At 38.7% G+C, this 71,991-nt stretch overlaps 1 protein-coding gene and 3 pseudogenes across 1 annotated transcript; 3 read left to right on the forward strand and 1 right to left on the reverse strand.

The window, feature by feature from the left end:
- Nucleotides 1-254: 254 nt before the first annotated feature.
- Nucleotides 255-31,252, reverse strand: COMMD2 (COMM domain containing 2). Its single transcript, XM_077160758.1, has 5 exons — nucleotides 31,123-31,252; nucleotides 30,949-31,026; nucleotides 30,172-30,254; nucleotides 29,467-29,640; nucleotides 255-3,755 (listed from the first exon to the last, which is right to left on the reverse strand). Exons 1-5 carry the CDS (start codon nucleotides 31,187-31,189, stop codon nucleotides 3,558-3,560), a joined length of 600 nt encoding a protein of 199 aa, XP_077016873.1. The 5' UTR covers nucleotides 31,190-31,252; the 3' UTR covers nucleotides 255-3,557.
- On the forward strand, nucleotides 19,881-21,253 carry LOC143684082 (maternal embryonic leucine zipper kinase pseudogene; annotated as a pseudogene).
- A 10,766-nt stretch (nucleotides 31,253-42,018) lies between the features above and the next one.
- LOC143683078 (sentrin-specific protease 7 pseudogene) lies at nucleotides 42,019-43,093 on the forward strand (annotated as a pseudogene).
- A 336-nt stretch (nucleotides 43,094-43,429) lies between these two features.
- LOC143683079 (sentrin-specific protease 7-like) lies at nucleotides 43,430-49,965 on the forward strand (annotated as a pseudogene).
- The last annotated feature ends 22,026 nt before the right edge of the window (nucleotides 49,966-71,991 follow it).

A 71,991-nucleotide genomic window follows, 5' to 3' on the forward strand; every position in this document is an offset into this window, starting at 1 on the left:
CTGATTATACATGTAGAACAGAATGATCAAAATTACAAATGTTTTACGTTTTTTGGTGTTTTCTGGTATTTTTAAAAAATTTAAAAATCAATAAAAAAAGTCATTCATACTCATTATAGAAATTAATAAAAGAAACAGCCATATAATCTTATTTACCAAAAACAACCACTATTTAACATTTTCTCCAATTCTTAAGCAGTATATGGACATAATTTAATGCTATAAAAAAGAATGGGGTCCTCAGTCTATGCAAGTATTTTAATAATAGTTAACATTTATTGAGTACTTTTAAAAATTGTGTATTATGTTAAAAATTCTATACATATGACCTCATTTATTCTCCATAGGCCAATTAGTTAGGGGCTATTATTCTTATTTTAGAGATGAATAAAACAAGGCAGAGAATTTATCAAGTATACACAAGAAGCCATAGAGCTTTAGTCCAATCCTTTGTCCAACTCCTAAAACTGACTCCTCGTTAACTCCTTACAAGAGTATATCATCCTTATTCTAAATGGCCACATACTGTTATGAATTTTAGGACTCCCATACATGCATCCTTTACACATACTCTATGATTTTTCCAACTTTCTTTAGTGTCAAGTTCTCATTTTTTAATTCTTAAAAAAGGCATATTAACTTCTTATGGTATCCCCACCATCTTTTCAATTTACTGCTTTAAGTTTGCCCAAGCATGGAAACATCACTAACAAAACAAGCTCATTAAAATCTTATGAACATTAAGAAGCCTTCCCATGAGTGAAGTATATATAGACTTTGTGATACACATATTGGTTATTCAGGATTCTCTATTTCCCTGCTCACAGTTTTGTTAAGATAGATGAGATTTTAATATTTTGGCCTTGGACATGAAGGATATGACACTTAAGTCTAAACATGCATGAGCCAATCTTGGAAAATCAGCATACAAAAAATTCAAAATTTTAATAAAAATTTAGACTGTTGTAGATATAAAGATGAAGGCACATTATCCAATGTTAAGGAACCTGGGTCATATTGCAGAGTAGAAGAGTGACTGCATCAGCAAAAGATTATGTTCATATACAAGATACAATAAATAATAAATGTGCCATAAAATAAACAAGGCCATACGGAAATGACTTTTTTCGGGGAAATGATTATTTAAAAAATAAAGGAAGAAGCTCAGTAGATGGCCTGCACTAAAAGGTAAGCTCCAGGAAAGTTAGGGAGATCATTCAAAACTCACCCTGACTCCAAAAGGTGAAGAAAGCAGTGTATCACAAAAAGAATGATGGAGAACAGAGGCCAGGGGAATTTGAAACAAACAAAAAAGACTAACACAGCTTTCTTGTTTTCATCGGGCTAAAACAATAGATACTGAGTTGGAATAAAGTTGTTCTATAAGGATACAGGGCTATTATTTTCGTTTTGGCTGTGGTCAGTCCTGCTTATTTTCGAAAAATAGAAAATAAGGCTCATGAAGATATTTTTATCATATAAGCTTGGCAGGCATGTTGCTTTTAAATGCGATAACATATGCTATTATTTCACATACTATAACGTTTCCTTTTGTTTGCAAGGTTAATATAAGAGAACCTCACTAGTCAAGTTATCACTATAATTAAAAATTACTTCTCATTATAATTCACATATCTGATATTGCAGTTGTTTGGAAACAACAATAGACTATAACATCAAATAAACTTTTTTCCCACTGGCCTCTGTTCCCTGCTAGTCTCTTCTCTGAGGAGAAAGAAACATGGTATCACTTTAATCTGAAAATTTCCAATTCTTAAGACTGTAAGTGTTGATAAAGTCTGGAGTACGTTTAGACCAAAGGCCTTCCCTCCCGGGTTGCTCCAAGAGCGTAAGTCTCTGACGTTAAATCCCTGGGTACATATTTAAGGCTGAACCATTTCCATCTTTGTATATGATTCCCCTCCCTAAGTGTGCCACTATGTCCTGCACTCTATCAGTTGACCAGACACATCAGCATCTGAGCTTTTCAGGCCAAGAGCTACTGATTACCTACCAACAAACAAACAAAAACTGAATTTGTAAGGAAGGAATATTTGCCTGTGATGTAGTAAACATGGTCTTTCTTCTCCCCTTTTTATAGTTTATTCAAAGAAAATTATAAAGTGACTGCAATTCATATCCAGATAATCAAGGACCGTTTATACTACTCCTGCAGCCATTACTTTACAAATATGAATGTCAGCAGTCTCTTAAACGCTTTGGGTACTGGGGAAAAAATATTCATCCTTAATAAAATGGCAATGTACTATCACCCAAATTTGAATCCTATTTAAACCAATTAGCCATGACAATTCACTTAAACTATATAGTAAGTACTTTTACTGCTTTTAAAAGTTTAAAAGGTTGACCAACAACAAATGTGATTATTAATCCTGATATTATGTTATTATAATTTCTAATGCTCTAATTAATTCCTAAGGATTTATGATTTTCAGGAGGTGACTCAGTTTCCTCATGCTACAGTTCTAGTTCTGGGTCCCTCACCACCCACCCCACACTGATAGCTATCACAGGCTCCAACAAAACTGGGCCTTGTAACCAAGAAATTAGGAATTAACAAATGATTATGATTATTAAACCATTATATAGATATTTCTTTTTACTTTCTAAGTATATTAGAATAGCCAGAAGGGAAATACCTGAAATTGTCAAACTGTTGCCTTGATCTCTGATGACTGTATAACCTTTATATTGTGCTCTTGTGATTGTAAAAACCTGACCCTCATTTGTACTCATTTTATCTGGTTATGCAACTCTGGAGTCTTGTGATCACTAAAGACAGCCCCTAGTGTTTGTTAATGAACGATCGTGGGTCAGCCGAGAAGTAACCCACCCCAAGTCCAAAGTTATCTTCATAACCGAAGCTGGATCTAACCAAAATGGGCCTGCCTGATATGTACAGTAGCTTAGACTTTAACCTGTAAGTCACCTATACCTCATTCTAATACTAAAAATCACTCATTTTCATATGAAAGCTGCCATTTTCTTATAGACTATCAGAATTACTGTAGTTCAGGGATACATTTTCAGGCCGATAAGCCATCTGAGCTCCTACTTCGTGCCTAGCAATAAACTCTTTCTCTCTTTGAAAAAAAAGTTTAATAGGTTGAACTGTCTAGAAATATTCTGAATAGTAATAGTATCATATTATGAATTTTATTTTTGAATTTTGATCAATAAGGAGGAAAATAATTTTACAAGTTAAGCAGTCAAAAGAAGTACTCAAAACAGTATAGTCATTAATATATACAGAAGATATGAACAGTATAGATTCATTTCCAGTTGATTCAATCCTATTTACACATTTAAAATACAAAATACATCATAATTTGTCAAGAATTTGACCATATTTAGCACCAAGAAAGGAACTTTCTTTTAACGTCTCATCATGACCTCAATATCTTGACACAGGAAATGAAATTTCATCTGACCAAATGTACTTAATCACCATTAGTTAAAAAAAAAATTCTAAAAAGTAATTGCTGCATATCATCAGTTCATAAATGATTCAAGGGATTAAAACCTTAAAACTGATGCTACTTGATGTTGCGGACAACTCTCCTACAGTGGTTTGTTTTCATCTCCTCTAATGCTTGTTCCAGTTGCTGAACCAAATGGAGCAGGGTAGCTGGGTCCGTCTGCAGAACTTTGCTGCTGTGATCTCCATTCTGATTCAGGTGTAGCTTTATAGTCACTGCTGGTTTAATCTGTTGCCTGAGACATCTGCTTGCAAGCTTTATTTTAAAAGGAATAAGAGTACAATATTAGTTAATAATCATACTGAACAAATAACATTTATAACTGCCTCAAACCATATACACAAATCTAATTTTTGATGAATCACAGACTTTAAAATGAGAAGTAAACTTTAAAATCTTTGGAAGGAGAAGAAAAGAAAACCAAAATATATGCAACCTTACAGTAGTACAAAATGATTTCCTAAACATGATTTAAAAGGGGCAAACCATAAAAAAAAAAAACGTGATAAATTAAACTATATTAAAATTAATAGGGTGCATGAGGGGATTAGTGATAGAATGCTCGCTGTCCATGCAGGAGACCCAGGTTTGATTCTTGGACCATGCATCCAAAAAAAAAAAATTTAATACATTTTCTTCAAAGAATTAAATAAAGATGGTGAAAAAAAACAATCCACAAACAGGGAGAAGATATTTTACCACACACACAGAAAGACAAAAGATAAGTATCCAGAATGAGTAAAGAACTCCTCATTTAATAAGAAGAAATGCAAAACTCGGTAGAAAACTGTACAGAAAACCTAAAAAAGCATTTCACAAAGTAACACAAACGGATAACATAAGAAAACCACAACAAGATACTGTTTTATACACATCAGACTAGCAAAAATTAAAAATCTGTTCATAATGAACATTATGAGTAGTGGGAATAAGAACTCTAATCCATTGCTGGTGAAGGTGATGGGAGAATTCACTTAAGAAGACAAAATGCATTACCTAGTAACACTAGAGATGCATTACCTACTAAAATTGAAGCACACATCTTTCCACCCAGCAATTTCACTCCTGGTTATACACCTTAAAATCTTACGTTTATTCACAATAGTATGTGTCTGCAAGAGCCAAAAATTGCAAACCTCCCAAATACTCATTAACCGAATGGATAAAATGAACATTCATAAAATGAAATTTTTACTAAACAGTGGTGAAAAGAAATGAGCTACAGCAATAAGAACTGTCATAGTTGAATCTAAAAAGGAAATACTGAATCAAAACAGCAACTCATAGAAGAACACATCCAATACCACTTTTACAAAGGTCAAAAGCAAGCAAATCAGACGTGGCCTCTCTCTCTCTCTCTCTCTCTCTCTCTCAGCCAACTACTATGCAAATAAACTCACTAATCTCCTCCCTAAATGGGACATGACTCCCAGGAATGTAAGTCTCCCTGACAATGCGGGACATGCACGGGACATGACTCCCAGTGATGAACCTGGTACTGACCAAAGGGGGAAAAGAAATGAAACAAAAAGTTTCCGTGGCTAAGAAATTTCAAATAGAGTCAAGAGGTCATTCTGGAGGTTACTCATATACAAGCTTCAGCCAGATACTACAAAACTGCCACAGTTTCCCAAGCCCCAACCAATAGTATTCCTGAAAACCCTAAAGAATACCCTGGGCTCTATGAAGACTCTGTAAAAGCTTTTCTTAGTAAGTTTATTTTTTTAGAAGCTTAAGGCCTCCAGACTGCTTCTATGCCAGATAAGCTCTGAAACCCAGAGGTAACAGTCTCTCCAAGAACATCAACCAGCTTCATTTCTATACCCCTTAAGGTTAACACCCTTTCCAGTACAAAGAAGTTAAAATGGTCATTGCCCAGATATTACTGAAGACTGAGAGAATGATCAAGTGAGAGGGAGGAGGTGTAACTGAGAAGCTAGGATTTAACTAATGATTATGACTACTGACTCATTATATAGATATTTCTTTTTAGTTTCTAGTATATTAGAACTGCTTGAAGGAAATACCTGAAATTGTTCATCTGTAATCCAGTAGCCTTGACCTTTGATAATGATTGTGTAACTATATACCTTTAATCATGTAACCATGCGATTGTAAAAACTTGTAACTGATACTCCCTTTATCCAGTGTATGGGTAGTTAAGTAATAAAATAAAGACAAAATAATAATAATTGGAATATGAACTCTATACTTTATAACAACGTTAAACTTCTTGAGCCTGACACCTGCACTTAAGGTGCTTATGTGAGTGAGTGTCCTTGTTCTTAGGAAATGGACCTGGAGTGCTACGTGTAAAGGGAGCATGATGTATGCAACCTACTCCTTAAATGTTTAGAAAACAGATATACAGGTAGATAGATGGTAGATAAAGATGATAGGTAGACAGATAAAAAATGATATGACAAATGTGACAAAATGCTAAAAGTAAATGCATAGTAATGTACAGATGGTGAAATGACTCTCAAGGAGTTCTGGTGTAAAGAGAAGCCAAAACTGGGGTGGTAACAGAAGGGGTATATGGAATCAAGACTGGGTTTTGACTGTGTGCTAAAGGAAATGATTCAGTAGAAAGGGAACATAGAGTATGACGCAAGAGAGAGGGGGAACAATTGCTGGAACTATGTCTTTGTGTGGGCAGAAGGGATGGATTCAATAAATTGGATAGACTGAAATACCCAATTTCAATGAGAGGGAGTGGTAAGGGGTATGGGATGAATGAGTTTTTCTTTTTGCTTTTTATTTCTTTTTCTGGAATGACACAAATGTTCTAAATATGATCATGGTGATGAATACCCAACTAAATGATGATATTGTGAGCCACCATGTATAGACTGTATGTGTGTGAAGATTTGTCAATAAAAATATATTTGGAAAAAAAAACAGTTAAAAAAAGGGAGGGGGTGGATTTACCTGCACAGGGAGAGACTGCCTGCCCTTAGGAACATGGGCACTTCATCAAGAGTAACAAGAGAGAAGGCAGAGCAAACAGGTAGAAACACAGGCGGGCTGATAGATGTGGTGGTGGGAGCATGTGAGAGTTCTCTTCTAAGTGCTTCTCCTTTGTAGGTCAACCCAAGAAGCAGTCAATAGCTAAGAGTGTAGAGTATGGAGGAGATATGGAGGCTCTGAAGGAGAACACATAAGACATGCATGGCCTCTAGAATTTAGAGTTTAGTGAGGAAAACATATGTATACGTGAGATGATTTGCAAAAAGAGGAATAGATGCCACGAAAAAGTGGTATAGATCCCTCTGATTTAATCACTTCTAGCAGCTGAGAAAATTTCTCCTATAGGGAAGCATCATGTAAACCTAGGGGTCCTCAAACTTTTTCTGTAAAGAATTAGATAATAAATATTTTAAGCTTTCAGACTATACAATTTCAGTTGCACCTATTCAACTGTGCCCTTGTACTATGTAGAAAGCTACAAACAATATGTTAAAAATTAGCATGGCTATATTTCCATGAAACTATCTTAAGACACAGGCAGTGGGCCAGATTTGACCAGTAGACCATTGTTTGCTGAGCCCAGATTTAAACTGAGACCTAACAGATAAGAAAGAGTCAAAAGGTAGTGGGCAAGCCAGAAAAAAGTAATTTGTACAGGGAAAAAAAAAACTCTGGAGGTCTGACATTCTTAATACTTTCATTCTGGTCTGCCTAAAGACGTCAATTTTTCTAAATGATTGCTTTATTGTGACTCTGTTTTCTAAGAGTCTGTAAGAGCTCCCTATTGAGTGTCAGATCAAGTTTAAACTCCTCTAACCAAAGTTCTATAACCTATTTTGACAATCTTTCCATTCAAATTAGAAAGAATCCACTGTAACAGTGATTTACACACTTTATTGCCCATTAGAATTATCTGCGTGTAAGGGGAGATATGCTCAGGCCAAATCCCATACCAAAAAATCAGAATCTCTAGGGTGGAACACAAGCAACAAAATTTTTTAAAGCTTCCAAAAGTATGCAGTTAAGCTTGAGAACCAGTGCTCTATACTGCATACTCATATGCTTATGCTCATATCTAGGTGGGCCTTTACAACTTACAATGCCTCTTTTGTCAAGAATATTTACCCAGGTTTTCTCTATTCATTCATACTTCTTAAGTTTCACCTCCTTTTGTTGAAATTTCTCTGAATCATGCCAGTACACAATGAAGTAACTGAGCTATTGCTTTTCCGAACCTCTCAATTAGAACTTTCGTTTATCTAATTACTTCTTTTTTTCCCTCTAGAACCTTATTTAATAGCTATCTTTAGAAAGTATTTAATACATCTTTTATATCCCAAACATTTAGCACAGCTCTAATAAGCAATTAGATACTATCCAATAAACATTAATTATTTCATCTTTCACTGCTTAATAAAAAAGGATATATGGAAAGGTAAAAAAATTACTTACTGCTTATTTATGTAGCTTTGATTAACTTTGTGGATGAATCTCACAAAAATAATGTTGTACAAAAGAGCCAGACACAAAAGAATATTTACTGACTCATTACATTTACAGAAAATTAAAAAACAGGCAAAAAAGAGGTGACATTATCAACATGGAGATGTAAGACATCCCTTGGAAAAGTCTCCCCTTAGAATTAACTAATGTAAGGACAAATCCCACTTGCTTGGAACTCTGGATTATGATAGAGATAAAGGACTCAACAAATGCTGAATCAAAGAAAAAGACAAAACAAAAAAATCCCACATCAGGCAGATTGACATCCCAGACTCATCAGTCCCAACCTCTCCCCCTCCACTCATACTTGTACACCATACAAGTCACAATGAGGCAAGAATCAGGTACAGAAGAGCTGAGAAAATCTGAACAGTTAAACATGGGCTACTCTAAAGATCCAGAATAAGATGGACTGAGCATCAAAGAAGAGGCTTAACCACAGTGTCTGCACTCCATAATGGATGGAGGCAGTCGAAGGGTACAAGGACTGAAGAATGAAAGGGGGAACTATGGTGTATACATATAACGGACTAGTGATTGACCGCAGGAAGGAATGCAGTTGTGATGCATGCAACTAGGTGAACGCACCTTAAGGACTGCATGTTGAATGAAATGTCAGAAATAAAAACAAAAATTAACATGCCTCACTCATGCAGACTAAGTATAATATAAAAACTTGGTGAACTGAAGTGGGGAGCATGGGTTATCAGGTTGGGACCTATTGTAAAGGTTCACAGATTGTAAGCTCTTAAAGCAGTCACACATATATTCACAAACTGTAACTGTTATTTCTAAATTCTGAGATACTGAGCTGTTAGTTTATAACCTGGTCTTTCCCAGAAACTTTGGGTATTTACATGACACCTCAGACTCAGAATTAGAACTCTGAAGTTATGAAAGTCAGCAGTACCCCATAAAGGAACTGTTTAAAAAGTTGAAAAAGGGATCTGACTTCAAATAGAGATATGAATGAAGCTGATCTGGATGGACAGGACTAAAATAAATCAGAATACAAGGTAAAGGATGATATCGTCCATATTTTTTGAAACTTCAACTTCAGTGTGAGGCCAAAGGGAGAGAAGTTTATTTGGTGCAAAATTTAAATTTTGGGTAGTGCATTTCCTAATTTAACTTGTATGGTCAGTTTAGTTGAATACCATAATTACGTGGAATCTTGAATAGGGTGTGTGCCCATATGTATTACCCTAGAAAAACCATGTTTTAATCCTAATCCCATTTTACAAAGACAGCCGTTTCTTCTAATCCCTATTCAGTACTGTATGTTGGAAACTTTAATTAGATTATCTCCATGGAGATGTGACTCACTCAAGAGTGGATGTTAAATTGGATTGGGTGGAGACACGTCTTCAGGTGGGTATCGATTACCTTACTGGAATCCTATAAAAGAAGAAACATTTTGGAAAAAGCTGGAGATTCAGAGAGAGCAGAGAAGAACAACAAAGCCACGAGAAAGCCACAACAGAACAGAAAGTCACGAGAAAGCTGCAGAACCATGAAGCAGAGAGTCCACCAGCCAGTGACTTTTGAAGATGAAGAAGGAAAATGCCTCCTGGGGAGCTGGAGAGGAAGCTAGCAGATGATGCTGTTGTTCACCATGTGCCCTTCCAGTCAAGACAGAAACCTTGACCATTCTGACCATGTACCTTTCCATTTGAGAGAGAAACCCTAAACTTCATCGGCCTTCTTAAATCAAGGTATCTTTCCCTGGATGCCTTAGATTGGACATTACTATAGACTTGCTTTAACTGGGACATTTACACAGCTTAAAAACTGTTAACTTGCAACTTATAAAAGTCCCCTTTTTAAAAGCCATTCCATGCTGGCATATTGCATTCTGGCAGCTAGCAAACTAGAACAGAGCATGAGACTTTGTTGGTTTGTCCAAGTTAGTGAGATACTCCGATATATTCCAGAGTAATTTGGGCAATGAATATAAAAGTATTTTCAAGGTCCCCTTGGGGTACTGTGGGGAAAGGAGGAAATATTCAACTTCCCCATTTGGAGAATTTCTGATATTCTCGCAATCAGTGGAGACAAGCATATCAATAGGTCAAGGCCTCAATCTTGGCATTTGCCCTTATGAAACTTATCCTGCAATGGATAGGCTAAACTTACTTAAAATTAGGCCTAAGGGTTACCCCCCAGAGAACCTCTTTTGTTGCTCAGATATGGCCTCTCTCCCTAAGCCAACTTGGCAAGTGAATTCACTGCCCTCCCCCTGACGGGGGACATGACTGCCAGGAATGGAAATTTCCCTGGCAATGTGGAACAGAAATCCCAGGATGAGCTGGGACTTCGCATAAAGGGATTGAGAAAGCCTTCTTGACCAAAACGGGGAAGAGAGAAATGAGAAAAAATAGAGTGTAATTGGTTAAGAGATTTCAAATATAGTCAAGATGTTATCCTGGAAATTATTCTTACACATTATACAGATAATCCTTTTTAGTTTATGGTGTATTGGAGTGGCCAGAGGGAAGTATCTGAAACTGCTGATCTGTATTCTAGTAGTCTTGTTTCTTGAAAATGACTGTATAATGACATAGCCTTTACAATGTGACTGTGTGATTGTGAAAATCTGATGCTCCTCTGGTCCAAGGGTATGGACAGTTGAGTAAAAAATATGGATTAAAAAAAATAAATAACGGGGGACAAAGTTTAAAATAAATTGGGTAGATGGAAATCCTAGTGGTCAGTGAGAGGGAGGGGTAAGGGGTATGGTATGTATCAGTTTTTTTTTATTTCTTTTTTTGGCATGATACAAATGTTCTAAAAATAATCATGGGATGAATACAAAACTATGTGATGGTATTGTGAGCCACTGATTGTACACCAAGTATGAAATATTTATGTTAAGAATGTTTGTGTGTTTGTAAGATTTATTAATAAAAATTTTTTTAAAAAAGAAGAGCTTTAATAAAAAGCCAATCAAAAATAAAATCCTTAATATGAGGGAGAAACTGGGTTTCAGAGTTAACACATCAAAAAAAATCCTGTGGTCAGATGGTCAAAAATTGCAAGCCATACTAAGAAACAGGAAGATAAGGTTCAGTCAAAAAACAAATTAAAACTTCAAAGACACATAATTTGGAACAACCAATCAAAAAAGTTCAAACAAATTTCAAAAATCAATTCGGGAGGTAACAGAAAATATGGATAGAAATAAACTAAAGCTGGATACAGAGCTAAAAAGGAAGAGATGATGTGTGAGCATAAAAAAGAATTTGAAAGTATAAAAAGAAATACAACATATTATGGGTATGAAAGGCATAATGATGGAGATTAAAACTACACTAGAGACATACAACAGCAGACCTGAACAGATAGAAGAAAGATTCAGGAAAACAGAAGACAGGATGATTCAAACCATGCAGTCAGAAAACATAATAAGAACAGAAAAAATTGAGCAACATCTCAGGTAACGGTAACTGTATGAAGCATACAAATGCACGCATCATGAGTGCCCCCGAAGAAGAAGAGAAGGGAAAAAGTGCAGAAAGACTATCTGAGGAAATAATGGCTGAAAATTTCCCCATTTTGTTGAAAGACATAAACATACACATCTAAGAAGCACAACATAACTCTAAACAAACCTTAACAGACCCACTCCAGGACACATACTAATTGGAATGTCAAATGCCAATGATTAACAGAGAGTTCTAAAACCAGCAAGAGAAAAGCGATCTGTCACACACAAAGGACCCTCAATAAGACTAACTACTAACTTCTGGTTAGAAACCATGGAGGCAAGAGGCAGTGGTACATATATTTAAGGTACTGCAAGAGAAAACTGCCAACCCCAGGTTCTTTCTCTGACAAACTGTTCTTCAAAACTGAGGGCAAGACAGCCACGGACCAGAGGTGGGGCGAGACGGCAACATGGAGAGGTGTGGAGTTTCGTTCAACCTCCAGAGCACCCAGAAAATAGTGAGGAACTGTATGGAACTGCCAGGGGAACACCAGTGGTCGGACACACAGTGTACACCTGTCTGGACCAGGGAGGATGGCTGAGACCCCACCCAGAACAGTCAGCCCCCCAAGTTGTGGAGGTGGGCACCCCTTACCCACAGGCATGGCAGGCCGGTTCCATGAGGGAAAGGAAACAGACTTTACTAACAGAAAGGGTTTAACCCAACCAGGCTCCAATGACAGAATTAATGAACAAATTCTGACTATTGAAAACAGGCCCCACTCAGATAAACCTGGAATAAGCATTAAAGGAATGAGGAGTTTTTGCCCCAGCAGGCAGGGGGCAGGGCTGACAGAAAAAAAAAATCAAAACAGAAGCTTTTTTGAGTTGGACAGTGCAAAAACACTGGTAAAAGGCTAGACCTTAAGAAAAGAGGCACAGAAAGCCTGGAGATACATACAACCATTTACTACCTCAAGCTCTTGACTGACAAACCCCAGGTGCAGGGGCCTGGCTCTGAAAACGCTTTTCTTTTTTTCTTTTTTTTTTCCACTCAAACGGCTCACTGGATAGACCTGAAAGTGCTCTCAGGCTCCAGCACTGCCTCAGGCAGGGGCAGAATTAAGCTTGTCTGAGAGAGAAAGTAACTAGTCAGGTGAAAGGAGAGAATTCCCTAAAGGGGTATCTTTGCCAAGAAAAAAAGGGGCGGTGCCCAGCTGAAGCAGAATCTCTCCATTAAGAAACTCAAGTCCTAGGGGTAGGAAAACAGAAGAAAGTAAAGCCATCCTACTACCACACCTCTGTCTCAGCCATGCCCCTGGCAAGGAGGGTCTGCTGAAATTAAAGGCACTGCATGACTTTTAGCTGGTCAGAAGCTGCAGGCAGACAAGCACCACATGCTGGGCAGGATATGAAAAGCAAAATCTAGAGGTTTCACAGGAAAAGCTGACAACCTGCTGGGTCTCACCCTTAGGGAAAAGTGATGCTAGCTACTCTTTCCTCCTGAGACATGGGCCTATCTGGTCTGGGAAAAATCTGGCTGGGGACAAAAATGTCTGAGGAGACCTTCCTCAAAAAGAAAAAAGGCTCTATATAGGCAAGGAAAGAAACAGAAAAACAAGAACTGAAAAATTCTGATCAGTTAAACAGAACTTATGCTAGAGACCTAGAATAAGTTGAACTGAATGTCAAAGAAAAGATAGAGAACAAAGCCACGCAGCAAGAAAACCCTAGATAAAAGAGTGAAAATAACCTCCAGAATAAACTGATTAAGGAAATCAATGGCCTAGATGTTAGCAAAAATAACAGTCATACTAGGTGTTCTACTTTTAAAGCTGCTGGAATGTGATATACCAGAAACAGAATAGTTTTTAAAAAGGGGAATTTATTAAGTTGTAAGTTTACCGTTCTAAGGCTGCGAAAATGTCCAAATTAAGGCACCAACAAGAAGTTATCTTCATCAACAAAGGCCAATGAAATTTGGGGTTTCTCTCTCAGCTGGGAGGGCACATGGTGACATCTGTTAGCTTCCTTTCCCGGATTCTTGTTTCATGATGCTTCCCCAGGGGTATTTTCCTTCTTCATCTCCAAAGGTCTCTGTGTTCTGATGGCTCTGTCAGTTCTAATGACTCTAAAGCTTCTTCCAAAATGATTCCCTCTTAAAGGGCTCCAGTAAGCAACCTCACCTTGAATGGGTGGAGACACATCTCCATGGAAACCATCTAATCAAAAGTTACCACCCACAATTGGGTGAGTCATATTTCAATGGAAACAATCAAAAAGATTTCACCCAATAATACTGAATGAAGATTAATGGACATGGCTTTTCTGGAGTCCACAACAGACTCAAACCAGCACACTAAGAAAACTGAAGCTACAGTTCAGTCAAAGGAACAAACCAACACTTCAAATGACATATGGAAGTTGAAACAACTAATTCAGGATATTCGAACAGACATGAAATATCTCATCAAAAATAAAATCAATGAGTTGAGGGAGGATATAAAGAAGACACTGGGTAAACAAAAAGAAGAACTCCAAAGTTTGAATCACAGAACTTATGGGAATGAAAGGCACGACAGAAAAGATGGGAAAAAAAACAATGGAAACCTGCAATAATACATTTGAAGAGGCAGAAATGATTAGTGAACTGGAGGACAGGACATCTGAAATCTGACACACAAAAGAAAATATAATGAAAAGAATGGAAAAATATGAGCAGGATCTCAGGAAACTGAATGACAACATGAAACAAATGAATATATATGTACTGTGGGTGTCCCAGAAAGAGAAAAGAAGGGAAAAGGAGAAGAAAGAAAAAGGGAAGAAATAATCACTGAAAATTTTCCATCTACTATGAAAGATATAAAATTACAGATTCAAGAAGTGCAGTACACCCCAAGCAGAATAGATCCAAATAGACGTACTCCTAGACATTAATCAAACTGACAAATGTTAAAAGGAAAGAGAAAATTTTGAAAGCAGCAAGAGAAAAGCAATCCATCACATACAAGGGAAGCCCAATAAGAAGACTATGTGTGGATTTCTCAGCAGAAACCATGGAGATGAGAAGGCAGTTGTGCTGTTTGAATCTGTGGACCCAAGGAAACCCATGTCCTTTAATCCTCACTGAATATTGCTAAATGGGAGTTTGACTGTTTCCATGGAGATGTGACCCACCCAATGGTGGGTGGTAACTTTTGATTAGATGGTTTCCATGGAGATGTGTCTCCACCCATTCAAGTTGGGGTTGCTTACTGGAGCCCTTTAAGAAGAAAACATTTTGGAAAAAGCTTCAGAGCCACGAGTACCCATACAGCCCAAGACCTTTGTAGATGAAGTAGGAAAACGCCCCCCAGGGGCGTTTCAAGAAACAAGAAGCCTGGAGAGGAAGCTAGGAGATGTTGTCACCATGTTCACCATGTGTCTTTCCATTTGAGAGAGAAACCCTGAATGTCACTGGCCTTCTTGAACCAAAACATCATTCCCTGGATGCCTTAGATTAGGACATTTCTATACCCTTGCTTTAATTTGGACATTTTCACTACCTTAGAACTGCAAACTTGCAACTTATTAAATTCCCCCTTTTAAAAGCTGTTCCATTTCTGGTATATCGCATTCTGGCAGCTTTCACACTAGAACAGCAGTGGTATGATATAATTAAAGATTCTAAAAGGGAAAAACTGTCAAACAAGAATTCTATACCCAGTAAAACTGTCCCTCAAAGGGGAGGGGGAGGGGCAGGCCAGTGTGGTTCAGCAGGCAGAATTTTCACCTGCCATGCTGGAGACCAAGGTTCAACTCCTGGTGCCTGCCTATGAAAAAAAAAAAAAATGAGGGGGAGATTAAAATATTTTTAGACAATCACTGAGAGAACATGTGACCAAGAAAACAGCTCTGCATGAAATATTAAAGGGAACACTACAGGCGGATAGGAAAAAGCAGGAGAAAAAGGTCTGGAGAAGAGTGTAGAAATGAAGACTATCAATAAGGTGAAAAGAAAAAAAATTAGATATGACATATAAAATTCAAAAGACAAAATGGTAGAAGTACTGCCTTTACAGTAATAATAATGAAGTTAATGGACTAAACTCCCCATTCAAAGACACAGACTGGCAGAATGGATTAAAAAACAGGACCCATCTATATGTTGTCTACAAGAGACTTATTTTAGACCCAAGGACAAAAACAGGTTGAAAGTGAAAGGTAGGAAAAGATATTTCATGCAAACAACAATCAGAAAAGAGCAGGAGTAGCTACACTAATATCCGACAAATTAGACTTCAAATGTAAAACAATTTAAAGAAACAAAGAAGGACATCATGTATTAATAAAAAACAATTCAACAAGAAAACAATAACAATCATAAACATTTATGCACTGAGCCAGGGTGCTCCAAAATACATGAAGAACACACTGACAACACTGAAGGGACAAGTAGATACCTCTACCACAATAGTTGGGAATTTCAATTCCCTGCTCATATCAATGATCAAGAGAGATCAATAAGGAAACAGAGATTTTGAACAGTAAGATAAATAAGCTAGACCTAATAGACACTTACAGAACATTAATAACCCACAACAGCAGGATACACATTTTTCTCAAGTGCTCATGGATCATTCTCAAGGATAGACCATATGCTGGGTCACAAAGCAAGTCTCAATACATATAAAAAAGACTGCAATAATATAGAACACTTTCTCAGATCACAATGGAATGAAGTTGGAAATCAATAACAGGCAGAGGACCAGAAAATTCACAAATATATGGAGGCTCAACAACACAGTCTTAAACAACCAATGGGTCAAGGAAGAAATTACAAGAGAAATCAGTAAATATCTTGAGGCAAATGAAAATGAAAACACAACATATCAAAATTTATGGGGTGCAGCAAAGGCAGGACTAAGAGGGAAATTATTACCTTAAATGCCTATGCTTAAGAAGAAAGGGCAAAAATTGAGGAATTTACTATTCATCTGGAAGAACTAAATAAAGAACAGCAAACTAACCCCAAAGCAAGCAAAAGAAATAATGAAGATTAGGGCAGAAATAAACGAAATTGAAAACATGAAAACAATCGAGAAAAATCAACAAAACCAGAAGTTGGTTCTTTGAGAAAACCAATAAAATCAATGGATCCTAAGCTGGATTGACAAAAAAAAAAAAAAAAGACAGGATGCAAATAAATAAAATCAGAAATGGAAGAGGAGATATAACCACTGACCCCACAGAAATAAAGGAGGTAATGAGAGGATATTATGAGCAACTATATGCTAATAAACTAGACAAAATAGATGAAATGGACAACTTCCTAGAAAGGCTTGAACAACCAATACTGACTTGATAAGAAATAGATGACCTCAACAAACCAATCACACATAAAGAGACAGAATCCCATCAAGAAGCTCCCAAAAAAGAAAAGTCCAGGCCATGCCAGAGACCTAGGTTCAATTCCTGGTGCCTGCCCATGTGAAAAAAAGAAAAGTCCAGCAGGACCAAATGGCTTCATATGTGAATACTACTAAGCACTGAAGAAAAAATTAGTACCAATTCTGCTCAAATTCTTCAAAAAAAAAAACTGAAGAGGAGGGAAAGTATTACCTAACTCATTCTAAGAAGCCAACATCACCTTCATACCAAAGCCAGACAAAGATACTATAAGAAAAGAAAATTACAGACTGTCCTAGTTTGCTAGCTGCTGGAATGCAATATACCAGAAACAGAACAGCTTTTAAAAGGGGGGATTTAATGAGTTGCTAGTTTACAGTTCTAAGGCTGAGAAAATGTCCTAATTAAAACAAGTCTATAGAAATGTCCAATCTAAGGCATTGACGGAAAGCAGGCCAATGAAGTTCAAGGATCCTCTCTCATCTGGAAGGGCACATGGCGAACATGGCATCATCTGTTAGCTTCTTCTCCTGGCTTCCTGTTTCATGAAGCTCCCTGGGAGGCGTTTTCCTTGTCCAAAGGTCACTGGCTCATGGACTCTCTGCTTTGTGGTGCTGCAGCATTTTCTGCTCTCTCTGAATCTCCCATTCTCCAAACTGTTTCTTCTTTTATAGGACTCCAGTAAACCAATCAAGACCCACCCAAATGGGTGGAGACATGTCGTCACCTAATCCAGCCTAACAATCACTCTTGATTAAATCACAACTCCAGGGAGATGATCTGATTACAGTTTCAAATATACAGTATTGCATAGAAATTTAGTTTTAAGACAATGACTTTTCTAGGGGACATACATCCTTTCAAACCAGCACACAGACCAATTTCTCTAATGAATATAGATGCAAAAGTCCTCAACATAATACTTGGAAATCGAATCGAGCAGCACATTCAAAGAATTACATACCATGATCAAGTGGGATTTTATTCCAGGCATGCAAGGATGGTTCAAGATAAGAAAATCAATTAATGTAATACATCAGAACAACAAATCAAAGCAGAAAAACCACACAATTGATGCAGAAAAGGCATCTGACAAAATTCAACATCCTTTCTTGATGAAAACACTGCAAAGGATAGGAATAGAGGGGGATTTCCTCAAGATGATAAAGGGAATATGTGAAAAACCCACACAGCTAACAACATCCTCAATGGGGAAAGAACTGACTAAAAGATTTTCCTCTAAAATCAGGAACAAGACAAGGATGCCCACTGTTACCATTATTATTCAAAACTGTGCTGGGAGTTCTAGCCAGAGCAATTAGACAAGAAAAAGAAATAAAAGGTATCCAAATTGGAAAGGAAGAAGTAAAACTCTGTTTGCAGATGACATGATACTGCAAGTCAGAAATCCTGAAAAATCTACAACGTAACTACTAGAACTAATAAATGAGTACTACAAAGTAGCAGGGTACAAGATCAACGCCCCAGAATCAGTAGTGTTTCAATACATTAGTGATAAGCAATCTGAGGAAGAAATTAAGAAAAAGATTCCATTTACAACAACAGCAACCAAAAGAAACAAATATTTAATAATAAATTTAATTATACAAAAGAGCTATACACAGAAAATTACAAGAAATTGCTAAAAGAAATCACAGAAGATCTAAATAAATGGAACAGCATACTGTGCCCTGCGCTGCATTTAATTGTTTGAATAACAGTTGTATTTATCGCAAAGAAAAAAAAGATAAAGGATGTTTTCAAATATTCACAGATAAACAAACAGAATATTCATCAACAGACTTGCCCTACAAGAACTGCTAAAAGAAGTTCTTCAGGTTGAAGGGAAAAGACAGGAAAAAGTGGCTTGGAATAGTGAGAAGAAGTAAAGATCTGTAAATGTAACTAAAAAGAAAAATGCAAAACACAGTAAGTACTGCATCCTCAATATATAACTATTATTTAATTCCTACTAAGGGTCAGAAAACAATGAACAAGAGGCCATATTTCTTGATAATGGACATGCAACGTAAAAAAGAGATAATGTGGGACCAAAACAACATAAAGAGGGATATGGGAGCAGAAAACATGTATACTACTGAAACTAAGTTGGCTCCTTTTCAAATTAGTAGGTTATAGACACAGCTTATGTCATATGATCCCCAGGGTAATCACAAAGAGAGCATTTGAAAAATATACAGAAACAGTGGGCAGAAGTGGCTGGAATCAGATGACTGAAAGAGCTCCGAGGGAATCTCTGTTCCCATAGCTTTGCTCCAGATGCCAAGCTGGTGCCTCTGTGCCACCAGTCCCCACCCACACTGCCCTCTGCCGCTCAGATTCTTCTTGTAATTCTGAGTAAACTCCCAGGAGGACTATGAAAGATTATGATGAACCTCTCAAATACCATGAACTATATGAAACTATTGAGACAGGTGGCTTTGCAAAGGTCAGACTTGCCTGTCATATTCTCACTGGAGAAATGGTAGCTATAAAAATAATGGATAATGACAAACTCTGGCATCTGTCCTGCAACTACTTGTTGAAGAGTGCTTGGAAAAATACTGCTTTTTTATTTCTTTGTTTTGTATATATGTTACACAATAAAAAAAGTTAAAAAATATTTTTAAATCATGGATAAAAATGTACCAGGGAATGATCTGCCCTGGATCAAAATGGAGATTGATGCCTTGAAGAACCTGAGACATCAGCATATATGTCAACTTTACCATGTGCTAGAGATAGCCAACAAAATAATCATGGTTCTTGAGTAATGCCCTGGAGGAGAGTCATTTGACTACCTAATTTACAAAGATCTTCTGTCAAAGGAGGAGACCTGAGTTGTCATCTGTCAGATAGTATCTGTGGCAGCTTACATGCACAGCCAGGGTTACAGCCATAGAGACCTCAAACCAGAAAATTTGTTGTTTGATGAATACCGTAACTTACAGCTGACTGATGGTCTCTGTGAAAAACCCAAGGGTAACAAGGATTACCATCTGCAGACATGCTGTGGGAGTCTTGCTTATGCAGCCCCTGAATTAACACAAGGAAAATCGTATCTTGGATCAGAGGCAGATGTTTGGAGCATGGGCATACTCTTTTATGTACTTATGTGTGGATTTCAACCATGTGATGATGATAACATCATGACTTTGTACAAGATTATGAGAGGGAAATATGAGGTCCCTAAGTAGCTTTCTCTCAGTAGTATTTTGATTCTCCAATACAGGTGCTACAGGTGGACCCAAAGAAAGAGATTTCTGCAAAAAATCTATCAAGCCATCCCTGGATCATGCAAGATTACAATTGTTCCACTGTACGGCAAAGCAAGAATCCGTTTATTCATCTTGATGAAGATCATGTAACAGAACTTTCTGTACTTCACAAAAACAACAGGCAAACAATGGAGGATTTAATTTCACTGTGGCAATATGATTATCTCTCACAGCTACCTATCTTCTGCTTCTAGCCAAGAAGATACGTAACTAGGGGAAAACCAGTTTGTTTAAGGCTTCTTCCTTTTTCCGGTGAACAAGCAAGTGCTTCCCCATTCACAGACTTCAAGTTAAAGAACTGGAGTCTGGAAGATGCAAGAGTGAGTGATGAAAATTATATGGTTGGGTTAGTAGGCTACAAATGGTGCGAAAATAATTCATCAACAGGTGTGGATACTCTCCATACATCCAGTTTGTCAAGCATTGGACAGAATCAAATGATGTAGAATCTAAATCAGTAACTCTAGGATTATGCAGAACATATGCAAATAAACTAAAGAACAAAGAGAATATACATACCTCTAAGTTTGCTATAAAGAATGAAGAGCACTTTGTATTGCCTGAGCCAAAGAAAGATTCCAGTTAAGAAGAACCAGAATAAAAGGGGAATACTCACTAATGACCAAACCGTTAACATTACACCATCAAAAGATAGAAACCAGTGCCTAAAAGAAACACCAATTAAAATGCCAGTAAATTGAGCAGAAACAAACAGCTATCATCAGCCCTAAGAGGCAATACTGTTCAGTGGAACTAGATCTCAATCAAGCACACATAGAGGAAACTCCAAAAAAGAAAAGAAACCAAAGTGTTCAGGATCCTTAAAAGGGGACTGGATAAAGTTATCACTGCACTTACCAGAAACAAAAGAAAGGGCTCTGCCAAAGATGGACCAAGAAGACTAAAGCTTCACTATAATGTTACTACAACCAGATTAGGGAATACAGATCAATTCTTGAATGAAATAATGTCTATTCTTCAAAAGTATGCTGTGTTTGTACAAAAGGTTTAGACACTGAAATGTCAAATAGTCAGATTCTGGCAAAGTGATAATGCAGTTTGAACTAGAAGTGTGCCAGCTTCAAAACCCTGATATGGTGGGTATTATGAGGCAGCTGCTTGAGGTCAATGCCTGGGTTTACAAAAGATTAGTGGAAGATATCCTATCTAGCTGTAAAGTATAATTGATGAATGTTTTCCATGTTGCTGGATGAGTGTGGATGCAATACAGCCTATGGAGACTGGTGAGATTGGTTTGATTTTAAAGTTTACTGGAGCTACAAACTCATTCCAAAAGAGCTATCTCAAAGGCCAATATCTTTTTGCTTTTAAAAAAAGAAATTATTTTGTGGATCAACCTAAGGCAAGCCCATATGTCATTATGTATTACTGTCTTTTTTAATCATGTAGCTCTGTACAGAATAACTGTTGACTCTCCTAGATTCACTTCCAAATATGAATGTAAGCTCTTAACTGTGTCTCCTTTTAGTGTGTAATTTCTTTTTAAAATAAAAGCATTTGTGAATATACCAGAAATATATATATTTATACAGAAACAGAAATGAGAAAAGCAGTAAATACATCACAAAAGATAAACTATACAGAAATGGACACTGCAAGAAAGGAAAAGAAGAAAAATAAAATCCGACACATAAAAACCAAAGGATGAAATGACTGAAGTAAATACTGCCTTCACAGTAATAACATTGAATGTTAATGGATTAAATTACCCAAAGATACATATATTGGCAGAACGGAGAAAAAAGTATGATCTAATCATGTTTTATTTACAAGAATCACTGTAGAGCCAAAGACACAAATAGGTAGAAAGTGAAAGGATAGTGTGCTGGTTTGAAGCTATTACGTGTCCCAGAAAAGTCATGTTTTAATCTTGATCCAATCTTGTGAGGGCAGCAGTTTATTTTAATCCAGATTCAATACTGCAGGGCACAAATTGATTAGATTACTTCCACAGGCATGTGGCACGTGAATGTGGATGTGACCTTCTGATTGTATGGAGATGTGACTCTGCCCATTCAAAGTGGGTCTTGATTAATTTTACCAAGTCCTTTAAAAGGGGAAATATTTTAAAGAAACCTCAGAAGAGATGCAGATGCTTAAAGAACTGCTTCAGAGCTGACAGAGCCAACATGGGATCCAGACATTTGGAGATGCAGGGCCTAGCAGGTGTTGCCATGTGCCTTCCCATGAGATGCTAAGCAAGCCAGAACCCAGAGCTGTTTTCTGGAGCAGCTAAGTGAAAGACCACAGGAGCCAAGTGAGGTGCTCCCACAAGAAATAGAGACTGAACGCAATGGAGCCCAGGACCAAGGGACCAGCAGATGTCAGCCACGTGCCTTCCCAGTGGCCAGAGGTGTTCTAGGTAGCAACCTTTCTTGAGTAAAGGTATCCTTTTGCTGGTACCTTAATTTGGACATTTTTCACAGCTTTATAACTATAAACTTTTAATAATTCCCTTTTTAAAAGTTGTTCCATTTCTGATATATTGCATTCCGGCAGCTTAACAAACAAACAAACAGATGGAAAAGGGTAATCCATGCAAACAGTGATCAAAATAGAGCTGAGAGAAAGGAGTACACTGTATATTAATTAAAGGGTCAATCCACCAAGAAGAAATGACAATCATAAAAATGTATGCACCTAATTATGGTGCCCACAAAACTTGAGCCAAACACTGGCAAAACTAAAGGGAGAAATAGACACTTACAATAATAGCTAAAGACTTCAATGTACCATTCTCGTTAACAGACAGAACATCTAGATGAAAATCAGTAAGGAAACAGAGAACTTGAATAATATGATAATGAATGAGACAGACATATTCAGAACACTGTGCCCCAGAAGAGGATATACATTCTTCTCAAATGCACATGATCACTGTTCTCCAAGACACAACACATGTTGGGTGTGCCAGTTTGAATCTGGTGGACCCCAGAATAGCCATGTCCTTTAATCTTCATTCAATATTGCTGGGTGGGAACATTTTCATTGTTTCCATGGAGATATGACCCACCCAATTGTAGGTGGTAACTTCTGATTAGATGATTCCCATGCAGGTGTGTCTCCACCCATTGAAGGCGGAGTTGCTTACTGGAATCCCTTAAAAGAGGAAACATTTTGGACTGAGTCCCTTTTTTTGTAGAGCCATGAAAAAGCCAGCAGATGCCACCATCTTCGCCACGTGCCCTTCCAGCTGAGAGAAACATTGAACATCACTGGCCTTCCTGAACCAAGGTACCTTTCCCTGGATGCCTTGATGGGACATTTCTATAGAAGACTTGCTTTAATTGGGACATTTTCTCGGCCTTAGAATTGTAAACTAGCAACTTATTAAATTCCACCTTTTAAAAGCCATTCCATTTCTTATATATTGTATTCTGGCACCTAGCAAACTAGAACAGATTTTGGTACCAGAGGAGTGGAGTGCTGCTGTGGTTTGCAAATACCAAACATATTGGAATGGCTATTTACATGGATAAGGGGAAGACTTTGGAGTTCTGAGGAGCTTGATAGAGAAGGCCTAGAATGTTTTGAAGAGAATCTTGGTAGAAATGTAGACTCTAAAGATACCTCTGATCAGGCTCTAGACAGAAATGAGACATGTGTCCTTACAGACTGGAAGGAAGATGATCCTTGTTTTAAAATGGCAGATAATCTGGCAATATTTACTAGTGGCTTTGGCTGGAAGGCAGATTTTAAAAGCCATGGACTTGGATATTTAGCAGAACAGATTTCCAAATTAAATGTGGAAAGTGTAGCCTGGTTTCTCCTTGCTACATGAAATACGACAGGAAAAGAGATAAGCTGAGAACTGAACTCTTGGATACAAAGAAACCAGAAATTGAAGTTCTGGAAAATTCTGGGCCTCCAGAAAAGGAGACCCCAGAGAAAAGTGCCCCACGTGAGGATTTAACCAAATGTGGAACCAGTCTGCCATTTCAGAGAAAGCTGGGCTTGGACATGGAGTTACACAGAAAGGATTTGTGGAAATTCCTTATGTCTGATGGGCATGATCCAAGGCCACTGCATAGAAAGCCAACGAGAGTGTTCTGGGATCTATATAAAGAGAACCACTGCTAGTCGAGACTGAGAGGGACAGAGAAGGGACACACTGGAAGAAAAATAACTTTAGAGGTAAAGCCATGGAGGCTGGGGTCTGAAGCCAAGAAGCCTCAGGCCGGGAGAACGGACCCACCCAAGCACGTGGAGAGGGTGAGTTTGCTCCGAAGGCAGAGGATGGGCCTTCCACCTCTTTGCAGTGGAAGAGTCATGCTGCCTCAGGCCTTAGAGAGGGTGAAGCACATTCTTTGGGGTTTGGGGAGAGCCTGGCTGCCACCACATGGAGGGGTTAAGCGTGCGACCCGGAGATGGCAGAGAGCCCGGGTGCAACCCGGTGGAGCCGAGAAAAAGGTGGTCTCCCCAATGTCCCCCAAGGTTGCATTCAGAGAGAGGCAGGCCTCTGCATAGGCCCTTGGAAAGGGTGGGACTGCTGCTTTCTAAAGCCCCAAAGATAAATGACTCTTAGACTTTGAAATCTAATGGACTTTGCCCTGCAGGTTTTCGAAACTATATGGGTCCAGTGACCCCTGTTATTTCTTCCTCCCTATGGAAATGCATATATGTATCCTATGAATGTTCCTCTTTTATATGTTGGCAGTAAATAACATGTTCTGAGTTTTACAGGTCCAAAGCCAGAGGAGAATTTTGCCTTAGGACAGACCATGTCTGTAACTGATTTGATGAGATTTTATAGTTTCTAACTTTGTATTTAAATGTATTGTTACTGAGACGGTTTAAGGCTTTCTGATATTGTTATGGAGTGAATGTATTTTGCATTTGGAAAGAGCATGTCTTTTCGGGGTCCAAAGGGTGGAATGTGCTAGTTTGAATCTGTGGTAGACCCCAGAAAAGCCATGTCCTTTAATCTTCATTCAGTATTGCTGGGTGGGAGCATTTTCATTATTTCCATGGAGATGTGACCCACCCAACTGTAGGTGGTAACTTCTGATTAGATGATTTCCATGCAGGTGTGTTTCCACCCACTGAAGGTGGAGTTGCTTACTGGAATTCTTTAAAAGAGGAAACATTTTGGAGAGAGTCCCTTTTTCGTAGAGCCATGAAAAAGCCAGCAGATGCCGCCATCTTCACAATGTGCCCTTCCAGCTGAGAGAGAAACAGTGAACATCATAGGCCTTCTTGAACCTTCCCTGGCTGCCTTGTTGGGACATTTCTATAGACTTGCTTTAATTGGGACATTTTCTTGGCCTCAGAACTGTAAATTAGCAACTTATTAAATTCCCCTTTTTAAAAGCCATTCCGTTTCTGGTATATTGCATTCTGGCAGCTAGCAAATAAATACTGGGTCACAAAACAAGTCTCAATGAATTCAAAAATATTGAAATTACACAACACATCTTTTTTGATCACAATGTAATGTAGCCGGAAATCAGTGATAGACAAAGGACTGGAAAATCCACAAATATATAGAAGTTAAATAACACATTCTTAAACAATCAGTGGGTCAAAGAAGAAATTACAAGGAAAATCATTAAATATCTTGTGATGAATGAAAACAAGAAAACACTACATCAAAACTATGGAATGTAACAAAGCAGTGCTGAGAGGGAAATTTATAGCCCTAAATGATTACATTAGAAAAGAAGAAAAAGCTAAAATCAAAGACCTAATTATACTCTTGGAGGAATCACAAAAAGAATAGCAAACTAAACCCAAGGCAAGCAGAAGGAAAGAAATAACAAAGATCAGAGAAGAAATAAATGAAATAGAAATAAAGAATGAAAAATAAACAAAAGAAACAAAACCAAAGGTCGGGTTTGATAAAAGATAATAAAATTGACAAACCTTTGGCTAGAAATGACAAAGAAAAAGAGAGAAAACACAAATAAATAAAATCAGAAATGAGAGGGTAGACATTACAGCTTATTCTGCATTAATGAAAAGGATCATAAGAGGATTCTATGATTAACTGTATGCCAACATATTAGACGACCTAGATGAAATGGACAAATTTCAAGAAACATACTAACAACCTACACTGAATTCAGAGCAATAGAGGATTTCAACAGACCAATTTTAAATAAAGAAATCAGTCGTCAAAAGCCTTCCAACTAAAAAAAGCCAGGACCAGATGCCTTCGAGAGGTGAATTCTACTAAACATTCCAAGAAGAATTAATACCAGTCAAACTATTCCAAAAATTTAAGAGAAGGGGACACTACCAAACTCATTCTAAGAAGCCAACATTACCCTAATACTAAAGCCAGATAAAAATACAAGAAAAGAAAATTACACAGTAATTTTTCTAATGAATACAGATGCAAAAATCTGCAACAAAATATTCGCAAATTGAATCCAACAGCACATTAAAAGGATTATATACCATGATCAAGTGGGTTTTATCTCAGGAACACAATGGTGGCTCAACACATGAAAATCTATTAATGTAATACACCACATTAAGAAATCAAAGGTGGAAACCACATGAGCATCTCAACTGAAGATGAAGAAGAAGGCATGTGACAAAAATCACAGTACTTTTTCTTGATAAGAATGCTTAGAAAAAGAGAAACAGAAGGAAACTTCCAAAACTCACAGCCAATACCATCCTCAATGGTGAAAGACTGAAAGCTTTCCCTCTAAGACGGGGAACAAGACATGCCCTCTGTCAACAATATTATTCAGCACTACACTGGAAGTTCTAGCCAGAGCTAGATCGGATAAGAAGAGGTAAAATTGTTACTACTGGCAGATAACTAGACTCTATATACAGAAAATCCTGAAAAATCTACAACAAAGTTATTAGAGCTAAAAAACAAATTCAGCAAAGTGGCAAGGTACAAGTAGTGTCTCTATGCACTAGTAATGAGCAGGCTAAGGAAATAAAAAATTTCCATTTAGAATACCAACTAAAACAATCAAATATCTAAGAATATTTTTAAGCAAAGATGTAAAGGACTTTATACGGAAAATCACAAAACTTTGCTAAAAGAAATCAAAGAAGATCTAAATAAACGGAAGGGCATTCCATACTTATGGATTCAAATCTACCCAAAACGATTTACAGAGTCAGTGTATCCCAATCAAAATTCCAACAGATTGGAAAAGCCAATCAAATTTATTTGGAAGGGTAAGGGGTCTCAAACATTCAAAACTATCTTGAAAAAGAAGAACAAAATTGAAGGACTCACATTTCCTGACCACAAAGCCAGAGCAGTCAAAATAGCATGATATTTAAAACAAACAAATAAAAAACAGTAGCATGATAGTGACAAAGGACAGATAAATTGACCAATGGAATCTAACTGAGAATTCAGAAATAGATCCTCACATCTATAGACAATTGATTTTGACAAGGGCACCCAGTTCACTCAATTGGGAAAGAGTACTCTCTTCAACAAATGGTGCTGGGAGACCTGGATATCCATATACAAAAAACTAAAGAAGGACCCCTAAGTCAAACCATATACAAAAATTAACTCAAAACGGATCAAAGTAAGGAACAGGACCATAAAACTAGAGAAAAACGTAGGGAAGCATCTTTAGGATCTTGTGTTAAGCAATGGTTCTTAGACTTTACACCTAAAGCACAAGCAATAAAAGGAAAAAATAAATAATTGGGACCTCATCAAAAGTAAATACTTTTGTGTGCCAAAGGCCTTTATCACAAAAGTGAAAAGACAACCTGCTCAATGGGAGAACATATTTGAAAATATGAGAAGGGCTTAATACCCAGAATATACACAGAAAACCTACAATTCAACAATAAAAAGACAAGCCAATTAAAAAATGGGCAAAGACTCAAATAGACATTTCTCCAAAGATACACAAATGGCTGAAAAGCAAATGAAAAGAGGCTCAACGACATCAGCTATAAGGGAAATGCAAATTAAAACCATGAGATACCATTTCACACCCACGAGAATGGCTACTATTAAAAAACCAAACTAATAAAAAATTACAAGTACTGTAGGAACACTAATTCATTGGCTTTGGAATGTAAAACGGTGTAGTCACTGTGGAAAACAGTTTGGAAGTTCTGCAAAAAGCTAAATACAGAATCACATATGATTTGGTAATCCCACTACTATGCATATAGCCAAAAGAATTGACAGAAGGGAGTCAAACAGATAATTTGCACACCAATGTTTATAGCAGCATTATTCACAACTGCCAATAGATGGAAACAATCCAAGCGTCCATCAACAGATGAATGGATAAACAAAATTTGGTATATACATACGATGAAAAATTATTTAGCATTAAAAAGAAATGAAGTTCTGATTCATGTGACATCATGGGATGAACCTTGAAGACATCATGTTGAGTGAAATAAACAGGCATAAAAGGAAAAATATTTTACGAACCCACTTTGATAAGAAATAATTTGAATAAGCAAACTCATACAGTCAGATTCTAGAATATAGATAACCAGAGCCTGGGTTAGAGGTAGGAAATGGAGAGTTAACGCTTAAATTGTACAGAATTTCTGTTTGGGTTGATTGTAACATTTTGATGGTGGTGATGGTAACACAACATTGTACCTGTAATTAACAGCACTGAATTATACATGTGACTGTGGTTAAAAGGGAAAGTTTTAGGTTCTATATGTTACTAGAATAAAAATTAAAAGGAAAAACACAGGACTGTACAACACAGTGAGCCCTATTGTAAATGATGGACTATAGTTAACAGTACAACTGTACAATGTCTTCTGAATTATAACAAATGTACCACGCTAATGCAAACAGTTAATAATAGGGTAGTACACGGGAACTTTGCATTTTATATGTATTATCCATAATGTTTCTAAAAACCTACAACTTCTCTAAAAAAAAAAATTCTCAATAAAAAAAAGCAGGCAAAAGGAACCTATGTATTAAAAGTCAGGATGGAGGTATCTTTAAAAAGGAGGGAAGTGGTAATTGTTAGGAAGCAAAGATGATTCCAAGATGTTGGTCATTATCAAGTGTTAATTTCATGGTGTTTCCACTGCGTGATAATTAACTGAGTCATAAAATTATGGCATGCACTTTTCTACATGCGTGTTATATTTAAAGGGAAAAGTTTTTAAAAATCTAAGCACTACCTTAAAAATCTGTATAACTATTTCCTTTTCCAAAATAATATTCTTATGAACTCTTCAATTCAAACTGATTTGAATACATTAAAAACGTAAGCAAATGAACTATTGATGAAATGGTCTAAAAATAAACTTTAAAAAACTAGTTGCTGTGCATTCCGGAGAAAGGCTGTGTGCCTAGTATGTCTCCACAGGTCTGTAGAGAATGCAATAATTATGAGAACATAAACCTAAAATAATTCTTATATTCTTTGTCAGTTAAAAAAAAAAAACATACTTGTACATCTAGTCTCCATTCAAGGTTGTGGTAACTGGGAAGGTCGGGTGCCAATTCACTCAGAATAGTTCGGATCTCCTTTCTGTTGTCCAGATAAAGCTGAAGCAATAATTTGTTCAATTCTTCAGAGAAACCCAGAACAAAAACAGAGTCTTGGAAATCCAATTCAGAAATCTAAAAGCGAATTAAATTTAAAAAAAAATCAAAATGTATCTTTGTCTAGAAAACGCTAACATACTTCATACATGAAAATGAGTACGATATCCTCTAATTAATTTCTGCTTAGTAAATGAAAGAAACACTCCTTATAGTTAAAGACAGCACTTGTCCAATATCCCAAAATTTGAGTTACTGATATAAAAAATATGTAATGCTTTATTAAAGTATAAAAAGGAAAATAACTTTAGTTTCCCCTCCTATTCTATATCAGGCCAGATACTTGATATGCAAAGAAAATAAAACATTTTATTCTCTCCCCCTCAAAATACATATTTTGCCATCTAAGAGTGTGCAGGCAGAATTAGAGGCGATTTTACACGAACAAATGGGATTCAGTCATATTGCTTAATGTCTTCACAAAATAAATTATAAATCATTGAGAACATTACTAAAGTACCCCAGATATTTACGAGAACTAAGATGTAGAATACAGTGGACTTTTCTTAAGGGCCCAAGTAATACAAAACAATCCATAAAGGCCCTTACCATAAGCTTTGAGCTCTCAGTGAGGAGGTATGTTAATCCTTCCACGCCATGTTGGACAGTGTCACTACTCACACTGAGTTTTCCTGCGAAAGAAGAGGAAAAAGTAAGCAAATAAACTGTATGATATTCCTGCATTTATCCACGCTTTAATTTAAGGACTACATATCCATTATTGCATGTTTTCAAAGGCTGCAATGAAAAAATACGACTTGGCCATCGCGTCATGTTCTTTCTCACTCTCAACCAGACGCCCTCACTGTCTCCCGTCACATGGGCTCCTACAAAAACAAGACCTGTGAAAACCAGAACCAGGCCATCGCCCTTCTCTTGAATGCGGAGCCACTTCAGGCCTCACAGAGGAGGAACTCGGCAGGAAACCCGGAAACCGCCCCTCGTTCAGGGAAAAGCAAAAGCCTAAAATACCGAACTTTGGCACAAGCAGATATCTCAACAATAATCATCAAACACAGACACGGTATTCAGAGCCGTCCCAGCTCTATCCCACAGACTTCGGTTCATTTAAGCAGCCCAGTACCTCGGAAAAGCGGATGATATTCTGCCCCTTTTACATATGAGGAAACAGACTCAAGAAATGCTTAAAAAAAAAATCTCACAACTACTCAGGAGACGGCACCGTCTGCGCCCCGACCCCAAAGCCCTGTTGGGTTTATTCCCCCACAACGGGAACAAGTTCCTACCAGTCGCTACGGACCCTCCCCTGCCCGGCGACCCAGACCCCCGCCCGTCCCCTGCGGAGCCGCGGCCGCCCCTTCTTACTCGCGGCGCCCTCGTAGACCTTCGGGTTCGAGCCCCGCCGCAGGAATTCCACCGCAATCCGCCCGAACTCGGCCACCACTGCAACGGAAGCCAGGACGCCGTGAGCGCAGCGCGCGCCCCGAGGCCCCCTCCCCGGCCCAAAGAACCCCACTCCGCGCCGCCACGCCCCCTGACCCGCGCTCTCCACTCGCGGCAGGAAGGCCAGGTGCTCCTTGTGCTCCTCGGACAGGTCCAGCAGCATCTTCGCTCCGCGGTGGATCGTACCAGGCAGAGAAAACGCCCCCCCCCACTTCCGGGGCCCACGTCCAGGCGCGAAAGGGCTCCGGCGCCGCCGCGTCCCGAACTTTGGGTTCCGGCCCGCAGCCGGCCTTTGCTCAGGCGCCCCCATGCGGCGCGTAAAGGAATCAGAAGATCCTTTAATTCATAAATCGTCTCCTTGTGCTGAGTACGGGTGCATTGGTGCATGCTAAATTCTGCGAGAGAGTAAAAAATGCTGCAGATTCGACCCCCAGCCCCCTTCATGGAGCTTACATTAATACTGCCAATAGCTAACATTTATTAAACACTGTGTCAGAAGCTGTTCTTGTATTTATTGACTCATTTAGAGTTCACAAGATTCCTACGAGCTCGAGGCCACTAAAACTAATTTTTATAGAGCTATTAGTTTGCACAGAGCTTTTGTATATGTTATCTTACTTAGTTGAAATCATTTAATATCCTCAATGGCTGTGAGCTCTTTTTTTTTTTAAGAGGATATAAAACTGCCTTTATTCACAGGTGGCATGATCATGTACGTAGAAAATTCTGTGGAATCTCCAAAATATTAATAGATCTAAATAAATGAGTTTAGCAGACCAGAGCTACCTGTCTCATGGCAAAGGAGGATTATGGGAGCCGTTTTTTCTTGTATTCTACTTATTTCATTCGTGAAGCCAAAGTGGTATTTTAATATGCACAAAGGAGGAAAAGTGGTATCTTTATTTGCCTCCATCATGAAATTTTAAGGTGAAAATTAGGCCCTTGAAAACATAGCACCATAGGATTAATTTTAAAAATGAACTATGTATTTTTATGTACCTGATTTTAACAGTTATTTAAAAAGGAAGAAAAGGAGTGATTTAATCTCTTGCTTTTCGATGCTCTCTGAGCAATTCAGCTTCCTTTGCAATTTAGGTCACACATCAGGGTCTCACCTCGGAGCTCCTTAGAGACGCGTCCTGGGCGGCACCCAGACCTTGTGACTCGGGGCAGCCCCTCCAAGAAGAGTATTTGAACCTCTCCAATAATGCTGTGTGCTGCCAGGGTAGTGCAGAGACTGCTGACCTGAATTCCAGCCCTGGCTTCTGAGTTTTGGGTCTTCTCTGTAAAGTGGAGAATGACTGAGAATGATTGAGATTCTCTTAACCCTGGAAAATATTTGGTCTTATGACTTTAAATGAATAGACTGCTATTGAAATAGCTTTAACACACTGCCTCAAAATATATAATGTATTCTTACCTAAGCAGACTTTCAGATAGCCCTTTGCTTAGGGAAAAGATAGTTTTTCCAGGTATCACTTAGGAACACTGCTGTTGGGGTTAAGTGGACAGTGACACCGATATTTTTGTTCCTTTTGTATATGGTGGAGACTGCACAACAATAAAAAAAAAATACTGTTAAGACAATTCAAAACAAACCATAGACTGGGAGAAAATATTTGCAAGTCACACGTCTGATCAAAACTCAATAATAACCATGAACAGTTTTTCATGGGCAAAAAATTGGCACAGACATTTCACCAAAGATGATATGTGAGTGGTAGAGAAGCACATGAAGAGACATTCAACATCGATGTCAACAGGGAGATGTAAATTAAAACCACGGGCAATCCGTATCCTTCCCAACAGGTGTTTTAGTTAGTCATTCATTTTAGACATTCTAATAGGGATGGAGTAGTAAAAGGAAAGAGTAATATATTTGATTATATTAAATTAAAAAATAGACATTTTCCACACTTAAAGAAGATCACTGCAAGGCATGCTATTGACAGGATATATATCAAGAATTATTTTCTGTTGTATATACATTACACAATACAAATTTTATTAAAAAGAATTAAGAACTACAAACAATCCAATTTTAACATGAGCAAGAACACTCGTGTTTAGGGCAGCACTGTTCTTGATTCGCAATGAATAAAGGTGGCCTCAGGAGACATCCACTGAGGAATGGAAGGGGGAGCTGTGATGAATACATACAGTGGACAACTGAGCCACTGCAAGAAGGAATGCAACTATGTGAATGAACCCTAAGGACAGTGTGCCAGTTCTAGTTTGCTAGCTGCCGGAATGCAATATACCAGAAACGGAAAGGCTTTTAACAAGGGGAATTTAGTAAGTTGCCAGTCTACAGTTCCAAGACCGAGAAAATGTCCCAATTAAAACAAGTCCATAGACATGTCCAATTTAAGGCATCTGGGGAATGATACCTTGGTTCAAGAACCCCAACGGTGTTCAACGTTTCTCTCTCAGCTGGAAGGGCACATGGTGAACATGGCAGCATCTGCTGGCTTTCACGTGGCTCTACCAAAAAAAGGGGACTCTCTCCAAAATGTTTCCTCTTTTATAGGACTCCAGTAAACCAATCAAGACCCACCCAAATGGGTGGAGACATGTCATCACTTGATCCAGTTAACAACCACTCTTGACTAAATCACATCATCCAGGGAGATGATTCAATCACAATTTCAAACATACAGTATTGAACAGGGATTATTCTACCTTTATGAAATGGGATTTTGATTAAAACATGGATTTTCTAGGGGGCATACTTCCTTTCAAACCAGCACAATGCCCAGCGAAATGTCAGGAACAAAAAAAATATTATCATGCCTTAGTGATATGGACTAACATAATATATAAACTCAGAGTACTGAAGTTAGAGCATGGGGTTATCATGAGAGTTGGGGCCTATTGTAAAGGTTCCCAGATTGTAAACTCCTGTAACAGTCACATATATTTAGGAGTTGCAACTGATATTTCTAAATTTTGGGACACTGAGCTATTTGTGTACAACCTGGTAATTCCCTGAAACTTCGGGCATTTATGTGACATCTGAGACACAGAGCTAGAGCAGTGAAGCTATGAAAGTCAGCATTTCCCCATTCAGCAACTGTTAAAAAAGCTGGAAAAAGGATCAGACTTCAACCAGAGATATGAATGAAGCTGATCTGGGTAAGACTAAGTAAATCAGAATACTAATATGGCCCATATTTTCGAACTTCAGCCTTTGGTGTGAGACCAGAGGGAGAGATGCCTATTTGGTGAAAAATTTGTATTTTGGGTAGCCCATTATCTAATTTAAGTTGTATGATCAGTTTACTTGAACACCATAATTACATGGAATCATGAATAGGGCATGAGAGCTTATTGGTTTGTACAAGTTAGTGTGATGCCCCAATATATCCCAGGGTAATTTGGGCAGAGAATAAAAGGTATTTGCAAAGTCCCCTTGGGGGACTGGGGAGAAAAGAGGAAAATTTCAATTTTCCTGTCTGGGGAATTACTGATATTCATACAAGCAGTGGGGGCAACCAGTTCAATAGGCTGAGCCCTCAGTCCCAGGGCTTGCCCACACGAAGCTCACTCCTGCAAAGGTGAAGCCAGGCCCAACCACAATTATGCCTAACAGGCACTCCCAGAGAACCTCTTTTGTTGCTCAGGTGTGGCCTCTCTCTTCAAGCCAAAGGGGTAGGTGAAGTTGCTGTCCTCCCCCCTACACGGGACCCAACTCCCAAAGGTGTAAATCTCCCCGGCAATGTGGAATCTGACTCCTGGGGACCAGCCGGGACCTGGCACCAAGTGAATGAGGAAGCCCTCTTGAGCAAAAGGAGGAAAAGAGAAACAAGAAAAAACAAAGTCTCAGTGGTTGAGAGATTTCAGAAGAGTTGAGAGGTCATCCCAGAAGCCACTCCTAGGCATTATTTAGATATCTATTTTTAGTTTGAATGGAGTGCACTGGAGTTGTTAGAAAGAACACCATACTTGAAAGAGAGTAAATGCTCACCCGACTGTGGAGAATTAAAAAATATATTCACAATCTTGCAAGAATGGGAGCCCAACTGGAAAATGGTGGCTGGCATGCTAAGCAACTGAAAGCAGTGATATTTATCTCCTAAGCTTAACCCACGGTCCCTCCCCTGTTTCTCTGCTGATTGGATATTCCAGAGGTTACAGCATCTCCAGATAGTCTAACTAATTCAAATTTCCGGTGGAAGGTTCCCACTTTTGATGACACTTTATATTTCAATGACCCTGGCTGTTACTTATTTAAACTTGTTTCTACCTATATGACACCAATTCTAGGCTTACATCAAAGGCGCTCTCCTGCCCTGCCTACAAGACCAGTTTGAGTTGTTCTGCAGCCCTTTCCTCCACCATCTTGTATGAAAGCTAAACTTAATTTTCTTACAGAGTAACTAGAGTGAAGTACCTGAAACTGTTGAACCATGTTCCAGTAGACTTCTGGTGACCTCATTTTTACAGGAGAAGAAACAAAGCCCCAAAGATTACTTAATAAGCCAGTTGACAGAGTTGGAAGGAGAGGATCAAATCTGCCCAAATGCTCCAAAGCCCATCATTCTGCACACCAGGCTGAAAACGGAGGTCAGTAGCAAGTTCTATGAGTGATATAAATTAGGTTAAAGAGAATGATGGTGATGATAACCTTTGCTTGCAGGGTGCAGAACAATTTATTTTTATGTGTTTAGGGTGGGGCAGGAATTTGATTCCTTTTCTAACTCTCTCACCTTGCATATGCTGTGAGAGACTAATTGCACAGTAATGTAGGAGACTACAGATTGCTAATTAACGGCAGTATGGGTCTCTCAATCATACCCTCTTGATGTGTTGCAGTGAGCAGGGAAAAGAGAGAGATCCCTAATATCGATCTTTTCTAGGGTTTGAGACAATTCCTTCTTTACTCCTAGTCTCCTGGGTAGAAATGAAAATTAGAAGTTATTCCACATTCTGTCTGCCTTGTCTCTCAGATCTGACAGAAATTGCTGGTATTTTCCACTGGCATGCAGTAAGGCAAGTCCTTGAACTTGTTAGTTAGGTCTTGAAGCAGCATTTTCAGAAGGAGCGCAATTTTTATTTAAGTTACAGATAGCAAAAATAGCATAATTTTCTGGAAATACTTTATTCGTAGTTGTTGAGAAAATGTCCATTATTAAAGAATACATGTCATAAAAGCTGAAATGATGATTCTTATACAAATATATAATGAACATATGTCAAGAATGGTATTGAACTTCTTAGTTAATGAGGGAGTCAGTAAGATTAAAATAAGAACCCATTACAGAGGCCGAGTTCACCCTTGCTCCAAGGAACAGCTAGACAAGGGACAGGAAGGCAACTGGGATGACGATTCTAGAGTGTAAGTGACCTAGGGGGGTCTTCTGTACCACATAGGGAGACCCTGGTTGCAAAAACACAGTTGAGATGCAGAGAACTGGAGACTGGCCAGCTAGTGCAAACAGCCTAATGCACCCCTTTCTAAACAGAAGGCTGAAGCCCTCAGGAATGTTTACAGATGGGGGACCAGGACAAGGAAGTAAGCCAAGCCACGTTCCTTGAACATGCTACCCTCACGTGTCCCGCCCCCACCCTGCTAATGACATAAAGGAGATCAAGAAGATACTAGAAGAGCATAAAGAGGAATCTGAAATAATAAATAGGAAAGTAGCAGATATCACGAAGATTAAAGATACTGTAGACTGAATCAGAAATATACTAGAGACACACAACAGCAGATTTGAAAAGTGAATAAGCAAACTACAGGATAGGGCAATTGACTTTGAACACACAAAAGAGAAAATGGCAAAAAAGATGGAAAATTTTGAGCTAGATCTCAGGGAAATGATGGACAAAACAAAGCACATAAATATAAGAATCATTGGTGTTCCAGAAGGAGAAGAGAAGAATAAAGGGCTAGGAAGATTGGTTGAGGACATAATGGGGGAAAACTTCCTACCCTTATAAAGGACATAAATATGCAAATCAAAGATCCCAACGAACTCCAAATAGAATAAATCCAAATAGGCCTTCCCCAAGACACATACTAATCAGTCTGTCAAATGTTGAAGAGAAGCAGAAAATCCTGAAAGCAGCAAGAGAAAAACAATGTGTAATATACAAGGGAAACCACGTAAGACTAAGTTTGTACTACTCAACTGGCACTTTGGAGGTGAGAAGGCAGTGATGTGATATATTTAAGACACTAAAAGAGAAAGACTTCCAGCCAAGAATTCTGTACCCAATCAAATTATCCTATAAAACTGAGGGAGAGATTAAAATTTTTACAGACAAACAAATGCTGAGAGTTTGTCAACAAGAGACCAGCCCTACAAGAAATGCTAAAGGTAGTTCTTCCAGCCAAAAAAAAAAAAAAAAAGACAGGAGAGGGAGGTCTGGAGGAGGGCACAGAATTGAAGAGTACCAGTAAGGGTAAGTAAAAGGATAAAAAGAGAAAGAGGGAAAAATACATATTTGACAAATAAAATCCAAAGGATAAGATGGTGGATTCAAGAAGTGCTTTTACAGTAATAACTGTGAATGTTAATGGACTAAACTTACCAATTATATGATACAGATTGGCAGAATGCATTAAGAAATATAATGCAGCTATATGCTGCTTACAGGAGACTTATCTCAGACACAAGAATGCAAACAGATTGAAAGTGAAAGGATAGAAAAAGATACTCTATGCCAATTGTAACCAAAAGAAAGCCAGAGTAGCTATATTAATAATAGACAAAATAAACTTTAAGTGCAAAGACATCATAAAAGACAAAGAAGAGCACTATATATTAATAAAAAGGACAATTCACCAAGAAGAAATAACGATCATAAATGTTTATGCTCCCAATCTAGGAGCTCCAAAGTACATGAGACAGACATTGGAAAACTGAAGGTTGTGGTAGATGTTTCAACAATAATAGTAGGAGACTTCAATACTCCACTCTCCTGTATAGATAAAACAACCAAAGAGAAGATCAGCAAGGAAATAGAGAAGTTAAACAATTTAATGAATTAGATTTAACAGACATATATAGGTTGTTACACCCCAAAACACTGGGATATACATTCTTCTTTAGTACTCATGGAACATTCCCCAGGTTAGATCTTATGCTGAGGCACAAAATGTATCTTTATGAATTGTAAAACATTGAAATTATTCAAATCACTTTCTCTGATCACAATGAATGAAGCTGGAAATCAATTAGCACCAATGAATGACAACTTTTACAAATACATGGAGATTAAATATCAACTCTTAAACAACCAATGGGTCAAAGAAGAAATTGCTAGATAAATAAGTAATTATCTGGAGATGAATGAAAATGAGAATGCAACATATCAGAATTTATGGGATACAGCAAAGGCTATACAGAGAGGGAAATTTATTGCCCTAAATGCCTATATCAAAAAATAAGAAAGAGCAAAATTCAAGGACTTAACTGCTCACCTGGAGGACCTTGAGAAAGAACAGCAAACTAACCCCAAAACAAATAGAAGAAGAGAAATAACAAAGATTAAAGCAGAGTTAAATGAGTGGAAGAACAAAAGAACAATAGAAAGAATCAATAAAACTATAAACTGGTTCTTTGAGAAAATCAATAAAATAGATGGACCACTAGCAATGGTGACAAAGAAAAAAAGAAAGAGCATGCAAGTATACAAAATCAGAAATGAGAGGGGGGTTGTTACAATAGACCCTGAAGAAATAAAAAAACATGTCTTAAGAGGATACTATGAACGACTATATGCCAACAAACTAGACAACTTAGATGAAATGGACAAATTCCTGTAAATACATGAACAAGCTGCACTGACTCAGGAAGAAATAAGAGATGTCAACAAACCAAACACAAGTAAAGGGAGTCAGTCAGTCGTAAAAATCTTCCTACAAGGAAAAGCCCAGGGTCAGATGGCTTTGCAGGGGGATTTTATCAAACATTCTGAAAAGAACTAACACCAATCATGCTCAAACTTTTCCAAAATATTGAGGAAAAAAGGAACACTACCTAACTCATCACTTTAATACCAAAATGAAGCAAAGATGTTATAAGAAAGAAAAACTACAGGCCTATCTCCCTAATGAACAGAGATGCAAAAATTCTCAACAAAATACTAGCAAATTGAATCCAACAACATATTAAAAGAATTATACACCATGATCAAGTGAGGTTTATACAAGGAATGCAAGGATGGTTCAACACAAGAAAATCAATTAATGTAATACAGCACATTAACACATCAAAAGGGAAAAATCACATGATCATCTCAATTGATGCTCAAAAGGCATTCAGCAAAATTCAACATCCTTTTCTAATAAAAACACTTCAAAAGGTAGGAATCAAAGCTAATTACCTCAATATGATAAACGGCATGTATGATAAACCCATAACCAGCATCGTACCCAATGAAGAGAGACTGAAAACTTTCCCCCTAACATCAGGAACAAGACAAAGATGCCCTTTGTCACCACTGTTATTCAACATTGTACTAGAAGTTCTAGCTAGAGCAATCAGGCAGGACAAAGAAATAAAATGGATCCAAATTGGAAAGGAAAAAGTAAAACTCTCATTATTTGCAGATGGCATGATACTATACTTGGAAAATCCTGAGAAATCTACAACAGAGTTACTTGGGCTAATAAATTCAACAAGGCGGTGGAATGTAAAATTAATGTGCAAAAATCAGTAACATTTCTATACTCAAGCAATGACCTAATCAAGGAGTCAACTAAGGAATACTCCATTCAAAATAGCAACTAAAAATATCAGGTATCTAGGAATGAACTTAACTAAGGATGTAAAGATTTGTACGCAGAAAACTATATAATCTTGCTAAAAGAAATCAAAGATGGTCTAAATAGGTAGAAAGGTATTCCCTGTGCATGGATAAGAAGGTTAAATATAGTTAAGATGTCAGTTTACCCAAATTTATCTATAGGTTCAATGCAATATGAATCAAAATTCCAACAACCTACTTGGAAGACTTAGAAAAGCTTTTTACCAAATTCATCTAGAAGGAGAAGAGAGACCCTAAATTGCTAAAAGCATCCTAAAGAAAAAGAATGAAGTGGGAGAATTAACACTTCTGGATTTTAAAATTTGATATAAAGCCACAGTGTACAAAACAGCATGGTACTGGTACAAAAATAGAAGTATCGACCAATGCAATCAAATCAAGAGCACAGAAATAGACTACCAAATCTATAGTCTACTGATCTTCAACAAGGCCCCCAAATCCACTGTACTGGGACAAAATAGTCTTTTCAATAAATGAGCATGGGAAAACTGGACACCAATAGCCAAAAGAATCAAAGCATTCCCTTCACTTATACCCTATACAAAAATTAACTCACAGTGAATCAAACACCCAAATATAAGAACTAGCCTATAAAGCTTCTAGAATAAAATGTAGGGAAACATCTTCAAGACCTAGTAATGGGAGGTAGCTTCCTAAACTTTATACCCAAGGCACAAGGAACAACAACAAAAATAGATAAATGGAAACTCCTTAAAATCAAATGCTTTTGTGCCTCAAAGAATTTGTCAGAAAGGTGAAGAGGCAGCCAACTCAGTGGAAGAAATATTTGGAAATCACACATCAGATAAAGGTTTGATATCCTGTATACATAAAGAAATCATACAATTTAATGACAAAAGAACAAGCAACCCAATTATAAAATGGGCTAAAGATATGAATAGCCATTTTTTTTTTCTGAAGAGCAAATACAGATGGCTAAAAAGCACATGAAGAGATGTTCATTTTCATTAGCTATAAGGGAAACGCAGATCAAGACTCCAATGAAATAGCACCTCACACCTATAAGAAAGGCTGCTGTTCTAGTTTGCAAAGTGCTGGAATACTATATACCAGAAAAAGAATGGCTTTTAAAAAGGGAAGTTTATTAAGTTGCAAGTTTACAGTTCTAAGGCCATGAAAATATCCAAATTAATGTCCACTGTAAAGCATCCAGGGAAAGATACCTTGGTTCAAGAAAGCCAGTTATGTCCAGGGTTTCTCTCTCCACTGGAAAAGCACATGGCAAACATGGTGATGTCTGCTATCTTTCTCTCCAGGCTTCTTGTTTCATGAAGCTCCCCAGGAGGGTGTTTTCCTTCTTCCTCTCCAAAGGTCTCTGGCTGCATGGGCTCTCATGGTTCTGAAGCTTTGTCCAAAATGTTTCCCTCTTAAAGTGCTCCAGTAAGCACCCCACCTTGAATGGGTGAAGATACATCTCCATGGAAGCCATCTAATCAAAAGTTACCACCCACAATTGGGCAGGTCACATCTCCATGGAAACAATAAAAAAGATTCCACCCAGCAATAATGAATGAGGATTAAAGGACATGGCATTTTTAGGGTACACAAGAGATTCAAACCAGCAGAGCTGCTATTAAACAAACAGGAAACTACAAATGTTGGAGAGGATATGGAGAAATTGGGACACTTATACACTGCTGGTAGGAATGTGTAATGGTACAGCTACTATGGAAGACAGTTTGGCGGGTGGTTCCTTAAGAAACTAAGTATTGAATTGCCCTATGATTTGGCAATACCACTACCCGTTATATACCCAGAAGAGCTAAAAAAAAATAGTTAAAGCTTTTTTCCTCTCCCCTCCCTCCACTCCTAGCCTAAGGGTCTTGAGGTGACAGCAATTGCGACTGCAACTGCAACAGGAATAGAAGATGGAGAAGAGGAAGGCTAGATGACAGTGATCCTCACCTGGTGAAAATTGCAGAAGGAAAAAGAAAAAATCTTCATCTTTTGACTTCTGTGAGTTTTGGGTAACAGAGATGCTAAATGCAAAACCAGAAGATGTTCATCTTCAGTCACTACTGTCCAAATTCAAAAGGCTCAGAATGCTGGGATCACCCTTTGCAGAGGTGGAAAAGAAGTCTAAGAAATAAGGTCATCTCTCTAGACCCATGAAAGTAAAAAAGGGGTCTGTGGGCATCCTTTCACTTCTAAGGTATCACCTAGAAAGCTGTTCACAATCTAGGAAGACAGTACATGATAGTTCTCCAGAGAAGACCGGACACTAAAGAAAAGCAAAGAGATGATAATGATATATCTCTTGTAATGTCTGATACTCGACCTAAAGTTCTTAATAGTGCAAATAGAAATTGTGATCATCCTAAAGAGGGGAACAGAAACAAGGTTGATACATGTTGTGCCCATTTGAAATGGCCATGTATCCCAGAAAAGCCATGCTCTTTAATCCTTATTCAGTATTACTGAGTGGGATCTTTTTGATTGTTTCCATGGAGATGTGATCCACTCACTTGTGGATGGTAACTTTTCATTAGATTGCTTCCATGGAGAACTGTCTCCACACATTCAAGGTGGGGTTGCTTACTGGAGCCCTTTAAGAAAGAACCATTTTGGACAAAGCCATAGTGCCGACAGAGGCCACACAGCCCGAGATCTTTGGAGATGTAGAAGGAAATCACCGCCAGGGAAGCATTATGAAGTGAGGAGAGAAAGCTAGCAGATGTCACCATGTGTCCTCCCAGCTGAGAGAGAAACCCTGAACTTTACCAGCCCTTTCTTTGGACTTAAAATATCTTTCTCTGAATGCCTTAATTTGGACATTTTCATAGCCTTAGAACTGTAAACTTGTAACTTAATAAATTCCCTTTGTAAAAGTCATTCTGTTTTTGGTATATTGCATTCTGTTAACTTACAAACTAAAATACATGTTATGATTCAAAAATGGAACCCACTCTTATATCCAGGAAGAAAAGAAAAGGCTTAGATATAATTTTTCTGATTCCATGATTCTATTTCTTTTCTAGCTAAGTCAACAGAACACACAAAAGAACAAGAAAATTACTCAACAGTATCCACTGAGTTTGAAGTTACTTGAAAACTGTCATCAGGACCAAAAACTGCTTGAAGAAATTACCTCACTTAATAGTCAGCAGTTGACTTTGAGGGCTGACTCCAAAAGCACTTCTGGCTATTTAACCACGGAAACATTTGCGGGTTTGGTTTCCAGTAAGAAAAGTCTGCTCTAAGAGGACACCATGAGGAGAACCAATCATTGATCTTAACTGAACCACTGTTTCCAGTGATGAAGAAGTGAAGCAGGATAAAATAGCACAACTGCCTGGTTTCCTACTCAGCACTGAAAGAGTTCACAGACAGCTCCAAGCCCCTTGTTTCTTATCTGGCTCCAAAGGAACTAATACAGAGCTGCAAACTTTAGCTGCAAAATTCCTGGGGCTTCCCTAAAGCCAGAACCACTGAAATCTCCCCAAACCATAAAAGCTTGTAAAATTCTGGGCCCCAAAACAAACTCTTAGTTAATATAGGAAGCATAGGGCCATAAAGATTGTTAACCTTTTACTCAAAGACAAGTTTTAGGTACGTGACAACAGATCTTGAATTCTGCTAGCTATCTCCTCCTAGAACCGAGAAGATGCCTAGTATTCAAAGGTTACTATGGAAACCTGCTACCAACAAAACTTTCCTATAAAACAAGCTGTCCTGGCTCCACTCAGTGCTGTCCCTCCTCCCTTGGGCACATCCTCATTAACCTTTCTAACATGTATTCTCTCTTTTTGATAAACTTCTCTTTTAATAAACTTTACAGATTATTCCTGTGGCCCTCTCATCTCTAAATTCTTTTAGTTTTGAGGCTATGGAACCTGGATTGAGGCTTAGCTGGCACCATTGCCAGCAGGACATTGGTTATAGAAGGACACATTGAATTTAAAAGTCCAAAAATCCTTAAATTACAACCTAAACAAAACCGTGAGATCATTAATGCAAATGAAAGTACTTCTGAATCAACATTGTCCAAAACTACCATTGATTACCTGCGAATTTGTAAAGGTCTCATCTGAATTATGTCCATATAATCCTGATATGGAAAACATTGCCTGTATTATGCCTATTAATAACATGGATTTACAACTGGATTTTATATTTACTTCTGTTTATATTGGCAAAGTAAAAGGAACTTCTAAAGGTTGTGTTACATTCACAACAAAGTATAAGATCCAATTTCAAGTATCCTTGAATGGGGTTTCATTGCTAATGGATACCACTCATTTAAAGAGATTTGGGTTATGGAAAAGTAAAGTTGATGACCACAGTTAAAGGACTCATGTTATACTTTTCTTCTAGTTCTCTTCAAATTATTGTCAAGAGATTCAGACCTAGTTAGAAAACTCTTTATTCAGCTAGCAATCAAAATCCAGTACATTCATTTTCCTTGAGCTACGCAGTCCTATATCACAAAGAAAAGAACTGAAATTGAAATATATTATGACAGAAATAAGTAAGACCAGTGGAGAATTAGAGATTTCTTATCAATTATCTTGGATTCAGGCACTTCTTTTATTTCAGAACCTTTCTTCAAAAGAAAGTTCTTTTATTCAGTATTGCTATGCTGAGATTTGTTCTTTCCCTGCTGCTTCTGCTGCTAAGAAATGAAGGTGAAATCAGTATCTCAGTTTTCAAATATAGATGCTGCCAAGCCTACTTATCTATACCTTCCTGCAGAAGCAAAGTAGTGGTGGCTACCCACTTTCTTTTTTTTTTTTTTAAACTTTTTTTATTAATTAAAAAAATTAACAAACAAAACATTTAGAAATCATTCCATTCTACATATATAATCTGTAATTCTTAATATCATCACATAGTTGCATATTCATCATTTCTTAGTACATTTGCATCGATTTAGAAAAAGAAATAAAAGACAACAGAAAAAGAAATAAAATGATAATAGAGAAAAAAAAACTATACGTACCATACCCTTTACCCCTCGCTTTCATTTACCACTATTTCAAACTGAATTTATTTTAACATTTGTTCCCCCTATTATTTATTTTTATTCCATATGTTCTACTCTTCTGTTGATATGGTAGCTAAAAGGAGCATCAGACATAAGGTTTTCACATTCACAGAGTCTCATTGTGAAAGCTATATCATTGTTCAATCATCATCAAGAAACATGGCTACTGGAACACAGCACTACATTTTCAGGCAATTCCCTCCAGCCTCTCCACTACATCTTGAACAACAAGGTGATATCTACTTAATGCATAAGAATAACCTCCAGGATAACCTCTCGACTCTGTTTGGAATCTCTCAGCCATTGACACTTTGTCTCATTTTACTCTTCCCCCTTTTGGTAGAGAAGCTTCTCTCAGTCTCTTGATGTTAATTCTCAGCTCATTCTAGGGTTTTCTCAGTCCTTTGATGCTGAGTCTCAGCTCATTCCAGGATCTTTGTCCCACGTTGCCAGGAAGGTCCACACCCCTGGGAGTCCTGTCCCACGCAGAGACGGGGAGGGTGGTGCGACTGCTCGTCATATTGGCTGGAGAGAGAGGGGTGGCTGCCCACTTTCTATTAAATCTAATCCAGATGAAGAATGTCAAGAAGTCAGACACAGTGGACCTGTTCAGAAGTTGATTGTATATCCTCCACCACCTACTAAAAGGAAACTAGAAGTAACTAATGAAAATCTGGAGTGCTTAGAAGAAGGGGAGTTTCTTAATGAGGTTATCATTGATTTCTACTTTAAATATCTCTTATTGGAGAAGACATCAAATGATCTTATTGAATGAAGTCACATTTTTAGTAGCTTTTTCTATAAATGCCTGATGAAAAAGGAAAATAATTTAACAGAAGATAATTCAGATTTTTCAGTGGCACAATGAAGACATAAAAGAGCAAGAAATGGACTCGTGATATGAACATCTTTAATAAAGATTTTATCTTTGTGCCTGTAAACAAGTCATCTCACTGGCATCTTGCAGCCATTTGTTTCTCATGGTTAGAAGGTGAGATTTTCCACAAACTAGATCCTAGCAATCCCAGGCTCAGCAATACCAATATGACAACAAAACAATAGATAATGATCTACATACCACTTCAACACTATCCCTGGGTACAAAGGATTCCCAGAGTACAGAGATGAATATACCAAACAAAACATGTAAAAGGCCATGTAGTCTCATATTAGACTCCTTGAAAGCTGCTCCTATACATAACACCATTCAGAATTTGAGAGTATTTAGAGGTAGAGTGGGGAGTTAAGCAAAAAACTCACTGTGAATTCAGCAAAGCAAACATGCCCTTAAGTTCCTAAATAGAATAATTACAGTGATTGTGGAGTTTATTTATTCAGTACGTGGAAAGCTTCCTCAAGGATGCCACTGTTAACTTTGAACTCCCAATTCATTTGGAGAAATGGGTTCCTCCTCTTGTAATAAAGGCCAAAGGGAAGATATTCGGGAGCTCATTTTGAAACTTCATTTACACACATATTCTGTGAGATTACTGGAAAGCCACTTACCAGCATTTGTGTTAGCCAGCTCACAGAGAAGAAAATAATTTGCAGGAGTTTTATGAATCATTGAACATCATATAAAACATATAAGGTATACTATTAGAAATGTGGGGGTCTCATAGATGGAATGGGAATGTAGATAAACTTACTAGATAAAAATTAAAATTTCATAAATATTTGATATTTTTCTGAGTGAATATGCTTGGATTATGCAATAGCATATGTAATGTGGGAAAGCATGCTATTGTAGATAATAAAAGTATTTGATCTATACTTCCACACGACTGCTTTATTTTTAATTGACAAACCAAAACAACATACATACAGACACGAACATTCTTAACATACAACATTCTATACATAGTGTACAATCAATGGCTCACAATATCATCATGTGGTAGTATATTCATCACCATGATCATTTTTTAGAATATTTGCATCACTTCAGAAAAAGAAATAAAAAGAAAAAAGAAAAAACTCATACATACCATACCCCTTACCCCTCCCTCTCATTGACCACTAGTATTTCCATCTGCCCAATATATTTTAACCTTTGTTCCTCCTATTTTTTTTCTATACCCCTTACCACTCCCTTTCATGGATCACTAGTATTTCAATCTACTCAATTTGTTTTAACATTTGTTCCCCCATTATTTATTTTTAATCCATATTTTTTTACTCATTTGTCTATACCATAGATAAAAGGAGCATCAGACACAAGGTTTTCACAATCACACAGTCACATTGTGAAACCTATATCATTATACATTCATCTTCAAGAAACATGGCTACTGGAACACAGCTCTACATTTTCAGGCACTTCCCTCCAGCCTCTGTAATATACCTTAAATTAAAAAGGGGATAGCTATATAATACATAAGAATGACTTCCAGGATAACCTCTCTACTCTGTTTGAAATCTCTCAGCCACTGACACTTTATTTTGTCTCATTTCTCTCTTCCCCCTGTTGGTCGAGAAGTTTTCTCAACCCCTACTGACTCATTCTGACTCATTCTAGGATTTCTGTCCCACATTGCCAGGGAGGTTTATACCTCTGGGAGCACATGACTGTTTTTTAAGGGGAATTTGGTCCTTCCTGGTGCCAACACAGGGCTTGTCAAATTTATTGACAAGTCATATCATACTGTAATTCTATTCTTTGCAACTCAAACGTATGATATCAATACTGTGCTTTTGTTTTTATGAATTTAGTATCAAGGGTTCAGAAAATTCCATTTATGGCCTCCCTTCATGTATATTGTAAAGAAGATATTCAAAATGTTAGGAAGATGATAAAAATTCACTCTTTCAAAATTCAGCTTATTTTTTTCCATTGCTAAATGGAACCATTACTCTGTTCTAATTGTAATGATATTTTTCTACTTCTTTGATATCTTAATATGAGGATTTGAGAGTTAATCTGTTCAGAGTAAAATTTGCAATAAACTAGAAAACTAGAGTGGTTTCTTCATCTTTTAATTTTTTTTTCAGTTTCCTTCCTGAAATTAGAGAAACAAAGTAAAATTTTTTAGCTATCTAAATAGGTTTTTAAAAATTATATGCATATCTTAACTTAGTTTATTTGAGGTAGGTACAGAAATATTGACTCCTAAATTATCCTAGAATATGTAGTTTCTATAGGTATAGAAGATAAAATCGGTTTACTGATAACTTGTGCCCAAATTTCCCCATAGTATTTAATAATTATTGGAACTAAATATATAACTTTATAGCTCTTTTTACCCAGTACTCATCTGCAAATTCAGATTGCTCTCACTGCATATATATATATATATATTATTATTTTTTATTTTTTGCGTGGGCAGGCACCAGGAATCATGCCAGGTCCAGGCATGGCAGGTGAGAACTCTGCCTGTTGAGCCACTGTGGCCTGCCCTCTCTTATATTTTTAAATTGTAGTTTTCAGAAAGTTGTGAATCCCTCGGAGCTTAATTTTTTATTAAATGTTCTGGTAACAGTTTTACTGAATTCATGTGATGATGGTGGTATTGTAGCTGATTGAGACTTTTAGAACTTTTAAATTTACTCTAGTGTTTTCAGGAATAGTTGGGGGAGACATGATTGTATTGTATTTTCTTAGATAATGAAAATGTTTTAAAATAATATAATTTTAATCTGTTCTAAGCATCCCTTGAATTTATACTGTAACTGTAAAACAGTGAAACAAAGGCAATTTAAGATAGGGCTAAAAGACTGCACATTTTATTTCAAAATCATGTGAATTGAAGTTGTTAATTAAGCCTCATCATTAAGCTTTTGTTAATCTTGTCACCATCTTTATATTGTTAAAAATCTGTGTTTTTTGGAGCTCTCTTATAAAGATAGTTGTAATTACATAATTTGTTCCCAGTTTTTGTCTACATGTGAAAGGTGAGCTTTTTGAGGTGACTATTAATTATTTTATACATCTAATTTTGAGCACAGGAAGTATATAAGACATCTTCTTGTGATTTCTTAACTTTTTCATTCGGATGTTTTTCAAAGCTACCACTGTCCTTTATCATGTTTTGAAGACTGCTTAAAATTCATTTTCCTGAATTCATGTGGCTGTAACATGAACATCAACATTTTATATTAAATGTTTCCAATTCATTTAAAAAAATTAAAAAGAATCAGTTGCAACTTGTTCAGAGGAGATTTCCAAGCACATACATATATAGGGAATAAGGAACGCTAAAATGAATATACAAATACACACGAAGTGGGTCGATCCATAGGGCAATAAGAAATTGCACATTTAATTTGAATTTCTATGGACAAGAGTAATTCATATTTCTATTGGTTTTCTACAATTTACTGAGGTGTAAATAGCTCAGATTCAAAGTCTGTGAAAGGTGGAAGGAAACCAGATGATGAATAAACCGAATGTCCACGGAGTATGCCAAATAATGGCCTTGCAGAGGTGTCCATGTCCTCATCCCCACACCTGTGAATATCTTACCTTGCATGACAAGGGGGACTTTTTGGATGTGACTAAGTGAAGGATCTTGAGATGGGGTGATAGCCTGCATTATCCAGGTGGGCCCAGTGTAGACACACGAGCCCTTATAAGAGGAGGGCAGGAGGGTCAGAGTCAGGGAAGGAAGCGTGATGACGGAAGCAGAGGTCAGGGTAAGGCAACCACAAGTCAAGGAATGTGGGGAGCTTCTAGAAGCTAAAAAATGCAAGGAAAATGTTAGGTTTTTTCAGCTGACTGAAAAATCAGAGAAACTGAGTCCAAGTTTGAAAAAGTTTATTGTCCCGGGGCGAGGTTCCAGGTCCGGGTGCTCAGGGTGTTGGCCGGGGAAGTTGCGCCCCCCTAGGGGCGGTGGGGTTAGATATAGGCTGGCTAGTGGGGGTGCTGACGATGCCTATGGGGCCTCCTGTGGTAGGTTAGGAGTTTCATGCGCTTTAGGGCCAGGGGCATAGCTACGGGCTGTGTGCAGCGGGCACAGCTACGGGCCGGGCGCAGTGAGCACAGCTACGGGCCGTGCGCAGTGGGCACAGCTACGGGCCGTGCGCAGTGGGCACAGCTACGGGCCGGGCGCAGTGGGCATAGCTATGGGCCGTGTGTAGTGGGCATAGCTATGGGCCGTGTGCAGTGGGCACAGCTACGGGCTGTGTGCAGTGGGGTCCTTTGTCAGGGCAGGTCCTGATTTCTGAGTTTGCACAGCTGTATGCCCGGATGTTCAGGGTTTTAGTTCTGGTGGGGGCCTTCCAGCCAGAGGCTACCAGGCCAGGCCTTACAGTCCAGCCTTTTTGATATAATAGGGTGTCGTAGTCTTTCTGGCTACTTCCTGTGGAGTGGGGGCGTCATTGGGTAGGGGGTTTTAGCTGGCCGGTGCTTCGACTGGAAGGGGGGCATAGGGGTGCAGCAGCATCTGATTGACTGTTACCCAAGAGAGTTCCTTGAGATGCTTTTGTAGGAACCTTAAAACAAAAGGAGCGAGCATTAACAGTAGGCGGATAACTGAAAATGGGGTGAGTATTGGGACTAGCCACTTCAGAACAGGGGAGTTCCACCAGGAGGATGACTGGATCACAGCCTGCTTTCCTTTAAGGTCTTTTTGCAGTTTCATCAGGACGTTGAGGTTCTCCTCTACTAAGCCACTTTCGTTGATGTAGTAATAGCATTGTTCCTGCAGAAATAAGCAAGTGCCGCCCTTTTCGGCGGTTAAAAGGTCAAGTGCTCTTCGGTTTTGTAGGGTTACCTGTGCCAAGGAGGTGATTTGCCTTTGAAGGGAGGTGAGGGACGCCTTTGAGGCACTGATGGCTGCATTCAATTTGTCCTCAAGGTCTCCTATGGCCATCAAGCTTTGGCCTAACACGCCCCCTCCTACACCTGCGGCAGCAGCTGCAGAAGCAAGAGACAATCCTACAAGTACAGGTAGAAAAATTGCCCACCTGCTACGAGGATCAGGGAGAAGAGACAACAGCTCAGCTTCCCCGTAGAGGTTTGGCTGGGGAACTAGAGTTGCTGGGATGCAGGGTAGGGGAGAGGAGGAGTAAATGCAAACAGAAAAAATGAGTCTGGGTGTAACAGAATGGTGAAGAAGGCATAGACCCTTTTCTGGGATGAGGGCTGCTAAGAAGAGTCCTGCCCCTGGGGAGGGGGAAGGAAGGCCGAATTGGACTGAGGCTTCCAATTTTTGGAGAATGTCTCGCCCTAGTAATGGAGTTGGGCATGAGGGCAAAATGAGGAAGGAGTGAGAAAAGGGGGTTTGGTTGAGGCTGCACGACAGTGGCGGCATTTGCCACGGTTGGCAAGGTTTGCCATCAATACCAACCACTGAGAACTTAGAAGGGTTGCTAAAACTGGAATGAGGAGGCAAAACTGAATAGCGTCGTATCCACCAAAAAGGAAATGGACTTACCCGCCACCTGTAGTATTACCCTGGGCTCGGCAAGGGTGATAGGGGTCGCTGAGTCTGGGATGCATCAGTCGTCTATCAGGCCAAGGAGTTCCAGCGCTGGTGCCTCGTCCAGCTGGCTAGCTGGTGCTCCGCATTGAGATGCCAAGGGCCAGCCAGTTTGCCAGTTTGGGCAGTCGCTGTGCCAGTGCCCGTGCTGCTTGCACTCTGGGCACGGCTTGGTGGGTGGCCTGGGGTGTGGACACTGGCGGGACCAGTGTCCCTCCAGGCCACATTTAAAACACGCTCCTGGTGGAGTGCTCCTTGCTGTTTTCAGTGGACCCCTTCTTCCTGGTTGCTGAAGCTTTGCCGGCCTCAGGGCTGCTACTAGGGCTTGTAAATTTACTTTTTGGTGGTGGTTGGGCCTGCTGGGTGGCTTCGGCTGTGTCCTCCCAGCTATTAAAGATGTTAAAGGCCATGGTCACCAGGTCACTGATGGGTGTTTGAGGGCACATTCTTGGCCTTTTTAAATTTCTTTTTAATGTCTGGGGAAGACTGGGTTATAAAGTGGGTGGCTAGGAACGTGGCTCCAGTTTGAGATTCAGGGTCTAGCCTAGTGTGCTGAATCAGAGCTTCAGTAAGACGATTTAGAAAAACTGCAGGGTTTTCTGAAGCTTCTTGGGTAACTTCCCGGAGTTTATTATAATTAACAACTTTTTGGGCTGCCTTTTCTAATCCTACTAATATACATTTAACCATTTGGTTCCGGCGCTTACAGCTGGCCCCTCCCACCTGATAATCCCAGTTCGGCTTTTCCTTGGGAACTGCTATCTCACCAACCGGCATGTCAGGACTGGACAGGTGCAGTTGGTCCGCCGGGGCAGAAGGTGGCACTGGAGGGCCATGTTGCCACAAGGAGGACTTGAGCGGTATTGCAAGTAGCACATAAATCAGGCTGGGATCTTAGATGCCAGAAAGCTTGGACATGTGGGACCTCCGAGCATTTGCTGGTCTGTTGATAGAAAGTGTCCAGATTAGAGAGGGCCTTGAAATTTAAGGTGCCTTTGGGTGGCCAGATCGTGGATTAAACATCCGAGCGGAGTTTTGGGGTCCGTGCCAGACTCCTGGTTGCCCATAATTTAAGTCAAGTCCGGAAATAGTCAGACCAAGTCGCGGCATCCCGAGGTGTGGCCGGACTATCAGAACGGGGTCCCCCTGGGGCACTGGCAGGGAGGAGTGAGAGTGAGGACGTCTCCACACCCCACGTCCCTGGAAATGGCAGGAGACCGAGAGGCCTTCCAGGCATCCCCGGAGGACAACTCGGTTGGAGAGGGGTTCCTGACATGGCCGCGATTACGGACAGGTCCCTCCAGTAGGGACAAGACCCAGGTATGGACAAGGGATGGCTCACCGACTCAGAAGGCACAGGTCAGTAAAGGTGCGCTCGGAGAACAGGCCAGCCGATGGGGGGCAGAGGGGTCCCAGGTCTGTCTGGCAAGGAGGAGTCAGTTCCCCCGGGAGGGGTCCTGAATTTCCTCCCGGGTTTCGGCACCAAAATGTCAGGTTTCAGACGGTAACCGACTGAGAAATCAGAGAAACTGAGTCTGAGTTTAAAAATTTTATTGTCCTGGAGCGAGGTTCCCGGTCTGGGTGCTCAGGGTGTGGGCCAGGGAAGTCGCGCCCCCCTAGGGGCGGTGGGGCTAGATATAGGCTGGCTAGTGGGGGTGCTGACGATGCCTACGGGGTCTCCTGTGGTAGGTTAGGAGTTTCATGCGCTTTAGGGCCGGGGGCATAGCTACGGGCCGTGTGCAGTGGGCATAGCTACGGGCCTTGGCCGGGGAGCATAACTATGGGCCGTGTGCAGTGGGCACAGCTACGGGCCGTGCGCAGTGGGCACAGCTACGGGCCGTGCGCAGTGGGCACAGCTACGGGCCGTGTGCAGTGGGCACAGATACGGGCCGGGCGCAGTGGGCATAGCTATGGGCCGTGTGTAGTGGGCATAGCTATGGGCCGTGTGCAGTGGGCACAGCTACGGGCCGTGTGCAGTGGGGTCCTTTGTCAGGGCAGGTCCTGATTGCTGAGTTTGCACAGCTGTATGCCCGGATGTTCAGGGTTTTAGTTCGGGTGGGAGCCTTCCAGCCAGAGGCTACCGGGCCAGGTTTTACAGAACAGATTCTCTTCTAGAGCCTCCGGAAGGAACGTAGCTCTGCTGACCCCTTGATTAGAACCCCATGAGAACCATTTTGTTCTTCTGTCTCCAGAGCTGTAAGATAATCTTTATTTTTTTTGTTTTAAACACTAAGTTTGTGGTAGTCTGCTATAGCATCAATAAAAAACTAATATACACACTACATCCACTAATCTTTCTTTTTTTTATGCTGTATGGCAGGGTCACATTTCATTATTTTTCCAGGTGAGTATCCTGTTATTGCAGCGCTATTTGTTGAATTTTTGTTTGTTTGTTTTTTGTTTTGCTTGTTTGTTTGTTTTTGGGGAAGTGCATGGACCAGGAATCAAACCTGGGTCTCCCTCATGGCAGGCGAGAATTCCACCACTGAACTACCTTTGCCCCCACTCCACTAATCTTTTAGTGTTCAAAGTCTTCACAAGTTTTCATGACAAGTTGAAAGCCTAACTCATGGCGATGGGGACACTTAAAGTCTCCTACTCCGAATTTGGGCCTTGGCCCTGCCACTGAAGCAGCGATCAGGTGTATTAACTGAACCACCACTGTATGTATTTGCTTTGAGTGCAAATTTACCATCTTAATTGTGAATTATGCCAAACTTAAATAGCCTTTCTTTCCTGAGACCTCAGAGACTAGAATGGGGGGGAAGGGAGGTGAACTTGGGGAATAGGGAGTACGGCATGTTTAGTCAGGCAATTGGTCAAGATGCCAAGTCATAGCCAGGGAAAACCAGCCTAGGAATTCAAAGTCCCAGGAATAATTGACAGAGTGACTTTCTTGTTATCAAAGGTCACATGGTTGTTTGGTGGAAATGACCCAAGTGAAAAAATCAAAAGGCAAGATTCTGGCTCTGGCTCTGACACTTACTACTTGTATGATCTCCAACAAGTTGCTTTTAGATGTTATAAGCTTAGCTTCTTTATAAAATGGCTATTATAATGACCGCCCTTATGTGCTTTGCAGGGCTGTCATCAGGCTCAGATGAAAGAATGAATTAACATTAAGGAATTGATTGTGATGATCAAATGGAGCAATAAATTAGCCTTAAGCAATTGAAGGGTTTGTAAACTGGAGCATTTACATTTTATAGGTACAGATTTTATGGTGCACAAATAACTGAGAATTCAGTGTGCATGGTCCTCCTAAAATACATTCATTTAATTCAACAAATATTTTTCGAATAAATGCTTGAAAGTTGCATATACAATGCCATGGCATTTTGGAAATGATGGAAACAATGTCCTTGCCCTCTAGAAAACCACAGTAAAATGAAAGAGACAAGTAATTTCAATACAATGTGATAAGTGGTAATTTTTGAGGAATGAATAAAATGACATGAAAGCGCAGAGAAGGTGGCAATTAACTCTGATTTTAATAGGATTCAGGCTCAGAATAAATGCCCTAGGTACCGCGTGTATGCTAATAATGCTTAGCAATTGTACGTCATTATAAATATATAAGGTCTTAATTTGACTTCTTGCCATCCTACTTCCTGGGCTAAAGTGAAGAAAGAATTATTATACTCCATATTTTTTCCAGTTGATTCCAGGAGGGAACAAGGGCAACTTTAAATCAATTTTCTTGCACTCTCTCATCTTTCCATTCCACTCTACCTCATGCACCTTCCCCTTTCCTCATATTTCCCCATATTCCTTTTTCCTTCTTAGGCTTTCTAATCCCCAAATATTTGCACAAGGCATGTCCTTGGCTGTATCTCAGTGATACATATAATATCATACCCCCCTGCAAGGAACCACAATTCAATTCAGCACCCTGTCAAGGGGACAATAACCATGGCGGCGTCCATCACTCACATGAACTGTGCTCTCACGAAAGAGTCTGAGGCTGGACCAACTGTAGGAAGTAGCTTCTGAGGTCTTTTCATTCCTTTAGTTCACTTTTTAAAAATTGGATTTTTAAAAACTTTTTTATTATATAACATATATACAAAGCAAAGAAATAAAAAGCAATCGTTTTCAAAACACTCTCCAACAAGTAGTTACAGAATAGATCCCAGAGTTTGTCATGGGCTATCATACAATCCTCTCAGATTGTTCCTTCTAGCTGCTCCAGAATATAAGAGGCTAGAAGGCATCAATATTTTTTTTATCATCACAATTGACTTTTTTTCTTTTTTGTAAAAAATGACATACATACAAAAAAGCAATAAATTTCACAACACAGCACCATAATTAGTTGCAGAACAGATTTCAGAGTTTTGCATGAGTTACAATTCCCCAATTTTAAGTTTATACCTCTAGCTGCTCTAAGATACTGGAGAATATAAAAGAGATATCAGTTTAATGATTCAGCAATCATACTTATTTGTTAAATCCTGTCTTCTCTGTATAATTCCACCATCACCCCTCTTTCTATCCCTCTCTTTAGGGATGTTTGGGTTTTAAAATTGGATTTTAAAATCCACAGAAAAAGGGGTACACTTTTAAAATATATTCCTTGTTGGAATTTTCAAAAATTGAATACATCTGTATAACCAGCACCCAGTTCAAGAAATAGAATGTTACCAGCTTCACAGAACCTCTGCTGTGCCCCCTTCCAATTACTGTGTTCTCTTATTGTTTCTGTGACTAATCAACAGCTATATACATGCTACATTCCAGCATCTCTCTAGCATAAGCTTTGTACTTTGTTTTGTGTTAACTTTCCTCATGCCACAACCCGTAATATATAACTAGGAACTCCAAGATATATTTTTAATGAGCTTTATGTTTTAGATGCTTCTGACTATTGTAATAGGTTCTATTTTAAAAGCTTCTTAGCAAACAGCCTCAAAATTTTTTCAGAAAAAAATTAACAAAAGCTTGTAAGACCTCTATACTAAAAATTATAAAACATTGCTGAGAGAAATTAAAGAAGACTTATTCAAATGGGAAAATATACCATGGATAAAGAATTATTTTATAGATCTTAAGATCCACTATGTTAAGATGTTAGTTGTCTCAAAAATTTCAACAGGCAGTTTTTTTTATAAGGAAAGCCAAGTTCACTTTAACATTTTCATAAGAAAATGCACAGGATCCAGAGTAACCAAAACAATCTTGAAAAAGAAGAACAAAGTTAGAGGACACATTTCAGACTTACTATTATGCTACAGTAATTAAGAAAGTGTGGTTTTGGCCTAAGAATAAATGAATAGGTCATGGAGCAAAATAGAGTCCAGAAATAGATTCACAGGTGTATTTTTAAAATATTTTTATTGAGATATCTTCACATACATACAATCCGTCTGAAGTATACAATGTGGCTCACAATATCGTCACTTGGTTGTATACTGATGACCATGATCATTTTTAGAATATTTGCATCACTCTTGAAAAAACGAAAAAGAAAAATCTCATGTATCCCATTCCCCTTACCCCCTCCCTCTCACTGACCACTAGTATTTCAATCAACCCAATTTTTTTTACCCCTTATCCTCCCTCTATTATTTGTTTATTTTTCTTTTTATTTTTTTATTCATCTGTCCATACCCTGGATAAAAGGAGCATCAGATGCAAGGTTTTCACAATCACATAGTTACATTGTAAAATCTATATTGTTATACAGTCATCTTCAAGAATCAAGGCTACTGGAATACACGTCAACAGTTTCAGGTACTTCCCTCTAGCTACACTAATACACCATAACTAAAAACGGATATCTGTATAATGCATAAGAGTAACCTCCAGGATAATCTCTCAACTCTGTTTAAAATCTCTCAGCCACTGAAACTTTATTTTGTTTCATTTCTCTCCCCCTGTTGGTCAAGAAGGCTTTCTCAATTCCAAGATGCTGGGTCCTGGCTCATCCTGGGAATCCTGTCTCATGTTGCCAAGGAGATTTACATCTCTGGGAGTTATGTCTCATGTAGGGGGAGGGCAGTGAGCTCACCTGCTGAGTTGGCTTAGAGAGATAGGCCACATCTGGGCAACAACAGAGGTTCTCTGGGGGTGACTCTTAGGCACAATTATAAGTAGGCTTAGCCTCTTTGCAGGAGTAAATTTCATAGGGTTGAGCCTGAAGATTGATGGCTCAGCCTATTTAATTGATTGTCCCCACTGCTTGGGAGAATATCAGGAATTCCCCAGATGGGGAAGTTTAATATTTCCTCCTTTCTCCCCAGTTCCCCCAAGGGACTTTGCAAATACTTTTTTATTCTTTGCCCAAATTACTCTGGGATGTATTGGGGCATCACACTAACCTCACAGGTTTGTTGTAATTGATTTTTGACCAAGGTCCCGTGTAATTCAGTGGGGAAAGGAAAGCCTTTTAGACAGCTGTTACTAGAACAATTGGATAAAGGTATGGAAAAAAATGAATCCTGACCCCCTACCTTGCATCACATACACAAAGATAACTTGAGATGGATTATAGACCTAATGAAAAGGTAAAACTATAAAGCCCCTAGGAGAAAACAAAGAAGAATATTTTCAGAATTTTGGATAGGCAGTGAACATACAAAAAATGCATGACCCATACAAGAAACAAGTGATAAAGCATACTCCAACAAATTTACAAACTTTTATTAAAAATCCCATTAATCAAATGAAAAGGCAAGCTACAGCCTGGGAAAAAATACTCACACTATATAAACAACTTGTATTTTGAATCTAAAAAATTTCTAATATATAACAAAAAAGCTGGGCAAAAACTTGAAGTGACATTTCACTAATGAAGATACCCAAATGGCCAATAAGCAATGAAAAGGTATCCAAAATCATTAGTCACTAAGTATATGCAAATTAAGATCACAATGAGATATAATTTCATATTCCTAGCAATGACTAAAAATCAAAATAATTCCAAATGTTGGTGAAGATTGAAGCAACAAGAATTCTTGTGCATTGCTAGTGGAAATGTTAAATGGTAAAACCATTTTGGAGAAATGAATACTTAGGCAATTCCTTATAATGTTAAATGTACAGTTTCTCTATGATCCAGCAATGCCTGTCTAGACATTTACACAAAAGAAATAAAAACATCTGTCTACAAAAAGACTTTTACAATAATGTTCATAGCAACTTTATTCATAGTACCCCAAAACTGGAGACAACTCAGATGTCCATACAATGAATAGATAAATTGTGGTTTGTCTATACAATGGAAAACTACTCAGCAATAAAAAAAAGAATGAAGAACTACTAATAATGCAACAATATAATTGAATATCAAAACATTAAGTTGAATGTAAGAACCTAGACACAAAAGTGAACAACTGTATGATTCCATTGATTTTAGAGTTGAAAACAGAAAAAATTTACCATGATAGAAAACAGAATAGTAGTTGCCTATAGGTGGTTGGAAATTACTGGATGGGAATCCAAAGGAACATTTCAGCTAGTAGAGGTGGCTTACATCTTGACTGAGGTGTTAGTTATACAGATGTCCACATTTGTAAAGCCCACTGAATTTTTTTTTTTTTTTGCATGGGCAGGGACCTGGAATTGAACCTGGGTCTCCTGCATGGCAGTCGAGAATTCCGCCTGCTGAATCACTGTCGCAATGGTCGCCCGAGACCATTGAATTTTACACCTAAGATCTGTGCAGTTCACTGTAGGTAAAATTTATCTCAATTACTGGAAAGCAGTGTTTTAGCAGAAGTTCAACAGATGTCTGGCCAGCACTAGACCTGTGTAGTATTTGTAATTCTGAGAACTTGCCCTATATAAATTTTTAAAATGTATTATTTTTTACTATGTGCTACATTTGTAAGATTAAAAAATAAAAAGCATTAAAACAAACCAGAAAAACAAAAAAAGAAACACAGTAAAAGTTTTCATTCCCATTCCTCTTTCCCATATGCCCAGTTTCCCATCCCATAGCAGCTTCCATTCTCAGTGTCTTCTGTATTCTTCAGACTCTTTATGCAGGAACATAAACTTTCATATAGGGTGACACCATCCAAGAAAACATGGTGTTAAACATCAAATATCCTGTAGATAGTAGTGTAGCATTAGAACTGTGGCTAGAAATAACAGCATTAGAATTATTAGAAATGTTAGCATTAGAACTGGAGGTTTGCTGTCCTGTTTTTCCAAATTTTTGCCCAAACTGAGATTGTCATGACTTTTCAAAGCACAATTTCTGGAAGGTTTTCAGGTTCTGGCAGACTTCCTTGGGTAGTCAGGTTAGAAATGCTCTTTTTGGCCAGGACCCTTGCTATTCCTAACTGCTGAAGCCATCGTTTCTCTTTAAAGGCACTGCAAGAAAGCAAGACAATTTATAAAGAGGTCCAAACTTCTTGCCATATATAGCTGGAAGGATGGAAATCTTCAAGTTGTGTAGTGTGGCTAGTTTATCTTGTCACATGAGGTAGGACGTAAAATAAGAAATAGGAATCTTTCTAAAACTAATTCCTGGAGAAGCAGTGGGATAGATATTTTCCCAAGGCAGTACTAGACGTTTATAATGCACAACTGAAAACAGAAAACCATATGATGCCATGTGCATTCTCTGGGTTGAAACTTTTCTTTCTATCCTCTTTTAGGCATCCCGGTACAGGATACTCCCTGATCTCTCCTCCATTCTACCCAACCTACCACCACAAACACACATTAGGCTTTTTAAATTGATAAGGAATTAGGTATTTGGATAGCCTTTAACAGAAATGCTGTGAAATTTAATGCTTTAGATAGTTATTCTCTGACTATATACTAATAAAGACTACTAAATTTCAATTATATGGAATGAAGCCGATCTGGTTGGGACTAAGGTAAATCAGAATACAGGATAAAGGATGACAGGGTCTGTCTTTTAGAACTTCATTCCTTTGGTATGTGTTTTAGTTTTCTAGCTGCTGGAATACAACACACTGGAGACAGATTGGCTTTCAATAAAAGGGGACTTATTTCATTAAAAATGTATAGTTCTTCAGAGGAAAGGCAGCTAACTTTCAACTGACGTTCTATCTTATGTGGGAAGGCACAGGGTGATCTCTGCTGGCCTTCTCTCCAGGTCTCTGGGTTCCAGCAACTTTCCCTGTGGTGATCCCTTTCTGCAACTCCAAAGGCCTGGGCTGAGCTGCCAAGCACCGAGATGAGGTATGCTGGGCTCTCTCATGTAAGCACCAGCCAATTAAATCAAACATCATTCATTGCAGCAGGCATGCCTCCTAGCTGACTGCAGATATAATCAGCAACAGATGAGGTTCACATGCCATTGACTCATGTCCACAGCAATAGAACTAGGCACCTTCACCTGGCCAAATTGACACCTGAATCTAACTACCACAGTATGAGGCGAAAGGAAGAGAACTTTATTTTGTCCAAAACCCAAATTTTCTGTAGCACACAGTCTAATTCAACCTGTCTGGATAGCTCCTTTAAGCAACCCAAGGACATGGAGCCCAGAATGGGAATAAGGATTTGTAATTCTGTATGGCTTACTATAATACCTGGATACATCCCAGAATATGTTGGGCAGATCATTAAAAAGTATTGGAAAAGCCCCTTGAGAGACTGTAGAAAAAATATGGAACTTTGAAACTTTCCAACCTGAGAAATCCCTGATACTCTCTCAAATACTAGGGACTCCCAAGTTAATATGCCAAGCCCTTGAACTGAGGAAACTTACTCTTAAGAAACTTATTTCTAGATGGTAATTAATATTTTAAAATTTTACCTTATGTGTGAGACCAAAGCAAAAAATGTTTATTTGGTACAAAATTTATATTTTGACTAGTGCATTTCCTAATATAACTTATGTAGACAACTTAAATGAACACCATAAGTACATGGATCCTTGGGTAGGACATGAGATTTTGTTGGTTTGTCCACCATGATGCCACGATAAATCCCAGAATGATTTAAACGGTGAAAAAAAAAAGTATTTGCAAAGTCTCCTTTGGGGAATGGTGAGAAAGGGGGAAAATTCAACTTCCCCAAGTTGAGTTACTGATATTCTCACAAGCAGTGTGAACAACCAAAGCTATAGGCTGAGCCCCCAATCTTGGGATTTGTTCATATGAAACTGAATCCCACAAAGGATAGGTCAAACCTACTTAAAATTAGGCCTAAGAGTCAACCCCAAGAGAACCTCTTTTGTTGCTCAGATGTGGCCTCTCTCTCCAGCCAACACAACAAGCAAACACACCACCCTCCCCTTGTCTACATGGGACATGACTCCCAGGGGGTGTGGACCTTCCTGGCAACGTGAGATAGAAATCCTAGAATGAGCTGAGACTCAGCATCAAGGGATTGAGAAAACCTTCTCAACCAAAAGGGGGGAAGAATGAAATGAGACAAAATAAAGTGTCAATGGCTGAGAGATTCCAAACAGACTCAAGAGGTTATCCTGGAGGTTACTCTTACACATTAAATAGATATCACCTTGTTAGTCAGAATGTAATGGAGAGGCTGGAGGGAACTGCCTGAAAATGTAGAGTTGTGTTCCAGTAGCCATGTTTCTTGAAGATGATTGTATAATGATATAGCTTTCACAATGTGACCGCGTGATTGTGAAAACCTTGTGTCTGATGCTCCTTTTATCTACCTTATCAACAGACGAGTAAAACATATGTAATAAAAATAAATAATAGGGAGGGGTAGGGGTATGGTATGTATGAACTTTTTTCTGTTTTCTTTTTATTTCTTTTTCTGAATAGATGCAAATGTTCCAAGAAATGATCATGATGATGAATATGCAACTATGTGATGATATTGTGAATTACTGGTTATATATGTAGAATGGAATGATCAAAAGTTAAGAATGTTTGTGTTTGTTTGGTGTTTTTGGTATTTAAAAAAATATTTAATTTTAAAAAAGACAAAAAAAAAAAAGAAATTTATTTCTGTAGTGGAGAAGCTAAGTCTGCATTTAATTATGACTAAGAGTCACTTCCAGAGAACCTCTTTTGTTGTTCAGATGTGGTTTCTCTCTCTGTAAGCCCAACTTTGCAAGGAAAATCATCACCTTCCTCCATACATGGGACATGATGTCCCAGGGTATGAGTCTTCCTGGCAACATGGGACATGACTCCCAGGGATGAGCCTGGCTGTGGCACTGTGGGATCAACAATGCCTTCCTGACTAAAGGGAGGAAAAGAAATGTGACAAAATAAAGTATCAGTGGCTAAGAGAGTTACAACAGAGTCGAGAGGCTATTCTGGAGGCTACTCTCATACAAACTTCAGCTAGATATTGCTAATTGCTGTGGTTTGCCACACCCCAAACAACATAATTCCTGTTAACCTTAAAGAATATCCAGGGTGGTATCTGAGATCCTTCAAAAATTTCATGCACTAAGTTTATTTTTCAGAAACCTGAAACTCTCCGATGGTTTCTAGGTCAGATAAGTCCTGAAACCCAGCAGTGCCAGCCTCCCCAAAAACATCAACCAGTTCTGTTCCCCTATCTCTAATTGTCAACACCCATTTTTAACATGAAAAATAGTTAGAATGGGCATAGCCCAAATATCTCTAAAGACCAGGAAAAGGATCAAAGAAGAAGGAGGAGTTATAACAAGAGATGTTAGGATTTAACAAATCAGTATGACTACACAATCATTATATTGATATTTCTTCTTAGTTTCCAGTGTCTTGGAGCTGTAAGAAGGAAAAACCTGAAATTGTAGAACTGTAACCCATACCAAACTTTGAAATCTGTGCTATAACTACTTGTTTAAATGTACTTTGAAATGTATTGCTTTTTTGCATATATATTTCACAATAAAAAATATTAAAATATTTTTTCAATTGCATGATGACTTCTACTTTAGCAGATGCAAACAATAAACTTCAGAGGAGTATTCCCAATAAATTTTTTGGCCCTCAAAACTTTGTCCTCCACTATTCTGCACCCTTATCTTGGGAGATTTCATTTACTCATTGCTTCAGATCCCACATCCATGATTCCTAAATCTTGATCTTTCTTTAAAAATTACATATCTTTAAATTCCAAATTAAAAATTTGGTTTTTAGAACTACCAGGAAAATGGCTGAATAGAGTAGCTCAAGATCAGCCCTGCTCCATGGAAAAGTTAGAGAACGGACAGGAGGACAACTGAGGTGGTGATTCGAGAATGCAGCTGACCTGGGAGAGCCTTCTGCACTCATAAGGCAGCCCTGGTTGCAGGAGGTTGAGGAACTGAGGCTGGGTGCAGAGGCGCAGAGCCCATGGGAGTGCACAGATGGGAATCAGGGACTAGGAAATAAGCCAGGCCACATTCCTTGGGCACGCTACACTCACAAGCACAGCCCCATGTCCAGTGACTCACCACACACCCTACGCATCCGAACCCCATCACTCGCTCCCATTCCCTGTCCTCCAGGTGCCCCCACCCTACCAGCCCCCAGTGCACGTACCTGCCCCCCACCCCCACCCCAAGTGCAGCCCAACCCACCTCTCCTCCACCCCTCCCAAGCATTACCTCCCCCTCCCTGTTCCCTGCAGGCAGTTGCCAGTGCATAAAGGCTGTGGGTACAAACCTCCATACCCAGGCTAACCCCACCCACCTGCACAGAGTGTCTCACAGCCTCACCCCACCCCTGAGCTCAGTGCATCAGTTTACAGCACTTCTAGACCCATGCATGTGCATGGGCCCCCAATCACGTCATTCAGCTCTGGGAACCTCAGTTTACAGCAGTCCTAGAGCCGCGCATGCACATGGCCTTCAGCCACACTTCCCAGCTCTGAGAAAGTGCTGACCTGCACAACTGGGTCACATCTGCCCCCAATTTACAAAGACATAATGCCGACCTGCTGCCACAGCTCTATGCACAAAGGACCCTGTGCCTTAACCAGTGCACACCAGGGTTATGACCCCCAGACCAGTGCACCTGCACAGCTACATCCTCCCTGGCCGCTGGGTGCCCACATTCACAAGCATCAGCTTAACATCCCCAACATGTGCCTATACCTGCCCTGAAACAAATCACCACACTGACTGCCCCACCCTGTACCCTGCTCCCTGCTGTACAACCATCCCGCAAACACAAGGCCTTAGACTACTGAAAGAAATCAACTCCCAAAGTAAATCACTCAAGATATTTACATGCCACAAAAGACAGCAGAAGATCATTAAATATATCACAGTGCAGACAGATATAGCTCTGCCTAATGACCATATTAAAACACTAAAGGAGACACAGATGTTGAAAAAACTAATCAAAGATGTTCATACACCTCTACTTAATAAAATAAGTGGGATGGCAAATGACATAAAGGAGACCAAGATGACAGTAGAATAGCATAAAGAGGAATTTGAAAGAATAAATTAAAAAATAGCAGATATCACAGAGATTAAAGATTCTGTTGACCAAATAAAAACATACTAGAGCCACAAGATTTGAAGAGATGGAAGAAAAAATATGTGATACAGCAGATAGGATAACTGACTTAGAAGATTCAAAACAGCAAATGGCAAAAAAAAGATGGAAAATTTTGAGTTGGATCTCAGGGAAATGATAGACTAAACAAAGTGCACAAACATAAGCATCGCTGGTGTCCCAGAAGGAGAAGAGAGGAGTAAAGGGATAGGAACAGTAGTTGAGGATATAATGGGGGGAAAACTCCCCAACTCTTATAAAGGGCATAAATACACAAATCAATGAAGCCCAACGAACTCCAAACAGAATAAATCCAAATAGGCCTTACCCAAGACACATAGTAATCAGTCTGTCAAATGTTGAAGAGAAGCAAAAAATATTGAAGGCGGCAAGAGAAAAACAATCTACTAAATATGAGAGAAACCAAATAAGTCTGAGCTCAGACTATTCAACTAGCACCATGGAAGCAAGAAGGCAGTGATATGATTTATTCAAGATCCTGAAAGAGAAAGACTTCCAGCCAAGAATTCTGTACCCAGCCAAATTGTCCTTCAAAACTGAGGGAGAGATTAAAGTTTTCACAGACAAAGAAGTCCTGAAAGAATTTGTCAACAAGCTGCTGGCCCTACAAGAAATACTAAAAGGAGTTTGGCTGGCTGAAAAAAAAAAAAAAAGACAAGAGAGGGAGTTCTGGAAGAGGGATTGAAGAATACCACTAAGGGCAATTGAAAGAATACAAAGAGAAAGAGGGAATAGAATATATAGCTCTGACAAATAAAATAAAAAAGATAAGATGATGGATTCAAGAGGTGCCTTTTTCAATAATAACTTTGAATGTTAATGTATTAAATTCATGAATTAAAAGATAAGGATTGGCAGAATGGATTAAGAACATAATTCAGCTATATGCTGCTTACAAGAGACTCATCTTAGACACAAGAATACAACTAGATTGAAAGTGAAAGGTTGGAAAAATATTTTCCACATAAGTTGTAACCAAAAGAAAGCAGGAGTAGCTATACTAATAGCAGACAAAATGGACTTTAATGTAAAGGCATCATAAAAGACAAAGAAGGACACTACATACTAATTAAAGGGTCATTCACCAAGAAGGTATAACTATCATAAATGTTTATGCTCCCAGTCAAGGAGTTCCAAAGTATGTGAGACAGACATTGGCAAAACTGAAGGGAGTGATAGATGTTTCAACAATAATAGTAGGAGACTTCAATACACCACTCTCCTCTATAGATAGAAGAACCAGACAGAAGATCAACAAGGAAATAGAGAAGTTAAATAACTTAATAAATGAATTAGACCTAGCAGACATATATAGGTCATTGCACCCCAGAACACAAGGTTATACATTCTTCTCTTGTGTTCATGGAACATTCTCCAGGAAAGATCATATGTTGGGGCACAAAACAGGTCATTGTAAATTTAAAAACATTGAAATTATTCAAAGCATTTTCTCTGATCACAATGGGATGAAGCTGGATCTCAATAACCACTGAAGAATGAGAACATTCACACATATATGGAGATTAAATAAAACACTCTTAAACAACCAGTGGATCAAAGAAGAAATTGCTGGAGAAATCAGTAGCTATCTGGAGATGAATGAAAATGAGAATACAACTTATCAGAACTAATGGGATGTGGTAAAGGCTGTGCTGAGAGGGAAATTTATTGCCTAAAATGCCTGTATCAAAAAACAAGAAAGAGCAAAAATTAAGGTCTTAAAAGCATACCTGGAGGAACTTGAGAAAGAACAGCAAACTAACCCCAAAGCATATAGAATAAGAGAAATAACAAAGATTAAAGCAGAGTTAAGTGAATGGGAGAACAAAAGAACAATAGAAAGAATCAATAAAACCAAAAGTTGTTTCTTTGAGAAAATCAATAAAATTAATGTCAGTAGCAAGAGTGACAAAGGAAAAAAGAGAGGATACAAATAAAGAAAATCAGAAATGAAAAGGGGTGCATTGCCACAGATCCTGAAGAAATAAAAGAAATCATAAGAGGATACTATGAACAACTATATGCCAACAAACTAGGCAACTTAGATGAAATGGACAAATTCCTGGAAACACATGAACAAGCTACACTGACTCAGGAAGAAATAAAAGATCTCAACAAACCATTCACAAGTGAAGAGATTGAAAATCTTCCTACAAAGAAAACCCAGGGCCAGATGGCTTTGCAGGGGAATTTTATCAAGCATTCCAAAAGAACTAACACCAATCATGCTCAAATTTTTTTTAAAAATTGAGGAAAAAGGAACTCTACCTAACTCATTTTATGAAGCTAATATCATTTTTAAATATATTTTGTCAATATCATTTTAAATCCAAAACTGGGTAAAGATGCTATAGGAAAGGAAAGCTACAGGCCAATCTTCCTAATGAGCATAGATGTAAAAATATTAGCAAATTGACTCTAATAACATATTAGAAGAATTATACACCATGACCAAGTGGGCTTATACCAGGAATGCAAGGATGGTTCAACACAAGAAAATCAATTTACGTAGTACAGCACATTAACAGATTGAAAGAGAAAAATCACATGATCATCTCAATTGATGGTGAAAAAGCTTTCCACAAAATTCAGCATCCTCTCCTGATAAAAACACTCTGAAAGACAGGAATCAAATGACTACTCAGTATGATAAAGGGAATATATGAAAAACCAATAGCCAGCATCATACTCAATGGAGAGAGACTGAAAGTTTTCCCCCTAAAATCAGGAACAAGACAAGGATGCCCACTGTTACCACTATTATTCAACATTTTACTAGAAGTTCTAGTTAGAGAAATCAGGCAGGACAAAGAAATCAAAGGCATCCAGATTGGAAAGGAAGAAGTAAAACTCATTATTTGTAGATGACGTGATACTACACTTGGGAAGATCCTGAGAAATCTACAGCACAGTTACTTGAGCTAATAAACAAATTCAGCAAGGTGGTGGGATATAAAATTAATGTGCAAAAATCAGTAACATTCCTATACACAAGCAATGACCTAGCTGAGGAATCAGTTAAGGGAAAAATTCCATTCAAAATGGCAACCAAAAGAATCAAGTACTTAGGAATGAACTTAACTAGGGATATAAAGGACTTGTACACAAAAAAACTACGTAACATTGCTAAGAGTAATCAAAGGAGATCTAAATACGTGGGAAGACATTCCCTGCTCATGGATAGGAAGGCCAAATATAGTTAAGAAGTTAATTTTCTCCAAATTGATCTACAGATTCAACACAGTTCCAATCAAAATGCCAACAACCTACTTTGAAGATTTGGAAAAGCTAATTACCAAATTCATCTGGAAGGGAAAGAGACTTCGAATAGCTAAAAGCATCCTAAAAAAGAAGAACTAAGTGGAAGGGTTAACACTCCCTGACTGTAAAACCTATTATAAAGCCACAGTGGTAAAAACTGGCACACAGACAGAAGCACTGACCAATGGAATTGAATCAAGAGTGCAGAAATAGACCACTAAATTTATGGTCAACTGATTTATAACAAGGCCCTCAAATCCTCTGAACTGGGGCAAAATTGCCTTTTCAATAATCGGGCATGGAAGAACTGGGTATCAGTAGCCAGAAGAATGAAAGAGGACCCCTATCTTACACCCTACACAAAAATTAACTCAAAGTGGATCAAACACCTAAATATAAGAACTAGCACCAAAAGCTTCTAGAAGAAAATGTAGGAAAAATCTTCAAGACCTAGTAACAGGAGGTAGCTTCCTAAACTTTACACCCAAAGCACAGGCAACAAAAGAAAAAATAGATAAATGGAAAGTTCTCAAAATCAAATGCTTTTGCACCTCAAAAGACTTTGTCAAAAAAGTAAAGAGGCAGCCAACTCAATGGGAGAAAATATTTGGAAATCACATATTGGATAAAAGGTTTGATTTCCTGTACATACAAAGAAATCATACAACTCAACAACAAAAGAACAAACAACCCATTTATATAATGGGCTAAAGATACGAATAGGCATTTTTCTGAAGAGCAAATACAGATGGCTCAAAGCACATGAGGAGATGCTCATTTTTATTGGCTATAAGTGAATTGCAGATCAAGACTACACATGAGATACCACCTCACAGTTATAACAGTGGCTGCTATTAAACAAATAGGAAACTATAAATGTTGGAGAGGATGTGAAGAATCTGGGACACTTATGCATTGCTGGTGGGAATGGATAATGGTGCAGCCACTATAAAAGACTTTTCATTCCTGAAGGAACTAAATATTGAGTTTCCCTATGGCCCAGCAATAGCATTACTTGGTATATGCCCAGAAGAGCTGAAAGCAATAACACAAACAGACATTTGCACCCCGATGTTCATAGCAGCATTATTCATGATCACCAAAAGATGGAAACGAACCACATGCCCACTCTCTTTTTCCTTCTTCCTGAACTTGTAACTCTTCCAGTATACTTAGTGACTTTTGTTCTCACCATCTCCAAAGCTAGAAACAAAACTCAATTCCTCATTCTCATTCTACTCCTACATCCAAATGGTGACCCAATTCATCGATCATGGCCTTTCCCCTTCTCCTTAACTATTACTCTACTAGTCCAGGCCTCTACTCCCTCTTGCTTCTCTTCGTACAGAGTCATCTACTCTGTTGTCATCCTTCCATGCCCTCGATAGCACTCCTTTTCAGGACTCTTCTCACACATCTCCACCAGATTTGTCTCCAAAAACATAAAACAAAAACCAACCAACCAAACAAAACTGATTACGGGATTTCCCTGAGAAAAGAAAACTTCTGTGATCTTCTATCTCACCTCCTACATCACTGAAAGGAAATAAAAAGCAAACTCCTCTGAGGCACACAGATCTTTCTCAGTTTCAGGGCAAGGGAGCTTGTCATACTCATTTCCAAGCAATTTCTCCCTATCCCCAGAAGTGCCTTTTGAAAATCCTGAAACTAGTTTCAGGGATTCTTGAAAACTAAGTTTCTCACTTGCCCTTTCACAAAGTAGTGCCTTTGCCCCCTGTTGTGCCCTCTGCTTGGGTACTTTCCCTTACCACCATCCCTTTGCCTGGCAAAGTCTTGTAGCTTTAAAGGGCTTTGACTCAATCTGTTGGGAGCAGGCTTGCTTAAAAATAGCTTAGTGTCTGGAACATGTGAACTAGCTCCAAGTCTGTCTGATTCATCATTACTGCTCCAGATTAACTCCTTGCTGTACCTCAACTGTTATGTCACCCTGGGCCCTCTAAACCAGCTTAGACCATCCATTCTGTCTATAAAATCAAGTCTTAAATCTTAAGAAAATCATTTAGGCACCTTTAATCAGTCTTCATATCCCACATGTGTTATAACCCTACTTGATTTAAACTTTTCCCTCTCTTTCTGAGGTATGTCCTTACTCCTTTTAAGCTCAGAGCTCATTTGTATTCTCTCCATGGCATTTGAACCTAGGCTTTTCTGCTTTCATTCAACAATTATATATTGAGAATTTACTATTTAGTATCTATATACTGAAGGTACTAAAAGTGAAAAACGAAAACCAAACAGGTCCCTGCCCCTCATGGAGCTTACACTCTAGTGAGGATAAAGAGGGTTAATAAAATGACCGATTGGGATGAGAATTTAGACTAAAAACAAAGCAGAGTTGGAGGAAGGGAGTAAAGACTGGTATTTTTCAGGTCAATTCCTGCTCTAACCACTCTTGCCTCTTGGCCACAGAACCCCTTGTGAATGTGTGAAAGGGCTGATTTAGGCCTTTTGTCCTGGAGTCATTTTGTGGGTTCTTGGCACTCATCCAAGGGAGGCAGATGTAATTATGGGGGATTAGAATCACACTCAGCTTTAAGACTGCCCTAATACGGCATTATTTTCCTCCACCGATTGGGTGCTTACTTGGGCTCTCTGCCCACGGTGCTGTTCTGTAAATATGTCTGTAAACTCCTAGGAAGGTCTCAGGACTCCCACAGCTAACCATGTCTCTTCAGGGTGGATGCAGAGCACTCTGTGGCTGCAGCAGTGCCTGGGGGTCTCCATAAGCCCAGAACTTCCCTCCTGCATCATTTAATTTGAAAGGCTGGAGTCATCCTTGCACCCACCATGTCCCTCATTTCCTGCCATATTCAGTTTATCACCAAATCCTACATCTCTCTCCAATTCATCCACTTCTCCATGATAAAGCCATCTCTATAGAGGATCCTACTACTAGCTCTCCTTGGACCCCTACAATTGCTTCCTCCCTGGAACATCCTCCTAATTTGGAAAAAGTTGAGAGATATATTCGATATATCATATATATGGGAACAGGAAATACAGTAAAAACCCCTTTTATAAAAAAAAAAAAGGCATGGGGGGTTCAAGGGTTGTTCAGTGGTAGAATTCTCACCTGCCATGCAGGAGACCTGGGTTCAAGTCCTGGCCCATGCACTTCCAAAAAAAAAAAAAAAAAACCAAAACAAACAAGCAAACAAAAGTTCAACAGATGGTGCTGCAATAACAGGATACTTTTATGAAAAAATATGAGATTTCCCCCACAGCATGCAAAAAAAAAAAATTGGGGCATACACCTATGCATATCTCACATACATAAATTGAGATACATAGAAAAGTTTTAGAGGGCTATATACCAAATGGTGATGATGATGCCCTCTGGGGAAGGGAAGGAGACAGTGAGAGAAGAGTAGGATTGGAGGAAGGAGGGAGACTTCCATGTTCTACCTTATATTTTTCCATGCCGTTTGAATGTTTCACAGAGAGCAAATATTACTGTGTTTTGTAATTCAGACACTTTTTTTTTTAAGGGAAACTATTCCATTGCCCAGCTGAAACCTCTGTACCAAACCTGTCTGTCGGCCACACAAACTTCTGTTCCACCTCCCTGTTTGTTATCCTCCCCTCTCAAACTCTCCTCTGCTCCTAGAAACCCCAACAAACAGACCATTAATCAAGAGGGGTTTAAAGAGGAGTTACTCCCACATTGGGAGGAGGGCTTACAGGTCATGACAGGGCCAAGCAGGTTTATTCTAAGCTTGAGGCAAACACTCTCAGCAAATGTAAGGGCCTGAATGCATGGCAAGGGTCCCCTGCCCAATAACCAGTACTTTTTATAAAGAAGAAAAATAGAGAGCTCTACTTTTATCAGAAGCACAAGGGATTACCATCTATTCTCGGTGCCCTCAGTCCTTACTACCTTGTGAACCAAATCCCCACATTCGAATCTTAAAACACTGGGCTTCCAGGTCACATACACCTCACTGGAATTGGGTGATAATGGGTAAGGAAGATGGTTGTCCAGACACGCTTTGGAGGTGTCCTTTGATCTGTGTAAAGCCCACACCATCTTCAAGAGTCAGAGGAATGAGACCATGTGACCTCTGGCCTCAGGCATTGT

The sequence above is a fragment of the Tamandua tetradactyla genome, chromosome 5, assembly GCF_023851605.1.
Source record: "Tamandua tetradactyla isolate mTamTet1 chromosome 5, mTamTet1.pri, whole genome shotgun sequence".
Classification (NCBI taxonomy): domain Eukaryota; kingdom Metazoa; phylum Chordata; class Mammalia; order Pilosa; family Myrmecophagidae; genus Tamandua; species Tamandua tetradactyla.

Excerpts from the sequence above, each read along its gene's own strand:
- COMMD2 (XM_077160758.1), bottom strand. The coding sequence starts at position 31,189 with ATGCTGCTGGACCTGTCCGAGGAGCACAAGGAGCACCTGGCCTTCCTG. Across the intron at positions 30,255-30,948 it reads GGTCTACGAGGGCGCCGCGA|GAAAACTCAGTGTGAGTAGT; the intron begins GTAAGAAGGGGC and ends CTTCTTTCGCAG. Across the intron at positions 29,641-30,171 it reads CTGAGAGCTCAAAGCTTATG|ATTTCTGAATTGGATTTCCA; the intron begins GTAAGGGCCTTT and ends ATTCGCTTTTAG.